We start from the raw sequence: 72,089 nt of genomic DNA, 5'->3' as shown, positions 1-72,089 counted from the left end.
TGAACATGCATCTTGACATAACTTAAATGATGCACGAATCGTACATATAAATATCAATACGTTAATACCCCGCTCTATCCTAACATAATGCATTGGAAACTCTCGTAATCCACTCTCCAGATTACCACACAATCACAAATAATCATAACCCATCATAACATTAACACAACTTATAATTCATTCTCAACACAACATCAAAACTCCCATCGATCAACATTCACTTGATTAAATAATTTTAAATTAATTAATCTTAATCACTTCAGACCAACAGAGGTCAAACAGTCGCTAAAAAGTAAAATAACAAAAACTCTGAATTTTATATAATAAAGCAGACTCACTGTGCAAATCGTAGGTCCGTGACTTCCCACTACAACACGCTGGGGCTTTAAAAGCGCTTATTTTGGGCTTTTAAAGCGCTTAAAAGCGCTGTAAAAGCTGGCGCTGGCGTAGGTAACAAAAGCGCTTCTGAAAGCGCTCTGGTAGACCCCCCTATAAGAGCGCTTTTATGGAAAAAGCGCTCTGGTAGGCCCCCCCTATAAGAGCGCTTTCCTGGAAAAAGCGCTCTGGTAGGCCCCCTATAAGAGCGCTTTTCTGGAAAAAGCGCTCTGGTAGCCCCCCTATAAGAGCGCTTTTTTGGAAAAAGCGCTCTGGTAGCCCCCCCTATAAGAGCGCTTTTCCAAAAGCGCTTTCGTATGTTGCGTTTTTTTTTATTTTTTATGCTTTTTTATTAATCTTTGGCAGCGCTTTTACTAAGAAGCGCTTTAGTAGGTGGACCTTTAAGAGCGCTTTTTAAAAGCGCTGTCGTTGCTAAATGAGGTATTTTAATGTGCAGCCTGTAATTTAATCCTCCCAGTCGACCTGTAATATTTTCGACCTGTAATATGTTTTCAACCTGTAATATTTTCGACCTGTAATTTATTTTCGACGATATTATTTCATCCATAAGTAAGACAATATATATACTAATATAATACCATTATAATATCCAAAATTATATATATACATCATTACAACATCAATAATATTATAGTTCAAATCGACACAAATCCTACATGAAAAATTGCTTAATATAAAATTGACACAAATCCTCTTTTATTTCTTCCAACTTAAGTCTCGGGTACCCAGCAGCACGGAATTCGTCAAGGTACTACAAAACAAAAACATAATATGAATGATATATTTAGTTAAATGTAATAAATTATATGAAATTATCTTAAGTTATAAATTCATACCGTGAGCGGAATCTCTAATTGATTCGCCTGAAGGATTTCTTTCATAAACCTCAAAACAAAGTATCCGCAATCGTAACTGTTTCGCTGTTGCGGACACTACATAGAAAAACAAATAAGATTCTATAGTTGTCTTGTTTTATCAAGTAGCATAAATATTATAAGCAAAATTGTGAAAAATAATGTACCTGCACTTGGATCCAAGTAATGTTGTTAGATTTAGTCCGGGATACCTGTGCGTCCCGTTGACTTCGGAACACTTGTATTGATCTAATTAACAAATATATAAAAGCATATGTTTAGATCAATCCCACAAATAAGTAAATATATAAATATACACGAATATATATTTAGAACGATCCCACTTACAAATCAACGATGTCCTTCATAGCCGGATAATTGGTCCATTCACCATTACCGAATTCAGATAATACACGACTTCCCTTATAGGGTTGATAGCAAGCAGCAACCAGTGTGCTCTATAAATTAAAACAATAGGTTATATGAAAATTTTGCTATACACAAAAGAAACAGAGATTAGATGAACAAAGAATGAGAAACTAACCCTACTGGTCGGGTATTATACGCCCAAAGATGCAGACTTTCTGTATTGCCGGTGGACATGAATCTATCGACTAAGCGCTGTCTAACTGATTCCGATTCCGAAGCAATTGCCATTCCGCTGCAATGGGCGGAAGACACGAAACGGAATCTGTTAGACAATGGATTCCCGCGCAACACTCTGTCATACAACAACCTTAAATAAAAACATAATAAACATTAGATTATTTTCATTGAAATGTGTAAATAAATTATATTGTGGGACTAATTAAATAATATATCAGATGAGTGAATATTACCGGATGTATGAGTGCATATTACTGACGCCTAGTTGATCATGCCTAAAAATCTCTTCCAAGTCATCAATTGTAATAAGTGACTTGAATTCAATACCGAAGACACTTTCATCCATATCGATTTCACGTAAAGCACCATCCTTCAAATCGGACATATCAACCATTGTTGCGAGCGTCGACCAGTATCGAGGCACAAAAGCACCGCCTTTTTTTGCCGCTGGCTTCGGAGGACCAGTGGGTGGTACGCTACGAACTTGCTGCGTCACTTGTTGTGACTCCTGAGCGGATGCCTAAAAATCATATAAGTTAGGTAAAATATAAAATCATGCAGATTTAGATTCAGATTATATATTAACACTTTAAATGTACCTCTTTTAGTGATGCAACAGACTCCTCCTCCTGTAAAATCCCTTTACCCTTAATTGCGGGTTTTATAGGAGCAGTCTAAAATTAAAATGTAAAAAATAATTAATAAACGGTTTAGAATTGACATTTGAAAACTAAATGATTCATAATCGTTTTCAATATACCTCATCACTAATGGTAATGAGCTCCGAGGGCCATGCAACAAATGATCCTATTGCATCTCGCAGCAATGTCGTCTCTGAGACCATGTCAGGTGCCGGTAGCATCGCATCATGATCTACTACAACATCCACCGATACTTTCAGGTTTCCATCCGGGAGCGGTCTATGGTGAAGTAAATCTCCCACAGTGTTGTGCACTTTTCCCTTGCCAACTAGGCGATAATACGGTGCGGATAAGTATAGTTGGCAAGAAGAAATGCCCTAAACCAATAGTAAATATAAAGTCATTATCGTTGATAAAATAGAACAATTTGTAAGGAAAAAAATTATAATTACCTCGGGAAATTTCCTTTGACAGTTGATACTAGCCTTATCACTAGTTTCTTTTGCACTTTTCTCTCATATACATCTCTTTATCTCTTTGCAATTCAGAGACTTGTGCTTGCAATTCCTGCAACTTTTGCAACACTTCTTCATTGGTAGGATTTCTTCTCCTAGGACTCTTGTAAAAAGAGGTTGGAGTCACACCATGACCCTTACCCCTCACCCGACCGGGATACTCAGGAGCATCTAGTGCTCTACTAAGTACGCTCCCCTCACCGGTGGATGCCGATTGCGACAAGGTCTCCTGTAATTCATTTACATTAAAAAATCATTTATATATTAAAAAACATTTGATTTAATTAAAGACACAGTATTATACATACACATTCAGTAAAAACTCTCTGAACTTCGGGATCGACAGCTTGATTCTTGCCCACACGAGCTTCCCTCCACAACACATGTACAGGAAGTGAGGTTTCCTCACTTTTAGTCTCCTCTAACTATGCATTAAACACACACACACGATGCAGTTAAATACAAATATCATAAAAGTGAAGGAAGTATATGCAAACTGTAGCACAAACTACAATGATTTTAGAAGTAGAAACCAGATTCCATAAAACACAGTTTCAGAATAGTGCATACACATACATTCATATCTCATTCAGAGAATATTGAATAAAAGAAAATCATAAGCTTCCATGATATTTATATACAAGTTATTTCCTTCTAGACAAAACAGAAGCATACCAGCAATTTTGTTAAATAAAAACTCAACCATTAAGTTGGTGAAACCAATAAATAAGTCATACTGCATATATAAAGGAAGATATGCACAATTCACATGAAAGTAAACTCAACCATGGACGTAACCATTAAAAGAAAGTAGTAAGAGAGGATATTGAAAATGAAATCACTAGTAAAAATTTGAAAGAGAATAATGTAAAATTTGAAAGAGAATAATGTGAATGTTTCCCATCTCATTTCATTTCAGAAATAAATATAGATATTTCCTTCTTATCTCTTAAAGTCAATTCAATATATGAGCATGTTTTAATATAGTTCAATCCATTTCAAAACTTGTAGAATTCCATAAACCAAGTTGCAATAAAGTAGAGACATCAATATGAACTCATACATTAAATCCAAGACCAAACTAAGACACCTTTTTCAATTTACAAAATAGCAAGAGGAAGAGTTGAAATGTTTGTATTACATTCAAACATGCTCATAGTGCACAACGATCATGGTTTAGAATAAAGATAGCATTTTCATTCTCAAAAAGATAAAGTAAAACCAATGGTGTTAACTGAATATGCATGTTAATAGGATTAACACTTACCGAAAACGAAGAAAAGAAGATGTTAGCACCACAACTGACACAGCAACACAGCAACACGACTTCGTGAGAGAAACAGCAACACAGCAACACAACAAATTAATTCTGTAAAAATAGATTATTAAACAAAATCAAGATTTTCTCTTAATCTAGGGTGATCAATTGATTCTGTAAAATGTATTGATTCTGTAAAATGTATTTTTCGTAATGACGAATCATATAAGCATAAGAATATAAACCCAGGTTACCTTCAGTTATATGAACAAAAACAAGTTACAGTAGAAGCGATTTCAGAATGCCGAAGAAGAAACATACCTCGAATGCCGAAGAAGAAGATATAAACCCAGATGCGATTTCAGAAGCTATTTTTCGTGCGATTCAAAAGCGATTTCGTGAGAGAAGAAACGATTTCGTGATTTCTGTAGGGTTTAGAAGCGATTTTGTGAGAAGATAGGGTTTATCATTTGAGAAGAATAAGCGATTTTCGTGAGAGAAGAAAGAAATTAACGATACTGATTGTTATTATTTTTTTTAATTTCAATTTTGAAAGGCTACTAAAGCGCTTCTGAAAAGCGCTCTCATAGCCTGGTCTATACCAGCGCTTTTGACTAAAAAGCGCTCTCATTAAACCCCCCTATAGCAGCGCTTTGAAAAGCGCTTTAATAGACAACCCTACCAGAGCGCTTTTGAAAAGCGCTCTCATACCCCCCCCCCCTTACTAGAGCGCTTTTTAAAAGCGCTCTCATACACCCCCCCTACCAGAGCGCTTTTTAAAAGCGCTCTCATACCCCCCCTACCAGAGCGCTTTTTTTCATCATTTTCCCTTTGTTTATTAATTTGTTTTTAGCGAACCCTACGAGAGCGCTTTTGTCTAAAAGCGCTTTAGTAGCTGCGCTGCTACAGCTTAATTTTGGCGTAGTGTCCTGGGCGTCATCCCAGTGACACCCATCACCTGTTCAAAGTGCTAACGGTCTACCCGTCACACTGGTGACGCCTGTCACCTTGAACTAGAAATAGAAAATCGTATTTTTTGACATGGGGCACCTTCAAGCTCCGATTTTTGGATCCAAATCCTCCAAATTTCAATTATAAACATGCCAAACAAATCAAACTAGATAACTACACACATCTATACATGTATAACATTAACCTAATCAAATTTACATGGATTAAATCATACAATTTCATATACATGACATATTTTCATGACAAAGGGTGCACGAATTTCATCATATAAATCAAATTATAACATTAATGAATCACCAATTTTTTAGATTCATATAAGAAATCTATTGGAGGTTAAGGACTCTTCTGTCGTACCCTTCATGCATATACCCTTTATTAAGGTTATACTCCCCCTTACCTTAATTCCTAGAAAAAATCTAAATTGAAATTAGTGTGGATGAATTCTCCCTTCAACCTTTAGCCTCCCTCTTGTCCCCCTTAGCCTCTAGCCTCTTTCTCTCTTCTTTCTACGCACTGTCAAAAATCTCCCAGCTCTAGGTTTATCTTCTAATTTTGTATTTAGGTTAGATCTTCCTAAAATTACCCACTTAGCCCAAACTTACCTACTTCTTACTTCTTCCCCTCTAACTTTCCCAATTCTCATATTTGGCTCAATTTCTCTATTTTTCATTTTAAATTAATAAATCACCATACTATTATTATTTTAATTATTAAATAAAATTTACCAACTTCTAATTACTCTCTACACTCTTCTCTCAAGGTCACTCACCCTACCACCCAAAATAATTTAATTATCACCACATAATAATTAAATGAACACAAAAATTCATAACTAATCTAAATAAATAAGATAATCTAAATTAGGTTGTTACATTGAAGACCGGAAAACCAATGCCCTACTACCCCTTAAAAAAGAAACAACTAGAGACCCATATTTAGATGTTAGAATATCAATCCAAAGGCCATAAGCATTTGAGATTAGTCCAAAGGCATATCTCTAACCCCCAAGTCATATTTCCTCTTTGATTTACAGACATTAGTCCACTTAACCCAAGAGATCTTATAACCTTCTTTCACTCCTCCCCACATAACCTCCTTTGAATCATAACTATTTTCTTCCTAACTTTCACATGCATCTTCAAAAAAGATAAGTAAAAGATAGAAATAGTATTAATTACAATAAAGAAGAACCATTCTACCCCCAAATTAACAAACTTGTGTTTTCAAGAATAGAACCTCTTGTAAAGGAAATTAACTAGAGGGTCCCACATCACCTCGAGGCGATAATTAGGCCCTAAACAAAACCCCATGTATTTGAAAGAAAAGGTCTCAAGATTAGAATTGGGAAATTCACTATCTAATCCAAAAAAATAGGATCCACATAAATCTCTATCAGATTATTCTTAAAAAATTAATCTAAAGATTGCTCAAAATCTTTAAGGATAATTTTAAAACTGATTAGTTATGAGCTGAGACTATGAAATCTGCACAACCATGACATTGTAAGGTTGAAAAAAGCTTACAAATTTGGAAAGGAAATAAAATAATCTAAAAACATGTAATAATCTCAAATAGAATATAAAAGTTAGTTAGTTGTTTTGTTAGTTGGAATTTTTGTATAAGTTATAGTTAGTTTGTTAATATCTTATAAACTTTATTTTATTATTTTAAAAAATATAATTCAATATAAATTTTATGGATTTTTTATTTATATCAAACTCCCACGCGAGTTGAATTTTCACCCTTTATATTATATTATGAGCTATGCTATATGTACACCCTTTTCTTACACCTTGTAGCTTACACGGTATACATATACCTTTCATTTAGTGCTGCACGTTCCAAAAGTGAGAAAAAAAATAATTAAAAAATAATGAGTATATAATTTTGGTATAAAGTATGGTGTAAGTGTAGAAATAGGTGTAAAGATAACATTTCTCTTATATTATTATCATATTCTTTCTTGCTTAGTATCTTCGTTAATTTGTGTTCTAATTGGTAGAGATTATATTATATGGTTACTGTTACTAATAATCACGCAAAGTATTTGGGTTGCATTATGTTGTGTTTCTAATAACACGGCAAAGTGTTATGCGTGCTAGCATCATCATCTAATTCATGTCTAATGCTAAATAACGCTCTAAAACCGTTGCCATAATCACACCAAAATCATGTGGATAATCTTTGCATGAAACATCCAAATAACCATGCATTAAACACACATGGTTTATTTATCAATATGAAAATTCTCAATAGAGGAAACTTTAGCTAAATTAAATGACACATTTTTATCATATATATTCTTAAGAAAGTATTATTTTGATTAAGCGGAGTAAGGAATTTTAGACAATTTAGATAAAAAATAATTAATTGAGTTGGGTCATTGATTATTCATCTGTTTTAATTTTCACATCCTGTTTTTATTAATTTTACTCTTGATTTTATCTAAAAATCAATTATTAAATAAGAAAAAATATAAAGAAAATAAGAGGTTGAACCCAGACGCGTGTCCAAACTCGCTGTGCTATAGAACCGCCACTATTTTGATTCTAAGTAACATATATATTATATAGATACTATACATTCAATAGACTAATATGAAGATCACATTTAGACATCACTTGCTTGAGAAAGCATTATCCAAATGAATATATGTTTTTTTTCATTTAATCTATCTGTTTTTCTTTTGCATATACTATTACCACTAGGGGTGTGCATGGATCAATAACCAAACCAAATTGAACCATATATATGGTTTGGTTTGGATCTTAAAACCATTTCTGTAAAACTGGTTTATTTTTTAAAAACCGGTTTACATGTGGATCGGTTTAGTTCTAAACCAGTTTTTTAAAAAAACCAATTTTTTAAAAAAACCAGTTTAAAACCGGTTTCTCTTAAAACTAGTTTTTTATTTTCTTTAAAAAACCAGTTTTATAAAAACCCATTTTTAAAAAAAGTTTAATATAAAAAACTTAATTTTAAAACCAGCTTTTTTTTTAAAACCAATTTTGTATCAAAAAATTGTTTTTATTTTCTTTAACCAGCCTATTTATTTTACCTAAATTATCTCAAAAAAATGGTGTTTAAATATTGGAGGATATAATAAAACAGTGTAATATTTTAACTAATTTTCTTCTCTCATCACACAGTGATTTATTTCAACTAACCGCCTCTCTATCTCTCAAAATTTGATGAGAGTATAATCAAACATATGATTAATTAACTTAACATTAACTTCATTCTATATATAAACATGAAATAACAGTATAGTAAATATTTGGCAGCTTTCTGTTCTATGTATAAAAATGATATAACAGTATAAAAATATTTGACAGCATTCTATACATAAAAATGATACAGCAGTATAAAAATATTTGACAATTAATATATGATCATCATGCTTAAACGTGTGATATGTAATGTAGAAATACAATTAATACCAAGAAAGAAAATAAGCATATAAATTTAATACATAATAAAATTTGGGTATCCAATAACTAAACCAAATTATTATTATGGGTACCGGTTTATATTTGGATAACAAAATGGGTATCCAATTTTATATTTTAGTATTTGGATTGGGTTTTAAAAAGTGGAATAATTTGGATACTAATTTGATTAAGGATAACCGGTTTTTTTGCACACCCCTAATTACCACTCAAATAATATAATGATGAGCAGTACATCCAACTAGAAGAAAAGAAGTGTATGACACGTAGTTATTATGAGTTTTTTCATTGAATTAATTAATGTGATACACTACATGTGATTGTTAAGCAAGTGTTGTTAAATAAAAATCTTATCATCCAAATTTTATTTTTCTTGATGAACTATTTGTTAGGAAACTAATATAATGCAGATAGAAAAAGGTGTAAACTAAAAAGTTAGACGAATCGTTGACTTAATGATTATTGATTTGATACTTTATCTACATTATTGATTGACTAGCTTTTCCATGAACATTATATCCATGGAATTGGAATAACTAGATCAATCAGACATAGAAAAAAACATAAATTTAGGAGGTTGCTACTGATCAGACATCGATATTGACATGCAATTAACACTATACCATATGTATTTCGTAGGTGAATATGGCTCTCATGTTTAATACTGCAGCATGGGGACACCTTACATTATGGATGAGATGAAATCCATTTTAGAAAAATAATTGAGTCAAGGTATGATGAGTTGATGCACTCCGGCTCCTCCACTAGAATAATTCTTACATGGTGAAACTATGCTCAGCACCATTAATAGTGACACACAGGCACCAATAACTATTACATAATTAATAAATTTAAATAAACTTATACATATTTTCCAAAAATAACTCATCTCGCTATGCTAAATATATAGCTACTAGCCACTAAAGAATAATATTCTAAGGGTTTTGATTCTAAGGGTTTTGAGATTGTATCGAGGCTAGTGATTAATTACCACAAGAGTAAGTTAATTGGCATTAATGTTATTGATAATTTCTTGGACATTGCTTCTAATTTTTTATCTTATAGAAAGGAAGAAAAACATTTCATTTTCTTTGGTATTCCTATAGGTTTTAATCCTAGAAGAATATTATCTTGGAATTTGATTTTGAATAAGATCAAGTCTCGGCTTACGGATTGGAAGGCTCGTTTGTTAAGTTTCGGTGGAAGATTAACTCTTCTCAAGTCGGTGCTTTGTAGTCTCTCGATATTCTTGCTTTCTTTTTACAAGGCACCCGTGAAAGTTTTAAATGAAATTACGAGGTTGCAAAGTAACTTTGTTTGGGGCGGATCGGTCGAAGGTAGGAAAATTCACTGGGTTAGTTGGAGGAATATGTATGTCTTCCCATTAAGAAGGGTGGGCTTGGGTTGAGAAGGATTCGTAATTTTAATTTTGCTCTTCTCCATAAATGAAGATGGAGAATTCTAGGAGGTTCGGAAGCTTTATGTTACAAAGTTTTGAAAGTTAGATATGGTGGTATTAATTTACTTGTTGTTTCTTATGATGAGAATAATTGCAAGAGGGTTTCTAAATCTTCTTGGTGGAAGGACATTATTTCTTTGGAGAATAGTTACAAGGAGAATTTTTTTGTCAACAATTGTAGATTTAATATCGGTAATGGTTACAACACTTCCTTTTAGCACGCGAATTGGTTGGATGATAAGTGATTAATGGATTTATTTCCGGATGCGTTAATCTATAGGAGTTTAAATTTGTGGCGGTGGCGGGTATGGGCCGTTAGGTCAACGGTGTTTGGGAGTCGAGGGAGTTCGGTATCCCGATTCGAAACAGTTCGGCGACTTCTACTGCAGTGCAGCGCCTAAGACTGTTTTTGCGCCATTTTCAGCCTGTTGTTTCGGGCAGCAATGGCGTTTCGTGGTCGACGAAAGAGGACAATGTGTATTTCGATTAGGAGTTGTTATGCGCTTTCAAACGTTTTCCATGTTCCTTTTGGCCTAGAGAAGGAGTTTGTCAAAGCTTTTAATCTTAATTGGAAATTGGATGTGTCTCACAAGATTAAGGCTTTTGGTTGGAGATGTTTTATTAATAGATTGTCAACAAGGGATCTTCTTCTTATTAGAGGTATTTCTTTACCTTCTTCTATTGTTTGTGTGCTATGTAGAACGGAAAGGGAAACATTGAATCATATTTTATTTTCTTGTGGAGTTTTCGCTATTAATTGGAAGGAGGTGGCTAGTTGGATCGGTTTTATTGATTCTGAGTCTGATTGCATCATGAGCATTTTTTTGAGATGGAATAGTTTTTGCAAGTCCAACAAGGTGAAATTCGGTAGAGAAGGGAGTATTTGGTTGGCTAGCTTTTGGGCTATTTGGAAGCTTAGGAATGAGATCATCTTTCGGAATAATACTTGGAATGTTTTCGATACTGTTTTGGAGCATTAAGGCGCTTCTTTGGCGTTGGTCATTCATAGAAAAAGTTACCCGTACCAATTACAACTTTTATGAATTTAGCAAATCTCCTTTGTTTTATCTTTCTTAGGTTGTATTTGGAGTGTAAATTTTCTTCGGTTCGAGTTTTTGTCTCGTCCTATTGTATTCTTGTTCTAGAACTTTTGGTTCTTTCATTAATATATCTTGATTACAAAAAAAAACTTAAGAATAATATGATAGATTGTTGAAAGGGAAATTCTTATTATAGGTCTCAAAAAGATGAGTAAAGTTATTCATAGAGTAAAACGAATTAAAAATCTTCAAAATTTGGATTATTAAATAAATAATTAAATATAATAAAATAAAATTTTATTAGTTAATTGATTGAAGGTATATTATCCAACTTTTTTATAGATAGAGAAGTTGTCCCTTTATTGAAATTAATATCATTGTATCCTTCAAGAAAACATAAAGACTTCTAATCATGTAATAGGAATTTTGTGGGTTCTCTTTAGGTATCTCACTACTCTCTCAATAGTATCATAATGGTTCATAATAGGTATATTAGTACACTTGCATAAAAGTCCTACATATGACTTCTGTGTATTATAATAAGACCTTGCCACTACACTACTTAACATCTAATAATATATTTTATATTTAAACATATATATATATATATATATATATATATATATATATATATATATATATATATATATATATATGTTTTTATATAAATATATTATTTGTTAAAACAATAAAAAAGATGAAACTTTTAATAAAATTAAAAATTGAAAAAGAATTCATATCTTAAAAAAGAAGAAGAAAATAGTAGCATATAAAGAGAATTAAAAATAGAAAAAGAAAATAAAAAGTATTAGTGACCGAAATTTCAGTCTCTAATTTTATATATAAATTAAATTGTATATAAAAATAATTTTTCCTGACCGAATAGGTGGTCACAAAATTTTGGTCTCTAAATCGGTGGCTGATTTATTTTAGAGACCGATTTAGTGACTGAAATAAATTGGCTCTAGAATATCAAATTTTGGTGGCTAATTCGGTCACTACAATGACCAAAATTTTACGGTCACTAAAACCGAATTTTCTAGTAGTGGTTGGCTCATATGTTGTGCAAGTCCATTTATCGTCAAAGTAGTTAAATATTTAAAAGATATTCACAATATATGTGAGGCAAATCCAAATAATTTCTCTTTTCTAGTTAGTAATCTTAATATTGATGATTAGACTTGCTTCTCTGAGATCTTTCATATTAAAGTTGATACACAAAAATGATTTCACAACATTTACATCATGAATATTTTAATAAAATATAATTAAGTGGTCTACATAGAAAAATATGATAGGGCAAACTCCATTTTCATATTTATAGTGAATGCATTTGTCACTTTAACTTTAAATCTATGTGAGATCATCAAATTGTCGTAATCATCCATAGATCATAAGAGCTTTATAAATATAATAACAATGTCTGACTTTTAAAATTATTTATTTTTTCTTTGTATTCAAAATCCCTAAGAATAGGAGAGCATTTATATTTGTGTACATTATAATAATCCCCTTCTTATACCACTTCACAACTTCTATCGATGTTTTTTTTTTCTTTCGATAAGTATGTCAAAATTTTCTTTTTTCCTTATTCTTTCTTTTGCATTTTCAATGCTTTATCAATGATTATTGTCATGTTTTCTTAAAATGAGTATTTTTCTTTTCATCTTCATCACTAATATGTGCCAACTTGGTTTTTCTTTTAATTTTGTTATTTCATACAACATATTCTTCCCAAATTAAACAAAAGCCTAATTAAAACAAATAATCTACTATTCTAATACAAAATAGGTATCACCCAAAACCCAAACAAGAACTTGATTTTTTTTTTTTTAACTTCATGCATACAAAGTGAAAGAAATATATAAGAAAAACAAACTAAATATATGAGTGATATGATTGTTGTTGCATAAAGAAAAAGTTAATTTTTGTTTCATGTTGTTCCTAAAAATGTAAACTAGTATAATTTCATCATATTTATGGTTTGGGTGTTTTTCAACATGGGATTGAATCAACCATATGTTTCACAGAAACTCCCAACTACTCCCCGTGAGAAACCAACAATGGGAGTCTTTGCATCATTAAATTTTCTTTCAGGTTAAAACTTAGAAATAAATTTGATCTCAAGTGTATTCCAATTTGTCATTACTACTCAGGCGGGTCCAAGTATTTAGGTTGGTCCAATTTGTTATACGAGTTTCTTATATCACCTCACAAATTTTCTCTTCTAGAATCATTGAAAATCTCAAGTCATTAGTTTTCCTTGGGAGTCATCTTTGTCACTTAACGAGCTTCTTTTCTCAAAACCCTTCAATATTTATGTTTAAATTTCTCTAGGTCGTTGACTGATTCTCATACCAATTGCCTTGATTAATCTTGTTCAATTTCCTTTAAAAAGTGTGGGAAAAGGTTCATACATAATATAAAATAAGTGGAAACCTAATAAATAAAAAATGTAAAAAAATTGGTGGTTTTAATATATTTTCTTGTAAAAAAAACATAGATTCCCTAATTACACTATGGAAAATACCTCAATTTTAAAACTTATCAATTTCCCCCAACTCACAAATTGGTTCGTCTTCGAATAAAAGTCCTACAAAATTTTATTAAAACAAGTTTTAATCATGAAAATATGTATTTTTTTAATATTTAAGGTTTGATCAATCAAGATTTCAAGTTTAAAAACGATTCAAGTTTGCATGATTCATAAGAATGCGAATTCAAAATCACACTTTTATGCTCACACTAGTATCCTATCATGAATATGAATCTATTTCGTATTTAAAGTATGATTTTGAGTTTTCAAAGTCAACCATTATTTAAAAAGAATCGCAATCATCTTAATTATTTAACATTCAAACATGTTTTGTTTTACTCAATCAACAATGACAATACTACAAATTTGTTTTGAAATATATATAAACGGTATAAAATAATATGTAATCAGTCATAAATCAATAAGAGCTTTATAAAATTTATAACAAGGCCTGACTTTAAAAATTATTTGTTTTTCTTGGTATTCAAAATCATTAAGAATGAGAGAGCATTTATTTTTGTATACATTATAATTACCCCTTCTTATACCAATTCGCAACTTCTATCGATGATTTTTTATTTATTTTGATTAGCTTGACAACTTTTTATTTCTTTTCTTGTTCTTTCTTTTGCATCTTTCATGCTTTATCAATGATTATTGTCATGTTTTCTTATAATAAGTATTTTTTTTATTCCCATCACTAATGTGTGTCAACTTGGTTTTTCTTTTAATTTTGTTCTTTCATTCAACTTATTCTCCCTAACTTGAATAAAAACCTGATGAAAACAAATGATCTATTATTCTAATACAAAAAATGTGAGAACTTTGTTACTCTTTTAAAGGTTAATGGGTATATCATTTCAAAACAAATAAAAAAAATTTAATTTTCGAGGCTCGAAGGGTAGCAACAGATCACTATCTCACAAGAAAAATTTTATTAGGCTAAGTAGGTATCACTCAAAACCTAATCAAGGATTTTAAAACTTCCTTAACCTCATGCATTCAAATTGAAAGAAATATATAAGAGAAACAAACAAAATATAGGAGTGATATGATTATTGTTGCATAAAGAAAAAATTAGTTTCTGTTTCATGTCGTCCCTAAAAATGTGAACTTGTATAATTTCATCATATTTGTGGTTTGAGCTTTCTTAACATGGGCTTGAATAAGACATATGCTTCACAAAAACTCTTAACTGCTCACTGTGAGAAAGGAACAATGTGAATCTTGGCATCATCGCATTTTCATTGAGGATAAAACTTGGAAATAAATTTGATCTTAAGTGTATTCCGATTTTTTCTTACTACTCAAGTTGGTTCAAGTACCTAGACGGGTCACTAAATCAACATGAAATGTTATGTGAGTTTCCTAGACCGCCTCACAAATTTTCTCTTATAGAATCATTGTAAGTATTAAGTCATTAGTTTTCCTTGGGAGCCATCTTTCTCACCTAACGAGTTTCTTTTATCAGAAATCTTCAATATTATATTTAAATCTCTCTAGATCATTAACTAATTCTCATATCAATTTTCCTGATGAAATCTTGATCAATTTCCTATTAAAATAGTGTGGGAAAAGGGTCATACATAATATAAAATCAATGGAAACCTATTAAATTAAAAATGTACAAAAAAATCGGTGTTTTTAACATAGTTTCTTGTAAAACAAGATCATAGCTTCACTGAATACACTTTGGAAAACCCTTCCATTTAGAAACTTATCAATTTTCCCCAACTCAAAATTTGTTTGTCTTCAAATAAAAGTCCTACAAAGTTTTCTTAAAACAAGTTTTAATCATGAAAACATGTATTTTTTAATATTTAAGGTTTGTTAACAATCAAAATTTCATGTTTAAAAATGATTCAAGTTTGCATGATTCATCAAAATGCGAATTCAAAATCAAACTTTTATGCTCACACTAGTACTAGTATCCTAGCATAAATGTGAATCTATTACTTATTTAAAGTATGATTTTAAGTTTTAAAACTAAAAAATTAATTGAATATAATCACAATCATCATAATTGCTTAACACTCAAGCATGTGTTGTTTTACTCAATCAACAATGACAATACTACAAATCTGTTTTGAAATATTTAAAAAAATTATATTGTCATGCTTTATCATTGATTATCGTCATATTTTCTTAAAATAAATATTTTCATATTCATCCTCATCACTAATGTGTGCCAACTTGGTTTTTCTTTTAATTTTTTCTTTCATACAACCTATTCTCCCTAACTTGAATAAAAATCTATAATTCAAACAAATGATCTTCTGTTCTAATACAAAAATGTAAGAACTTTTCTATTCTAATAAAGGATAATGGGTATATCATTTCAAAAAAAAAAAGTTAATCTTCAAGGCTCGAACGAGTAGCAAAAGATCACTATCTCACAAGGTAGATTTTATTAGGCTAAGTAGGTATCACTCCAAACCCAAACAAGGACTTGAATACTTCCTTAACTTCTTGCATACAAAGTGAAAGAAATATATAAAAAAAAATAAAGTAAATAATAAAAAAATATTGACACTAAATATTTGTATCACATGAAGTTGCACACACACTCAAAAGCTAGGTCTTGAAGTGATTCTCAAAATGGATTAACATATTATAAATTAATAAGTGAAATCTTATATTGTTAACATAAAGTAATTGAATTCATGTACGTGTTCTCCTTCAAGGAAAATAACAAAATTAAACCTTAAATGAAGCATTTGAAAAAGAATAACCTAAGCATGCAAATATATTTGATTATTCACAAATCTAGACTTGTTACTTTGAATGCCTCAATATTTCATCTTTTTTCACAAACAATTTAAATAGACCAATTAATGTAAAAACATAAAAAGATATGTAACAACAAGAAATAACAATAAGTTCAACTCGTAGGGGTTTTTAGTTTTTTTTCATCAAGTCTTCCTCTCATACAATAGTTTATTTTGTCCATAGTTCGAGACTTAATATAAAAAATGTCATGCTTAAAATGGATCTGAAGGATTCGCCCCGTGAGAAAGGTTGCTCACCCCGCAAAATATTGATAGATCTGGGTTGTCTGATTTTGATGTGCTCGCCTAGCGAGCAACCTTCCTCACCTGGAGAATTTAACATAAGAAAAGTTTTACATTAAAAGTTATAACTAACAATTAAAAAAATTGAACAACAAATGTCTAACTAAAATAAATGAAAAGAAAGAAAATTTGGGTTTCCTTCCAATAGATTTTGTTTAATGTAATTAGTTTAACTCATGTTTTATTAATCAATTTGGAATGAATGATTTTATTCTGCTTTACCTTTGAGTACTTAGGAAATTCACTTTCATGTAGACTTTAGAAAAAGACGTAGCATACCAGAATCTTGATGTCTATTTTTATTGTCACACTGTTATCATCAACATCCATTTTCACCCTCACATATTGGATAAAAGGTCTTACAAGTGCCAATGATGCCATTTAGTATTATTTTGTCTCCATCACTAGAAGATCTTGTGTAAATATAAATCTATCCAATTGGATGTGGGCTCCTTTTATCTTCCCAGATAGTTTCCTTCATGATTTGATAGCAAATTTCAACATCGACAATATTTGATGAATTAGCAATGTTGGGTGAGTTTTCACTTCAGCAAGTGACACAAAATTTTTCTTGATCCTGAAATAAGAAGAAAATTTTTAAATTTCACACCACCATAATTTCAGGCACTATTACTCATCCTGGATATTTGAATTTGTGTGATTTTGGAAAATGTAGTATGCATCACTATACTATCACCTACTGCTTCTTTGTGTTTCATATCTTCTTCATCCTTGTTATTATGATAACTACTTTTGAATTCACGATCACTCATGAGGTCAAAACTTTCCTATATATTACTTACCTCATTAATAACTTCATCAATCTTTTCACTCTTATTCCCCAAAATTGTGATGGTATTTTACATTACTACTTTGGATTAGTATGTGTATTTGCAAGAAACATTTTTGTTTCTTAGTGAAACACCTATTTTGCAAGATATCTCATTATCTCTTTCAAATATGATATCAGAAATACCTTTTAAAATTTGAGTTCTTTCCCCTTTAGATACTCACACGTTTATTCGCTTGAAAAAGTATAGCATGTCAAATATAAAAGTCACAAAATCCGTGAAATATAAGAAAACTCATTAGTGGTGTAGTTTTTCCCAACCGAAATGTCATTCTTAACAATGATGTACAGATTTGTCCCAATAATCTTAGTAAACCTTGTCATATACGTGAGAAAGTTGGAAACCAAATTCTTCCATATATCTTGAGTATGCATCACATCTTTTAAAATTAATTTATTTTTGTAAGATTTTAGATCAAACTCTAGTCTCGACATGGGTAGTTTCTTAGTTCGACAGAGATTAAGCATGATATCGAAGTTTGTTCACATGCTAATGTTGAAATCCTGCATGTTATAGTCGAAGTACGCTCAAGCATGTAGTAGTCGAAATGCTACGATTTATAGCATATCGAATTGGGTCTGTTTTGAGCATTATAAAATTGTATAAAACATGGTGGGAGACGCCAATATCAACCCCCCACTAATATAATCCTCCAATAAATTGTATGCCATGAATTATATATGTAAATGGCTCTTTAATAAGGTTATCATGTGGAGAAGAACTTGGCATGTTCCTGCACATGTGTTATATATAACCAACCCGGTTTATCACAATTGTAGCAAACAAATTTTGAACTATGACATTTCTAGGGGTGGTTTCTTGCTCACATTTAGGACCCTTTAGAGGTTCCAATTCTTGTGGTTGCTAGAGTAGTGGTTCTTATTCTTACAAAGATTCTAATTCTTGCAAGGTTTAACAACTAACTTCAGGACTACACCTATGAGTTTTTTTCTAGTATTTTTAGTTGAAACAATCAACACTATATCTTTTTTGTCTTTCTTGCAAAATTTTCCCTAATTATGGAGGCGGATTGTCAGGTTTTCTAGAGAAAATTCTTTGGTTTTTAGCCTTATAAGGTTTTATAAATCTTTCATGTAGGGGGTAGTTTGTCTATTATACAATCTACTTAAACTATTCATCTAAAGGCATACCTTTAATTATGATTTTATGTTAAATGTTCTAGATCATATTTTCATCACTCGCCTGGTATTTGAGGTAGCGACTCATATAATATATTTTATTATCAGTTTTATCAATATTATATTTCTTTTTAATAGCATCTCCAACTTCTTTGTCCGACTTATATGTTTTGTACTAATAATACAAATCATCGTAAAATCCATTAGGAATATAATTATAGCATAAAAAATTGTTCTCGCTTCATTGTGTTAATTTTGTAACCATATTATCTTTTCTTCTTGTTCAACGTTTTCCAGCACCACTTGCAAAACATCATTGATAACAAATACAACTTCTTTCATAGTTTGAAAATATATCGTCTTTTGAAATGACAAGTATCAAAAGAAATGGTAACATAAACTTCTACCATTTTTTGATGTCAAAATCAGCATAACCAAAATCAGTAATATCTTTGTTAACATGGCATAAATGAAATGTATTATAAGTGTTATAAATTTAATATAGGTTTGAAGATTATTTTTGACACCAAATATATCACTAGGTTGAGTCTGGTACTAGGTAAAAAAATTGGCATCATCTAAAACTGTGCATTTAAACTATCAACCATGATGTTCTCATGATAAAATAACCTAGTCAAATTGTATAAAAAATTTACCACTCGAAAATCGTTGGCACAGAAAAGAAAGGGGAGAAGTTGCTAGAAAATTCTTCAAGGTTCAACCACAACAAGGTATCATTGAAAACTAACATTAATATTGATTTTGTTCATAGTGAAGATGTGTGAGACAAATAACAATAATCTACAATCAATATAAACAAATCACAACAAGCAAGAGGAAGATAATAGACGAGAATACCTAGAATTTATTAACTCAGATCGATCAAATTGATCCACTATATAGAGTGAGTAGTTATTTGATTATGTATAGTTCCAATAATTTCTACAATAAATTACAAAAGAGTTACGAAAAAGTAGTTATCATAGTTCCCAAGAAAAAACCCGAATTCTAATCAAGTATTTTCCAATCTCTTTAACTATCTGTATATGATTACACAAATTCAAGATGTTATAAGTGTTTTCGAATCCCGTTAGATGACTTCAAAAGTTTTCCAAAATTCCAAGAGTTCCAAGGAATTTATACCTTGTCTCTCTAAGTTTTCCTACAAGGATTAACACATATTTCTTCTGTCTTTCTTCAAGTCTTACTAACAATAGTGATAAAGATACATATTTATAACTATTGAAACTCAACAGATCCATAAAAGTCCCAAAACACTACCCATTAACGAAATAATTCAAGATTCGAATTTGAATAAACGTAATAATTGTGAACTACTCAAACTAGAGTCATTGCTTGAGGATCGCCACTATCTGAACCCAGATGCCAATGTGATGTCGTCATTCGATGATCTACTGTTATTGTGTTAACTTTTAACTATGTTTTTTACCTATACTTTTTACACATTGAGTTAACCATGGGAGATTCTATATTTTTTCTTCAATTCACACATATTATTATAGTTTAAGTTCCAAAATATTATTGTGAGAACTCTAACAATAGTGGTAAATTTGTTTATAAGTTCAAACACATCAAATTCTTGTTGAATTTAATTTAACATTAAATTCCTCAAGAGTAATAGATGTGGAGGATAAAAAACAACGACAACCAAAATAGATAGCACCAAAGAAACAAAATAATCTACAATTAACCCGTGATAGCAAGTCCACATCAAGTAGGAGGAAGATAAAAAACAAGAACACAAAAAAAAATTATTTACGTAGTTTGGTCAAACCGATCTACTCTAGAGAACAAATAAACTCTCTTATTCTTAATAATTCCAAGAATTATTACAATAAATTCTAAAAGAATTACATGAAAATAGTCACTCATCTTTTCACAGATAAACTCTATTTTCTACCTCCAAGTGTTTCTCAATCTCTCCAACTCTTTATATATGAATCACATGAGTCCAAAATGTTTAGAAGTGTCTTTCAAATTTCAATCCTCTTATATACCTTTAAATATTTCCAGATTCTAAGAGAGCACAATCATATAAATTTCTACCGTTGTAAATTTCTCCTAGAATTCTCATCACTTTCCTCAGTGTTTAGTTCGGAAAGTTATGAATAAAAAATGTTAGAGATACATATTTTTATTTTTTGATAAACTTAGAGATAATATTTATATTTGTGGAAAACGGATTTATAACAAACTCAAAACACGACTCATTAATGAACGGATATGTCAATCAGTCGACCAAATATTAAATAAATATATTATATTATTGGTTAGAAAATGATACATAAAATCAAGTATGGTAATTTAATAAATAATTTTACATTTTTAAAATCTCAAAAAATTTAAATATAATAACTTTTCCAAAAATATTACTATTAATATTTTAAAAAAACACATTTAATTTTCCACAAATAATATGTTGTTAGTTTAAGAATATATACTATTTTTTTTATAAAAAAAAATTATAAACAAAATTTAAATAAAACAAGTATTCCTAAAACTCAAACCTAATATAAAAGATTCAAATTACAAATTTTTATAAATAAATGTATATATTAGTCTTCCGATAAGGGATAAGAGATAAGGGGTTATTCGGGGAATTTTTTTTTTCAATAATTATATTTTAAAAAAAAATAAAATAACTAATTTTTCAAAATAATTACATAAATGTCCAAAAATATTTATTTTAACACGTTGTCGCCAAGGGGTGGCGACAACAATACCTCCTTACTGAATTCGCCAGTGAGCCTGGCGACAACATGTAAAAGTTGGGCTAAGTCGCCACCCCCGGCGACAACACTCATTCCTTTTTTTTTTCAATTTTTTTAGTTAAATTATTTTACCTATTATATTTTATTATTTTCTTCATTTGTGGGTCCACTTGTTTTTGGACCATGTCGCCATTCTAGCTGGCGAATCATCATCATGTGTGGGTCCAAGTCGCCTCTTTAGGTAGCGACAATACTCATTTGAAAATTTTTTTTTTCCAATAAATATTTGTTATCATATTGTGGATTTAATTTAGAATTTAAATTGATCTTTAAAAGGATAACTGAATTAGAAACTAATAACAATTATGAATAAGTAATGTTATAATTTTATAAAGGTATATTATATTATAATAGCTTTGATCCATCTCTAACACAATCCATAATACAATATTATTTGGTTTGCTAGTATCCATCGTACTAATACACATTATAAGGTATTATAATATCTAAAACAATATAAAAAAATAAAAAACTTGTCAATATCGTAATCTATGTGTATGATGAGTACACGCCGCCGGTCATATCTAAATTGTCATCAATATATATAGGTTTTTTCTTCACCCACCTCCTAACCTTCTTGCCAACCCCTGGTGAATTTACAACATTACCCTTTGTTTCGGAAGTTCATTTCCGAAACGGTACTTTTTTTTTGAAAAAAAGGTGTTTTCGGAAATGAACTTCCGAAAACGTGTTTTTTTTAATATAAAATATTGGTTTCGGAGATGCATCTCCGAAATAAAGTTACATTTTCAGAAAATGTGGTGTTTCGGAAGTTCATCTCCAAACGCACCCCCCTTGGAGAATTCAGAAATGAACCTCCAAAAATATGTCTGGACAGAATAAAATGAAAAACAACAACAATTCGCTTTATTTAATCGGGTGAAGATTACAACGATAATAATACATAAAATTAAAGTTACATATTGTTGAACACGGGTAGGTGGGGATGAGAGAGTGGTGGGGAGAAAAAAAGGCTTCCAAATTTCAAAAGGTGTACTACTGTAAGTAACAAATGACGGAGGAGGTGTAACCGGGGCCGGAACATATGACGGAGGAGGTGGATGTCCGGAGGAAGAAGAACCGGAGGTCCGTCCACCGCGAGACAAAGGAGCCAATCAATGTAAGCTATAATTTATCATTATCATCAGGGGACGTCATTACAAAAAATTGGGAAAAAAATCTTATTATTTTTAATCTTGATTTTTTAGAAATGACGTCCCCAGATGATAATGATAAACTATAGCTTACAATGATTGGCTCCTTTGTCTCGCGGTGGACGTACCTCCGGTTCTTCTTCCTCCGGACATCCACCTCCTCCGTCATATGTTCCGGCCCCGGTTACACCTCCTCCGTCATTTGTTACTTACAGTAGTACGTATTTTTATTAACATGATAAATCCAATACAAAAACACTGTGCGATACAATCCGAAATCCGAACAAAACAAAACACGTCAAACAAAACAAAAACATGTTATTCTGCCCGACGAGTGTTACAAAATACACATCAAACAAAATAAAAACACTTTATTCTTATCGACGAGCGAACTCCTCCGAATGAAGATAATTATATCAATCTTCATCCCACTCATTATCAGAACCATCAGCGTTGATCACGCCTGAAGGCTGAGCCTGCGCGTCCGAGCCATGGACTCCCAGGGGACGAGAAGCAGAACCAGTCAAAAGCTTCTTCTTCTCCTTCACCACCTTCACCTCCTTCACCTCCTTCACCTCTTTCACCTCCTTCTTTGAAGAACCCTTTCTTCCCTTAGCGCCCTCTTTAGAAGACGCAGTCCTGCGTGCTTGTTGGTTGCCTGACATGTTCCTGTAAACAGTTGAAATCGATTAATATGCGAGACAAAATAAAAAACAAAAAAATTTGAACTTCTGATACAATTCGGAAGTTCATTTCCGAAAACTGGGAGGGAGGTGTTTTCGGAAATGAACTTCCGAAACACCCCTGCGATGGACTTTTCTGCAACTTCCATGGCAGACCCCTAAACCAAACTTCAAACCAAATCAAAATGCTTCTAAACAACCTAAATACTACTAACAACCTAACCATATATCATTTATGCAATTAAAACCCTAAATAACATGCATTTGAATAATAGATCTAAAAATTTCAAAACTTACAAAGTGTTAGGATTGAGGGCTTTTGAATGTTGTTTAGCAGTGTGATTGGAGCCTTGATGCAGCTTTGGAATTCTGTTTGCACAAAATTTTGCCTTTGCCACTTTTTGTTTTGATTTAGGGTAAATGATTGGGGGAGGGGGAGTGTTTTGATAAATCTGCAGAAATCGCAGTATTTCGGAAATTCACTTCCGAAACCCCTGCTTCGGAAATGAACTTCCGAAATAAGTCAATTTATTCAAAAAAAAAGCGCTTCGGAAATTCATTTCCGAAGCAGGGGTATGTTGGTATTTTCGCTGGGGGTGACCCATAGGGAGGTGGCCAAAGAAATTTTATATATATATATATATATATATATATATATATATATATATATATATATATAGTTTGTTTAATTTACCTGAAAAATGGAATGGTTATACATAATATAAATATAATATATATAATTATTTACGTCTTATGAATTCTGTTTCATTATTATAAGTCTAAAACTAGTATCATAGTAGTACAATCTAGACGTGAATCACTGCGTGCACAACTCAACTCAATAATTATATACTAAACTATACTAATTTATCATTATCAAGTTTCTTACCTCCATATTATTTGATGTCTTATTCTGGTTCTAAAAGAGATATTTTAAAGGGAAACAATTCTGGCACGTAAGGGTGTGCATAAAGACAAAAATTATGTCTACCCTTAGTATTTACTCGGCCCATATATGTAACCACTTCTACGTAGTCTATGAAAATTATACCCTGTACCCTTACGTTTATCCCAATACCCCTAAAAAAAAATTTTCAGACAAATTTACCCCTGTATAAATAGTAAAAATTACAAAAATTTTCACTTTTTCACTCATTTTCACGGTTACACAGCATTTGAGAAGAGGGAATTTTTTTGAGCCAAAACCGGATAACCCAGCCTCGTCAGTTCCGGTTCACATTCCATTTAAAAAGTAAGTTTTTCAAAAAAAATTATCAGCCGGATAACCCAGCTATGGGGTTTCCGGTTCTGTTCGTTTTCTTCCGTTACCAGCCGGATAACCCAATGATGGAGTTTCCGGTTCCTTTTTCTCAGCCGGATAACCCAACAATGGGGTTTCCGGTTCTTCTTGCCCTCAGCCGGATAACCCACCCTTGGGGTATCCGGTTCCTATTTTTTTTTTTAGTTTTTTTTTTTAGTTTTTAATATCATATATTATTTTTAATAACATTTTATTTAATTGTTAACTATTTTATTTTTTATTTTTTAGTGGTTCGAAGAAGAGGATGTGCGATCGACGGAATGCGTCAAAGAGGAAGACAACGTCGAGAGGCTGATGGCGAGGGACAGCAGGGAGCTGCTCTTGAGGTTGGTCCGCAGCATCCGGCATTTCCCGGAGGACCTACTGATACATCTTTATTGGTTAGATATCAGAGGCACGTTGCCTGTCATTTATGGTTGGGCGAGGTACGTAAATATTTTCTTAAATGTTTTTTTAAATTACATGTACTTATATATTAACATATATTACAAATTATTTTCAGGAGAGACGACCAAAGCCGACCTTAAAGGTTGCTGCACATGGCAGCAAATTAATAGGATGGATTCCGGCAATGCTCCCAAGGCAGATGGAAAATTGGTTAGTTGCATCTGGCCTGTCATCTTTGCAGCATACTAGTTTGGCCAGGGTAGATACTTGTGGAAGCTATTACTGGGGGGAAGCTGCACTGGTTACTCTGTACAGATACTTAGGGGATGCCTCATTTTATTCATGCAAGCAGCTTGGCGATTATGCCTCTCTTCTTCAGGTTTAAAATTTTACTTATTATTTAATTATACTTAATATCTAATATTTTTTTAATTTAGTTTATTATAATTTAGTTTAATTTATAATAGTAACTTTTACTTTCTTTTCAGTGTTGGATTCATGAGTACTTTCCAACTGTTGGAAAGAGAGGTACTTCTGGGTTATGTGGCATTGATAGTCCGATGGCTAGGGCGATGAAATGGGAATATAGGCAGGGGACGCAAAAAGTGGCTGACATCCGAGCTGTGTTAGATCAGTTGACTCCTCACGATATTGTCTGGCGCCCTTCTGAGGATCATCGGGTGCACCGTCCTTTTGATGATATCTGTTTGTATCGGGGTGGTTTGAAGTGGTTTGGTACTGTAGTTCTATATTTACCTGACAGATGCTTGCGTCAGTTTGGATACAGATAGTACATACCGACTTCTCCTCCTAATGTAGACACACTTGATGTGGATGTTTAGTGGGCTACATATATGCAGAGTGTGTTGTAGGTGACCCGATCCCACGATGATCCCCCAGCTGCTTTTGCCACCATGCCATACGAGACAGACGATGATTATTTGCCGTGGTATTATACGGTGTCACATCCTCGTTTGAGAGCACCACAGGATGATGAGCCGATGGAGGTACCAGTGCCTGTCTATGACGAAGGACCGTCAGACCCGAGATTATCATATATATCTCATGAGCTTCATCATTACTTACAGCGTCATCAGGCTGTTCCTGAAGACGAACAGTTTCTGGAGATATTTAGAGCACTCAGACTTGCACAAGGCGGACCATTACCTAGGGAAGGTCCAATTACTTATGACAATGAGTCTGATTGATGTCACATTTTATGTTTATATTTATGTTTTAGTTTGAGACTTATGTATTGTTATGAGACTTGTAGACGTCTGTATTATTATAAGACTTTTAGTTTGAGATTAACTATTTATAATCCATTTGTCAACATATTAAAATCCAATAGCATAAAATCATACTAAATAGTACCAATGTTTTAATATCATAAAATCAAACTAAATAATGCCAATGTTGTAATATCATAAAATCAATCTAAGCTGACATATTTTGGCAGTATAGGCATAAGCCGTTGCCAATGTTGTAACCGCCCGGCAAATCCTACCATCCAAGAAGTCGCATCTTTTGTGCGATATTTCTTCCATTCATTTGTGACAGGTGGAAACGGGAATCCTTCATTCATGTTTACCTCCACATAAAATAAATATCAGAAAAAGTCAAATAGTGATTGAATGTACCAAAATTGTGTTACTAATTACCTGAACCCAATGATTTCCATTGACAAATCCGATGCAGTAAATGGATGCATTAGGTGAATGTGCACTCGTCATAGGGAAGTAACTCAAACTAGGGTGACCTAAAGAGACGAGAACAACGTTATACCGATTAGCTATTACATAGCCTAACTCAGGTAACGTCATCCATTTATTTGGTGGTTGTTGTCCTAAAGTTTCTATCACCAACGATGATCTCACTGTTGGAAGGCGTTCACCAAATAAATCCTCATACAACTTGCTTCTAGGACCTATAATTTCTTTCTCCAAATCCCGACGAACCATTGACCATCCATCTGTGCCATAACCATGCAAAGATGCAATGGCTCTAAACCCACAATTTCCATCATCTCTTACATCAACAATGTCATCAATAAATGGTCTGATGTAATCTGGAAATTGTACAATGTATTTATCAAATTCTCTATTTTTTGAGGTTTGGTATAGTTGTGAATATAACCTCTTTGAAGATTTTTGAGAACTCAAATGTGCTTGATCAACATACTCATGTCCTGAAGGATCACGATAAACATCATATCCCACAGGTCTCTTCCCTTTTTTCTTAACCCCTCCTTTGGTTTTAATTTTTTCAGGCGGTGGACACATCTTTGTTGTAGTTGGATAAGCAATCTAACACACTCTGCTTTTTAATGCTCTTTTTCCGACAACATCTAATGACCTCCACATTTTCCAAATTTTATCGATTGCATTTGTCATGTCTATTTCTGATCCATCATCTGCATCTATATCTTGATTTCCTTCCATACTTAGTTTCCTCCAATGAATATGAATAGCCTCAATTGGTATCGCATCACCACTCAATGTATATCTCCCTAACTCACAAGCACATGGTAACCCATATACTTTTCTATGAGTACATCCGCACTTTTGCGTATCGGTACCCACCATGTCAATCCTCAACCACTCTTCAGCAATCTGCCTCAATGCAGCTCTTGATACTGAACCACGCAAATTTGAATAAAAAGGACTAGTATGTGCATGCTCAACTTCATAAAAACTCTTCTGAAATAAAGCTCTAATGTTGCCCACTTGTATCTTGATATTGTCATTCATAGCCTCCCAACATTTGCATAAATCACCTAAGCTATTATCTAACATTTGCTTAAGTTTCCAATGCGCAGACTCCACCCTTTAAATAAAACAAAACAACTAATTATCTGTAATATTAATATAAAGAAACAATGTCGATAAAATCACATAAACATACCTATTTGTTGTGGTGTTGCCCAAATGTAACACTTGATTGATCCATGCTTCGACAAATCGATGTCTGTGCGGTGTCAACCATGTGTCATTCACATAATCAATAAAACCTTTGGAGTCAACACATGCATCCTCAAGTTGTTTCAACCGTTGATGGTACTTCATCTCATCACTAGCCTTTATCAGTTTAAACCACATTTTCTCCATTGTTTCTCGCATATCATCCACAACATGTTCCTTACACTTTGATTTCACGTTTTTGTTGATGTGAAATCGGCAAAGCAAATTAGCTGTCTTTGGAAATATTAATTCAATGGCTTTCATTAAAGCAAGATCTCTATCAGTCAAGATTACTTGAGGATAATTATCCTGCTTGATAAACAACTGTTTCAACTTATCCAATACCCAACAAAAAGTCTCTGTCTGCTCAGATTCCATATAGGCAAATGCAACAGCAAATGTTAATTTAGTTGATGTCATACCAACTATTTCAAACAACGGTTGCCTGTACTTGTTTGTCTTGTATGTGCAGTCCATAATCAATACAATAGGAAACATATTCAACAACTTCACTGATTCTGGATGTGCCCAAAATATATCTCTCACAACTTCTGACTCATCCTTTTTCCTACTCCAGTAAACATAACCTGATTCTTCAACCAACTTGAGCAATTGTTGCATTTCTGTTCTAGGACCCCTTATGTCTTTTTGTATCTTACTCTTATGTTTGTATATTTGCGTGATCCGAGTGACATTCTCCGGGTCACGCTCTTGCAATGACAATAATATGTGTCTTGGTGGAACATGACGTTTTGTCAAATCAACAATATGTTGCTTATCATCTGTATTTAGTCGACTTACGAAAGCATGACCTTCAAATCTATCAGGTAAGCCGTGGTTGTGTACTCCACATTTTACATCGATCTTCCATCCAAAACCATCTTTCGACGGTGTTGACCTAATTTTGAAAGGACAACCACATCTCTTACTAGCACTTTGGGTTTCGCTATCTGTTTTTTTTGTATTTTCCACCTCTATCACAACCAAATACTAATTTATCACTTCTTCCTCTCTTGCCTGTTTTGATATCTGAACGAGCTATTATAACTGTCACTTTATTCCTTATTCCAACCTCCTTAATCCAACTTATCGCCTCTTCTCTTGTAGCAAATTTTTGACCAGTTACAAAAACATCAGTTATATCCACACATGTTTGAGTTACATCGCATTTCTTCAAAGGAGGATCCACACCTAAATATATAAAATTAATTAAGTTTAATATATAATTAAAAAAAATTAAAAAAATAAAAAAAAACGAAAAAAATAAAAAAAAAGGAACCGGAATACCCACAAAGGGGATATCCGGTTGAGACACACAACAAACTGGAACACCCACCCCTGGGATATCCGGTTGCGCAAAATTGAAAAAAACGAACCGGAACACCCACCCCTAGGTTGTCCGGTTTTGGATTTTACTAACCGGAAATCTGCATTTTGGGATATCCGGTTTAGGCAACGTCACAGTCTCCAACCCTCATTCGTCCGTACAAACAGTAAAAATGAAAAAATAAAAAAAAGTTAAAAGTAAAAAAAAGGATAAAATTGGAATTTTTTTAAAATTGTAGGGGTATTGGGATAAACGTTGGGGTACGGAGTATAATTTTCGTAGTCTATTCAATTAGCCCAATTTTATTTCAGTATGGTTTTTCTATAGTAAAAATTTAAGAATTTTAGCTGGCACCTCCATATATTTTTATAATATCAAAAATATTATTTTCATTTTTTAATTACATTTTATAAATAAAAAATTCAGTTGCAAAAAATCTGATAGACAATACAAAAAAAATTCAATATAGGTTTATACCAAATTAATTAAAATATTTAATGTGTTTCAAAAGATTTATTAAATGTTTTAAAAAATCCGATATACTAGATATTTCTCCACACCCCTTAAAGATTAGATAGTATTATTTTTGAACGACCACACCCCTGCATATCAAAAAAATAAAAGAAATTAACATTTTTTAAAAAGAGAATACTTAGATACAATTTTTTAGGTGTGATTTGTACCATTTTCTAATGAAAATTTGATAAGTGTATAATTTCTTCTTATACATATGTAATTTTCTTCTATTTTCACTCCTTAAATGATGTTTAAGTACCTTTGTCATATTTTCATTGACCAATAGCATAAACCACACATGAGAAATTGTAGGTAAATTTTCTTCTTTTCAAAATATACGATCAATCCCTGCATTTTTTGAAAATTCTGAACATTAGGTATGTTGTATGAGTTTTTCCTTGCAATTTAGAAAAAATTGCCGATAAAAGTTCATACAAGCATACCACGTATTTTTTAAATTGCATATGAAAATGCAAACAAAATTTTGGAATTTATCGGACATTTATAAATTACATGTATAAATCAATAATTTTAGTACTGGGAATTTCAAAAGTTCGGCAAAAATCATGATTTTTACTAAATAATCAATTTCCTATAAAAAGTGCCGATATAAATCTAAGTTTTCTGAAAAACTCTGAAAATGGTTTTGTCAATAATGAAGATTGTAGTTTTTTAACAATGAGAGTATTATGGTAAAATTGTTGGTAACGTGGGGGTGCCCGGTCTAATTGAGTGGGTGTAAGATAAAATTCTCTAAAAAGTAGCATGACTAATAAGTTATTTGGTAGTTTGTAGTTGATATTATATATATATATATATATATATATATATATATATATATATATATATATATATATATATATATATATATATATATATATATATATATATATATATATATATCATGATTGCTAGGTTATACATGATAATTAGTAGTTTAAAACAAATGATTAATAGTTGATAAATTAATTGAAATGTTTGGTAAATTAGTTGTTCCACTAGCCGATAATATAAAATGACATAAAAGAACATTCTTAATTAATAACTTATCGGATCTATTATCTTGTATATACTATTATTAAATTAATTTTCATTCGATAAAATTAAATGTAAAATGCACATGTAAAATTAAACATAAAACAAAAATGTATTCAACTCATATAGGAAATAGGAGTGAATAACGACAACAATAGAGAGTAAGGGTGAAATTAGCTCAGAAAAGCAAAACGGGAAGGTAGAGTGAAAACAACAAGGAAAAGAATGGAGGAATCGTTGCAGTAAGACGTTTATGATTTTTTTAAGATATAAAACTTTACTTTTTATATGCTTGCAATTAAAATATATATATATATATATATATATATATATATATATATATATATATATTAATAAATTATAAAAAATAAAAATTAATTTTAATTAAAATAATATGGATAATAGTGGAAACATATGTCAAACTAAAAACTATAAGCTTAAGCCAAGGTAGATTGACTAAGTTAGTAAGAAGTTGACTCACACACCGAGGGGATGTGGGTTCAACCCGGAGTGCTGATGGGAGGATATATTTGATGGGTGATCTATAAGTATCTCTATAAACGCTCTCTGAGCTTTGAGGTCAACCCTAACCCTAGTGAGCCTCCGGAGCCCAACTCGCCTATGTGGTGAAGTTTGTTGATATCAAAGCTACAAATCAAGTGATTAGCTTTTAGTTTTGATGATGGCAGCACTTGATATTAAACGATATCCACTTAAGTCCTTATCTATTAAAGATGGCTTAAGCGGTCTAAGATGTCAAGATGTTTTATCTAGATATCCTCTTGAAGACGTTCTTGAAAGATCAAGTCATCTCTTTGAAGTCAACATTATGGTCAAACGACATTCAAGTGAAGACACGCAAGGTTCACATGTGGTTTATCTTCTCAACTCTCAAATGATGGTAATCAACTTAAAGATATCTCATGTCTCATCAAGCCAGAAGACTCAAGGCTCTTGTGTGATGTTATACTCAAAGATAATGATGCCATGACTCAAGGCTCTAATTGATTGGAAGACTCTTTCCATCAAAACCATCGATTAAACCTAATAACCTAATCGATTATTTTCATTAGGTTGAGTTTAAAATCGATTAGGATGGTCTTTTAATGATTGGTAACGACTAAATATCAAAACCTTTCATTCGTGCCTTTAACAATTGATTATTAAGGTCCAATAACCAATTGGCCTAATCGATTATGGCATTCATTTCTCTTATGGATTATTTCGATATTTAAACCACAATGTGGCCTATAAGTAAAGAGATTCTTTATCATTTTATTTCATCCAGAAAAGGATCTTTGGTCTCACTTTCTTCTCACATCATTTTCATTAAATTTCTCATTTTTCTCACATATATTTAGCCTAGTACTGAGAGCGTATTCTTGTGTCTAAGTAAAGATCATTTTTCTGGGTGAGGGCTTAATTGTAATTTACCAAGAGTGTATTATCTCTTGAGTAAATATTTCTTCTATAATAAGTTGATCTATGGGTTTCAACGGTTATAAATATGTATCTCTCTCATTCTTATCTTCACAGCCTTCAGAACTTTATCAACTGAAGACAACGAAAAGTTAGGAATCCTCGGTAAACTTTCAGAGACAAAGGTTAAAACTTCATAGAGTTCTTGGAATTTGGAAAATCTTTGGGGGTATCTAAGAGTATTGAGAAACACTTCTAAACACATTGGGCTTGTGCGATTCATATATTGAGAGTTGGAGCGATTGGGAAACACTTGGTAAAAATAGGATTTTGTTTGTGACAACTCAAGCGGTTTTTTCTAGTAACAGATTTGTTATCTCTTGTAACAACTTTTGAAAGTATAATGAATTAGAGAGATGCGTTCTCCATTCGAGTAGATCATTGAATCAAACTGGGTAAACAAGTTATTATGTTCTTGTATTTTATCTTCTTCTGGCTTGTGACAGTTTTGCTTTCATTTTTGGTAGGTTATTTTGTTGTTTTAGGCCATTTATTTTGGTATTCATTGTTCTATGTCTCCACACATAAAATTTCTTGGTGTGTTTGAACTCTGTATAATTATTCATAATTTCTTTGAGTTATTCTACCAGTTTTTCACAACAAGTGGCTTCCGTCGTACGAAAAGGGTATTGTTTACAAGTGAGCACTATGAGTAAATGAGAGATCGAGAATTTTTCTAGAGACAATAATTTTGGGTTGTGGAAACTTAATCTGCAAGCAATATTAACTCAGTAAAGTGTATTGAAGCATTTAGGGGGAGGCATCATTGCCCTCCATAAGAGGGTGTGGTAGTATTTTCCCTTGGAATGAGTGAGTTTACATGCTTAGTATTAATTTGACTATCTTGAGATTTTGAAGGAAATTATCTTAGAATTACTTGATCACTATTGTGAGACAATCTAATTATTAGTATCTTCAATCTTCAAAGTGAGAAAATATAATTATTAGTATCTTTAACCATAAAGATCAACCACACAAGTTAGAGAGAGTGAGATCAGATATTCTCCAAAAACTGTAAGGCATTATATATATGAGTAATCTCATTTATAAAGTGTTCAACCTCCATTTTTTCAACTAATGTGGAACTTCTAATTAGCACTTGTATCACAATACAAACACATGTTCTTCAAATCATGTCACATATTGAGTTATTGAAACGTCGATTACTCCATATAAAGAAATATAGTTCAATTTATTCACTTAAATGACAAAACCAATCCTCTTAAAAAAGGAAAGTGACGCAAATTGTTGCTCGTTTGTCTACTATTTAAATATAATCACTACTACAAATAATATATTTCATGACAAATCTTTCACCTCGATCCAGCAATAATATATTACCTTGATTTTGTCTCAAAACCAAAGTGATAGTTATTTTAAATGAATTCCTAGAATATGATGCTATATGAGGCTTTTCTATTTTTAATTGATATATTCCTTTGGTTTTGCCTAGAAATTGACGTGTTTGCTCGTTGGCAAAAATACTTTAGAGAGCTAGACTCTAACTTTCCTTTTACCTATCAAAAACCACACTAACTTCATAGCCATTCTCTTCACAAAAACTCTTGGAGGTTTTCATCAAAACTCTCTCAACATCAACTCGAACATCCATCACTTTTCAACGTCTACTCTTCCAACATCAACTTAAACATCATCTCTTTTCAAAACATGTTGAAGTTTCTTCATCACGTTTGAGATACGTAACTCACCACTGAAATATTCGTCTCTCATAGAAATGGTAATACCACTTAAATATTGTTAGAAATGTTGTTACCACTGAAATGTTATTTGATAATGTGTTAGAAATGCAATACTACTGAAACATTTTAATGTCAACTCTTCCATATATGTTTCATGATAACTTATTCTGTATGTTTCTAGTTATGATTCTGATTGTGGTTTAGTTGTTGTGTTTCTTATATATGAGTATGACATTTAAACTTCTTTTTTTGTTTAAGCAAACTTGTGAATGGAAATGTCATTCATTCCATAAGTAAACACTATAGAATTTATGATATCCATGTATATTGAAATAAAAGTATACCCATGTATATTGAAATAAAAGTATACGTTATGGACTGGATAAGTAGTTTAACACCTCAATGTAAGATGGAAATGTAAGAAACGCAAGATATCTCCTGACATCACTTGACGTGTTCTTTTTTTTTTGGTTTATCTCTACTGCATATTTCTATTTAGTATGATTCTATAAATTCTCTCTACTACATATTTATTCTAGTTAGGATGAAGTTTTGTGTAATGTTGCTTTGATATTCATCCTGGTGTCTCTATTATATGTTTCTATTTTTCTTAATTTACACAGACATGGGTGATTCGACAACTATCTCTCATACAACATATGTTGCAACCTCTGTTAATACAAAAAGTAACAGAAAAATTGGAGGTGCCATAACCAAGTTTTAAAAAGCCCACGAAAATGGGTTCGCTCCCCGGTTAATTGTGATCTGAGAACCAGAAAGGCTTATGGTGAAAATGCTGATGATTTTAAGAGTTATGTGACATTACAAGGTAGAAGCAAAGTGAGTGTTTTGAATGATAATTGACACGAGATTGACAGTAAATTGAAAGATAGCATATGGATTGATATTACAATATTAATTATGATTATTTTTATTTATTTTACAAGTATATATGACCATTTATGTTTTTGGCTTAATACTAATATCAACTCTATTATGTAAATGTATGAAGTTTTTATTATTCTAGAGGATAGTATACTGAAAAAGAAATGACTTGCATATGCTGGTGAGCATTATAGGGGATTTAAGAGAGAACTCACAAATGAATATATTAAGCATTCAAAAGATAAAATAGCTCCTCCACACATGAAGTATTCATTTATTGGTAGAGGCGATTGGAACTGAGAATCATGTTGGGTGTGTCTGTGGTCATGGAAGAGGCGTCAGCTTGAATTTACATTTTGGAAAATCGCAATCAATTAATAAAATAAACTGTACGAGAGAAATTGAAGAGGTAGTTGCTGAAAAGATAGGAGAGGTATTAGGATAGGAGCGGGAGAAGTGGAATCAGGAGAAGCGAGAGGAACAAGAGAGGATGTTGCAAGACGAGCGAGATAGGATGTTATAGGAGGCGGGGGAGGAGAAAAAGAGGTTGCCAGAGGTTGACTGAGAGAAGGATCCTCACGATCAATATGCACATAAAAATAAGTTGTAATGCAGTAAACACTATTAATATGCACATACAAAATAAGTCGGTTAAAGAGAATAAAGAATGTTACATGGCACAGTTTGTCCATATGTAAGTATATGCTTTGATTTGTGTATTCATTTATAAATATATTTTATACAAGTTATTAGTTATTCTAAGTGTTTATGTAGGGACCATTGGAAGCTAGTTATTTTATGTCCAAAGTAAAATATTGTAGTTATATTATGTTCGTTACACTATAATCTTGATGAAGATATGCAATAGATTTTGAGCGGGTAAGTGGTATTATTTACAATACAAAAATTTTACCTTTAGTTTTGAATAGTTTTTGTTCATGTTTAATTTTTACCAACATGTAGAGCTATGGAGGGATACAATTTTGTGAAATGTAATTTAGTTGATAAAAATCCAAAGTTCATAGAACCACATGTAAGTATTGCTTGTGCATTTTGATATTCTTTTATTTTAAAGTTATTACTTGTGTTTTGTGTGTATTAATTAGTAACAATGAAAATTATTTGTAGTCGCAAAAACAACCAAACATCTTTGAATATGAATACTATGTTATGAGACATAAGTTTAATATTGTCTCCAACAATGACATTATAAATTCATGGAGTAAGGTACTAACTTTATCCATGTACATGTAATTTATGTATATTTGTTAAGTTAATGTTACTGTTGTTGTTAGCTTATCATAATTTAAATTTTGTTCAAATTATAGGGATTTAGCGACGAAACCCCATTACCACAAGAAGATATAGATGACATCCGATCACGTTGGACCGGTGCCTTCCTATCTTATCATGAATCTCATAAACACTAATTTTTCTTGATTGTTGTAAGCATTGTATATATATTTTATCATTATAGGTGCAAATATGTCCAATTATATATATATATATATATATATATATATATATATATATATATATATATATATATATATATATATATATATATATAATCTCTCCTATAGATGTTTTGTGTATCCCAAATTTTATTATAAGTATCGTATGCATTGTATATTTGGTTTTGTAAATAATGTAAATTTGATATTTTGTGTTATATTCTGTATAAAATACAAATAATATGATAGTGTCACATAATTTGTAGGTTCTATGTAAAAAGTGATATAGATCAGTCAAGATGAGTTTTAAAACAAATAACAAATGAAAAAAATGATATAGGTCAATCAAAATAAAATTTATAACAAACAATGAAAAGATAGGTTATACCCCTCGATTATTAACAAAAATCCAAAGATATATGGCACGCTACATAGTTTTGAAAATAAAAACGAACCAATGACATTTTCAGTTATCCTCTCAGTTATTCAGAAACTAAGGAGTAAGATAACAATTTTTTACTCCATTATCTTAAGGTTTTTGATAGATAAATAATGTCAAGGTCTATTGTAACACAGAACGTTTAACCAAATGACATTTCCAAACCTCACTTCTTAAATTTTCCCAACAATTTTTATGTCGCCATTTGTTTACTCATTTCACCTCAAAGTTGAAATATTTGAATTTTAAATCTTGTATATATATAATTATTATTGTAACCACCACTCTTTAAATGAGAATCAATCAGACAACCATAGATTATATATATAACAAAACCTCAAAGTTGAACTATTTGAATTTTAAATCTTGTATATAATTATTAATGTAACCACCACTCTTTAAATGAGAATCAATCCGACAACAATGTAGTAAGTAGGAATAACACAAAACTAAAATAAAAAAGAAGGAAAAAGATATGATATCACATATGAATATGATGTGGTGGGTGGGAGCACCTTAATTTTTTGTCTTTAATAAGTTTCAGTACAATCTCCTTTATCCTTCCCACGTACTACTAACCTTTTGCTCTTTACACCTTCTTATCTCATCATTTTTGAATTCCCATGTCGCTTTCGCTTCTACTCTAATTTTTCTTCTTTTTTGGCGCTCTCTCTTTTTCTAACATTCATCATCATTTTAAATTCTAATTATAATATAAATAAATCCAACTACTACTAGTATATTATTATATCATCATCACATGTCATATATCATACTATACATTATTATATTAATTACTGGTTCTTTTACTGCTGCTGCACTCTTCTCAAATTTCTCAGTATCTTTACCAATTTCAGGTTCTTTTCCTCTATACATCTTATGCATGATCTTGTTTTTTTTTCCTATGTGATTTTACATATTGTATATAATTGTTCATGCTACTGGTAATTCTCTTTTCATTTCAATTTTCAATTGTTTTTTTCATTTGTTTTATTTCTATATTTGGGGTTGCATGTGTGGGAAACTTAATAGTAAATTATTTATCCTTTGAACAGAAGGGATTGATGATTCAAACATCATAGATGTTTGTTGTGTAGAATTAAAGAAAATCAACAAACACCTAGCTGCAATTTGTTGTTCTTTATTGCAAATTTATAACTCTTGTATGGTTGGTGTTATTTATGCTTCTTATACAACTACTTGTTTAGTTTTTGATAATTTTGAAAACTTTGGGCTTGTTTGGAAATTATGAGTCTTGATGAGGGAGGTACATGTTTGTCAGAGAGTTTTAATTGTTTACCTGATAACAATCTTGCTCTATTTCTATGTCTAGGTATTGTTGTTTGGAAGTTGGAACTGGGTAGAGCTTTCATTTGCCAGTTTAGCATCCAAGTGTTGAATTCTATCCTCGTAAACCCGTGTTTTGTGGCCATATAAGCGTTTGCAACTGAAGCTGAGAATTGATTTTTCATTTTCTCTGTGATAGTTGTTTTCAGGTAATATTTTTATGTGGTGTTTGGTTTGTAAAGAGTGATGCTACAATATAGGTGTCTTAGGTTATCAAGAAAGTTTTGTGTATATTGTTTTTCTGGTTATTTTTAATAACTCGACATGTTTGTAGCGCTAATGAATTGTGTTATGTTGTGTGTTTGTCTGTGTGTGTATGTTGATATTGCTTTGTAATGATGAACTTTTAATGTTCCTATAATTTTCAGCAATGTTATTCTGTCAACGATAGTAGGAGGTGAAGTGGTTTAAATTCAAATGGAGCAGTATGAAGTTCTAGAACAGATCGGCAAAGGAGCATTTGGTTCTGCTCTGCTAGTGCGGCATAAACATGAAAAGAAAAAGTGAGCATAAATGTGATTTAAGATATTGTATATATCCTTCTGCACTTTGATTTTTGAAGTTTTTGAATGTCAATGTATGCATTTCACCATACACTGATTAACTGTTATATCATATGATGTTTTTTTATATGTTGATGTCATTTACATTTTAGGTATGTTCTCAAGAAGATCCGTCTTGCTCGCCAAACTGACAGAACCCGTAGATCGGCTCACCAGGAGGTAAATCCACTCCTTCTTACTTCCTATTTTGCAGTTATTTGAGGAAAATGGAATCAAGTTCTTGAGTGAAACATGATATTTGTGGTGTCTTCTATATTAGATTGTAAGATGCCATGATAGTTCCTTGTTTTGTAGATGGAGCTTATATCAAAAGTCCGCAATCCGTTTATTGTGGAGTATAAAGATTCTTGGGTAGAAAAGGTCAGCCTTGTTTGCTTTCGAAACCTTCTAATTCTGCTACAATCTTGATTGATTTATGATACTTAGCTAGTTGCAATCTTTATATACAGGGTTGTTTTGTATGTATTATCATCGGCTATTGTGAAGGAGGAGATATGTAAGTCATGTTTTACACTAAATTCGATTATTTGACAATGTCAGAGCGTTTGTGAAGACACTTTTGTCTTTTAAATTTTAATTGTCAATTATGCCGTATTTTAATAATTTGTTTATGGTCTCCAGGGCCGAAGCTATAAAAAAAGCCAACAGTGTTAACTTTTCTGAAGAGGTTGGTCACTATTGCCTCAATTTCCTTAACTTCTGAGCCCAATGTATAATTTTCATTCTTGTTTAATTGCTCTTTGAACTATATGAAATATTTGATATCCGTTAACTTCTGACAGAAACTCTGCAAGTGGCTCGTTCAGTTACTGATGGCACTAGATTACTTACATGTAAATCATATTCTTCATCGCGATGTTAAGGTAAAAGACTTCTGTAAGTTCAATAACAGTATATGTTATATAGCTACTATTGTATCGCAGAGAACTTTCAGAACCAGCTTTGTGCTGATGTTATTTCCTCATCTCTTTCAGTGTTCAAACATATTCTTAACAAAAGATCAAGATATACGCCTAGGTAAATGACTTACTCATTTTATTCTCTCACAGCTCTTAGACTTTATAAATGTTTAAGAGTTTGTTTGTCTCAATTTTGTGGTATACCATCGTTATGTTGTGCATGTTCGATGCAGGAGATTTCGGTCTCGCTAAAATGTTGACTTCTGATGATCTTGCTTCCTCAGTGAGTAATACTGTAAAAGTACCATGCTACTTATCATTTCAGTGTTTTTTTTTTGGATTAGTAACTTTTTGTTTTTGCTTTAAACTTAGATTGTTGGGACTCCAAGTTATATGTGCCCTGAGCTTCTTGCTGATATACCGTACGGCTCTAAGTCAGATATCTGGTCTTTAGGTATGATACTTCTTTTGCAATCCCTTTAGTCCCGCTTTTTATTTCGCGCATCTTACAATACGTTTTTAAATTGCATTTGTAATTTGTTATGACTTGTAATGTTGTCCAGGATGCTGTGTTTATGAAATGGCCGCTCACAGGCCAGCTTTTAAAGCTTTTGTAAGTCAATATCTTGAACTTTTTTATTCACCGTTTTAAAACAAATGAGATGTTATTTGCAAAACTTTTTAATTATTAATTTGTGTGTGTTGTCTTCGTCTGAACAGGATATAGAAGCATTGATTCACAAAATAAACAAGTCTGTAGTAGCTCCACTGCCAACTATGTACTCTAGTGCTTTGTGAGTTCTTTGTTCTATAATAATCTGAAGTTATTATCCCACTATCCTTTGTCATTTTTATTTTTTTTCCATTCAAGTTATCTACTTCAATGAGTGACATAGTCGGGTAACGTATTGTGATATATTTATTATTTCAGCCGAGGGCTTGTCAGAAGTATGCTGCGGAAAAATCCAGAGCTAAGGCCAACTGTAAGTTTTATCTTTGTGGCATCTAGTTGTATGTAAGTGATGAATATGAGCCAGATATCATCACATTCTGATTAATCTCGAATCGATGCAGATTTTGATTCTGCGCTCTAACTTTTTTCACTTTTAATTTTGAACAATAGTTCTAGCCTTTCATTTTTCACCTTATATGTTGTAAGAAAGAAATTCTACTCGATTATCTCTCTACAGATATTTTGGTGCTTTATTCAAAACAACTAAAGCGCAGTTTGTTTTAACAGGCCGGAGAGTTACTAAATCATCCACATCTTCAGCCTTATATTTTGAAAATTCACCAAAAACTAAATAACCCCAAAAGAAGTACTTTTCCATTCCAATGGTCCGAGTCAAACTATGCAAGGAGAACTCGCTTTGTGGAACCAGAATCTGTTTCTACACTCTCTGACCAAGACAGATACTTGTCCCTAAACAATCACAGGGCGTTGAATCCTAGTATTTCTGGTACCGAGCAAAGTTCTCAATATTCAACTCAAAGAGCTCAAGGATTATCCAATTGTTCAGAAGAGAAGCTCTATGACTTATCTGCTGGCGGTGTCCGTGATTACTGCAATACTAACAAATCAAAAGCTATAAAATCCTCAACTGGTGAGAGAACACCGAGAATTAGAGTAGCTAAGGATACTGCTGGTGCCAGAAGACAGACAATAGCACCGCCAAAGATATCGGTTGCCGGTTCAAAGCGTGAATCAGTAAGTTTATCCTCTGCAAGGATCAATATTTTAATGATTATACGTCAAGGCTATTTTATTGATTTCATTAATTGGTTATCGTTTCAGAATCCGGTACCTCGCGCACCATCTGGTAAATCTACTATGCCAACTCGAAGAACATCTCTTCCTCTGCCTACAAGAGGCAGGAACACAACAAACTTATACACCAATGCTAGTTATGTGAATTCTCCTGACGTTTCTGTTGATGCACCACAAATCGACAAGATCGCAGAATTCCCAATGGCTTCCTATGAGGATCCATTCTTCCATGTTATTCGCAGACCATCATCACCATCAGCCAAACGCATTTCTAGCTCAGCAGGGAGTGCTGATTGCACGATCACAAAAGACAAGTGTACAATCCTCGTGGACAAAGTTACTGTCCCCGCTAGCATCACTAATGAGTGTTCGAATAATGTTACAACTGGCGTTTCAAGCCACTCCTCATCTGAGTTGCGTGAACATCGGTTTGACACCTCGTCATACCAGCAACGCGCTGAGGCATTGGAGGGGCTACTGGAGTTCAGTGCTAGGCTGCTACAACAACATAGGTTTGATGAGCTTGGTGTATTGCTGAAGCCATTTGGGCTCGAGAAGGTTTCCCCAAGGGAAACAGCTATTTGGTTGGCCAAGAGCTTTAAACAAAACTCTTGATCTAAAGTTTTCAAATACACTTGCATGGTCATTGTCATTGGATAGTGTACATTAATATCTTTGTATATTTGTTATGAAATATGAAGAGTGTGGCTTTGATTATCTGCATTGAAATTTTGCATGAGATGTAACCATGTTCTGGTAATGACTATGCTATATATGGAATAATACTGCACATCAATTGTATGATCGATTCAAAGGAGACACCTATGGTCCAACATGATTACAACCGGTTCATCTTTTTTTTTTTTTTTGTTGCATATTTATATTTTGATTCTGTGTGGGGACTGGGTGATGCATCACAATTCCTTTCATAGTTGGGCATATTTTCATAGGGTAATAGCAAGAACACACAGAAAGGGACTGTAAGTTTTGTTCTAATTCTATCATCAATTTGCTTTTTCTATCAGATGTAGCTAATTTTAGTGAATGTTTGAGTATCATTCCAAATATTGAGGGGCACTTGTTGAATCCAACCTACACTACTCCTAATTCTAAATAGATAGATATATGTTTTAAATATTATCTTTATAGATATTTTATTTTAGGAGAGTTCTCAGTCCATCTCATGGATCCCATAAAAAATTAATTTTGTCCTATTTCATGTTCCAAGAACTCCAAGGCATCTCTAAAGTTTTAAAGATTGTAAAGACAATATGCATATTTAAAATTTCTAAAATCCAATGTATCCTTAATAAACACAAAATACAGCACATTAATAGTTAGAATAAAAAAGATCATAAATATTTATAATACTTTTTATATTAGTTTAGAGTATTTTAAAAATCTCTTTGTATTTTAGACCGTCTCTAATTATCGTAGAGTACTTTAAATTAATATAAAAGATATTTATAATATTCTAACATTAATAAATGAGTCCATGAATCAAAACGATCAAACTAAAACCTGTGCAACCTTCAAATCGGGTTCAAACTATCGTCGAACCTATACCGACTCTTGCGGACGAATAACCGTTGCCACAGGATGGTCAAACTCCATCAGACAGCCGCTCTTAGACCGCCCCAACGTCTTTTGTCGAATTTCTTGATGTTTTTCAATTTTCTAATTTCTGCAGTCTTGAAACATGTTTCATTTCCCTTCATTACTTATGATTTTAAAGCACGCTTCAAGAATCTCCACTTTGACTTATAATTTTGATGATGTAAATTTACCTATCAACCATCTAGCCACTCTCTACCATGTGGAATCACTATCAACAACCTTGATCAAATTCAAGCCACACTTAAACTTTGATCTTTCCACTTGCTTCCAATCACTTTTCCTGCTTAAGTAATCTAACAAGTCCACAAGCATATTTATTCAACCAAATTTGACACTCATTGATTTCAAATACCTCCCTGAAGGTTCTTGTTTAAGAGTTTTGCAACCTTTCAGTCACATTGAAAGCGTAACATTCAAGGCTAACATAATTATCCCTTTGAGATAGTACAATCTCCCTCCTCACCTTATCACAAGTCAATTGATAATCAGAGGCCTATGTAATTGTTATTTCACTACTAATAGTATCCATAGTAGGAAACTTTACCTCAAATTGAATCTTCTCTATCATAGTTTCTAAAAGCTTCATCTTCAAGTCTTTACTCTTCTTCCTCTGACGGGGCTCTGTGAAAGTAATACATATAAGATTAATGAACTTAGATCCTCCAGGCCCCACTCTCAACAACTCATAACCTTTCATGCCTCTTGGACAACCATTGAAGGTAGAATCTACAACTTTAATATCAAACTAGATTAGCTTGATTTGCGCAATAGGAAAATCTTTAGCAACCTTCGAGCAAGAGTAGCTTACATGTTTCCTATTACAAACTATCATATGAGTCTGGAAAGTTGTTTTAGACCCTTCGACCATAGTAGTTTTGGCAACCTTCGACCAGGTAAGTTGTTTTGGTATCAACTTTACTCTAGAAACTTGTCATACCCCAAAATTTACCCGTCATGATTCACATCTTTTAATTTATTAAGGGTGTTAAAAATTAAGAGCCGTGGGATTTAACATAGCTATTGTTAAATCTGTTCTCTTATAAAACCCTCTTTAGTAAATAGAAATATGTAATCAACAGATATTAGGGCCCAAATTGCTGGCCCAATATCTCTTTCTAAAAGGATTTCTTTTTTTTCTCCTCTTTTAATATTTTACTACAATTAAGTATTTTGTTTTATCATTTAGATTATTATTTGTAATAGTAGGTAGGTTTATTATTTTCTTTTGTAAAATTAAATGGGATTTAAATTAATTAATCATTTTTAGGTTTTTTTATGTTGATTTTAAATTAGATTTATTTTTACTATTATTAATAGGCTGATTACTAGGTTTATTTTTAACTAAGGGTTAATTCCCTATTATCAATTATTATTATTAATATCATTAGAATTTTTATTAATCTAAAGGGTATTATTATAATTATTATTCAAGATTTATTGTTTTGCTAAACTACTGATTTGTTAATATTAGATAATTAAGTTGGTTAGCTAATTAGGATTAAGAGAAACAATAACTGGGCTAGGCGTATAGGGCCAAAGGATGTCTAATAGGCCGCATGGAATGGGCTGGACCGGGTCAAACTCCAACCCGTTTCCTGTTCATTTTCGTCCTCAGCCAAGCAACCCTAGTGGCGGCCGTCGCTCCCTCTAACCACCTTCAACCGAGTCAGGCCCAGATCCAAAAAAAAAAAGAACAAATCTCATAACTAAATCAAATCTTGTGAATTAACAGAATCAGTAACAAAAACGCAAATCAAATCTAAACATAACAAAAATCAAATCTGAATCCAATTTTATTAAAATAATAAATCAATTACAATCTGAATGAATACGAATCAAACTAATTGATCTAATCTAATATTTCCTAACTTAATTAAACCCTAAGCTTATAAAAGAAAAAGAAGAAGATTGAAAGAAGGGTCGGAAAAATTTGTTGGAGAAGAACATTGAGGGCGCCGCCGCGAATACAAGCTTTCTGCATCTTCGAGACCTGCGAACAGAGAAAGAAGAAAGATTAGAGCGAGGGGGAGCTTACACGTTCCTGAAATTCAAGAACAAAAGGTAAACATCATCGAACTTAGCTTAGGCTTATTGAATCGATCGCATGCGTATTGTTGTTTGTTTGTTTTTCTGGGTAAATTAAAGGGTTAGGGTTCTTGGATTGATGAATCTAAGGTTAGGGTTCTAAGGGTTGTATGAAGAATTAGGGTAGGATTCTATAAGATAGGTTTAGGGTTCATGTTCTTGGGTTTGAATGGAATGTTTCTGGGTTTGGTTTGAAGGTTCTGGGATGGGGTTTGAACATTCCGATGAATGTTCATCAGAAACTGGGTTTGGGATGGTGGCTCAGGGCAGTCGATGAAGATTGGGGGTGGCCGGTTTTCTGGGTTGTAAGGAAGAGAGAGGTGAGAGCGAAAGGAAGGAAGGAGAGTGTAGAGAGAGAAACGAATTGGGGAAATGAGAGGAATGTTGAGTCTTCGCTGGGTTAGTCGCTTCCCCACCGTCGGATGAACGCCATGTGGCCCTCCCATGGCCACTTGGCTGCAGCATTGGACATGATCCAGTGCGCTGTCCATATTGTACATCTCTTATTGTCCATGCATATACGCCCTCGGATTTAGATCCAACGGTCTCAACTTTGAGCACACACCCCAGTTCCATGCGCTCCACCACACCTGATCCCAACGAACCTCTAGTTCTAGTGGGTCAGGCCCTTTTGTTGTTAACACACCCCAATTTACTACCCAATGACAAAATGCACCCCCTGCGCCTAAAAATTAATTAATAAATAAACTAATTAATTTTGTTTGGTAATTTTAATAATTGTTTAATTATTCTTTTCTTAGTAATTCCAACTAATTTTCTCCCCGAATCGACCATACCTATTGGTCGCATTAGGCGAGAAATAATTTGGATTAATTTAATATATTCGTTAATAATGATTTAATTAAATTGTTTATTGATAATCCAAAAAAATTCTAAATTAATTCTCTCCTTGACCCAACTAAAGCTATTAGTCGCATTAGACGAGAGATAAAAAACACTTAAAATTTAAAACACATTTAACTTGCTGCCCGCGACGATCAATCTATCGATCTGAGTAACCGGCAATGCCCATTAATCTGTTAGCTATACTGATAAAACCTATTGATCACCGCATCTAACAGTAACAAATTAAATCAGGGTTGTATGCCAAACCTCAAAACTTTTCCACATTCAAATCAATTTCAAAACTACGACAGGCCACTCAAAAAGCCTTTAAACAATTTCAAACCACAAAAAATTCTAATTCTAAGGCGTACAACCCGGTGCCCGAACTACGTTGACTCTGATCCTCCATAAGGAGGTAAGTAGGCACTTGGTAACAAGCCGAGTCTCCCCCCTATAATTTCAATTCATCTCTAAATTTCAATCTATGCCCTTTTCACCTCCTTAGCTATAAACCTCAATAATTGTGCCATAAACTTTTATTCTATAATGCAACCTTAGGAAAGGGTTGATGGTGCCTAATACCTTTCCTCAACCTGATTATAATAACTTACCCCGAATCTCGTATCTACGTAGGGTTTCCTGTTCGCCCTTCAAAATAGGTGGCGACTCTAAAAGCTTTATTTTTAGGGCAGGTTGCTACAAAACTCAATGAAAACACAACAATAGCATGCATTTTTATCCATTGTCATTTACAAAATTCATTAAAATTCTTTGAAAGAACATCTAGGAATCCACCATGCCTTGACCTCAAATCTCATAACTTGTTCTTTTAATAAGATTCTTCACTAGCTGATGATGAATGAACAACAACATTAAAACCTTAACAAATATAAGCCACCTATTTTAGACCCTTTTAGCTATGCTCACTTCACTATGTGAAATATTCAAAACCCCATATTAATATTTATTGTAATAACATATATCAAAATATATTATTGGATAACAAGTTTGGTTTGAGCTCTAGAACATACTCCCGTTATGAAGACGAAAATCACAATTATCAAACATTTTAAGTCTGACCATCCTAATATCGTAAACCTTACAAGTATTATTGTCACCAAAGAGAACTACACCATATTGCTCCAACTTAAAAGACTTAAAGTATTTTTACTTGGACACATGTGATAAAAGCAACTTGAGTCCATGAACCAAATATCTTCTGTATTTATAGTGATATATATATATATATATAAAGATCCACGGTAAGGTTGTATTGGGCCAAGCCTCATAAGGCAGTCACCTTGAGTACGACGCCAGATAACATCCACTATGTTGAACTTTGGGGGAGGGGGTACGTGCGAATAACCTATAACCACACATGTAAGAAGTCTTGGCCATGACTCCTTAAGAAATAGGTATTCAATAACTTCTTCAGTCAAAATGGAGTGGTTACTATGTCTAATGGGTCCCCTAAGTCCAAACCTAAGAGCCTCTATAAATATCTCAACTCTTGGGTTGAGGAAGAACAACTCAAAACATTTACAAAATACCCCAAATATATAGAGTTTTTCACCTCACATGAGTTCACTCTCTCTTTATCACAATCATCTCAAAATAGGGTTCCTGACCATCGTGAGCAAGCCCTAAACCACATAAAATCTCTAAGGATTCTGGTCACTCCTACTAGCATAAGGTTGCCACGCATCCTGTGCTTTTTGAACAATATCTTGGTGCCCATCGTGGGGTCTTGGTAAAACTAACTTGGGCCACATCTTCACTTATTACCTCCATTGTAAAACTTGCCAACACCTCAGTTCGTAAACCTATCGTCCTCACTCATGATGGCTTGGAGAGCACAATCCCCCACCATGAGGATACTGGAGGTAGAAGTGACCCCAATGCCATATTTGAGATGCACACCGCTTTGGTCGAAATGCAGCATCAGAATCAAAATCTGGAGGACAATGTCCTAAACATCCAGAAACACCGGTAAGGAACTATCCTATAAAAAAATGGAAGTGCTGGACCCCCAACCACTTTTAGACAAGATACAGGAAACACATGTCCTCAAAGGTTTCAAGCCCCCTCCTTAGCGAAGTTTGATTGGCGTAGTGTCCCTTACAACCATGGTACATAGAGTCAAGCCTCTGAAGTACTCACAAATCTTACCATCAAATGTATCAAGATTATCTAAAAGATTTCTTCACTCATGTATCCAATAGAATCTTCCCAAATCTAGTAAGAGAATTATTCTTAAACTTAAGAATTGTGGGAACCTCACTAAGATCTTTGGTAAGGGGAGTGGAAATAGATATCCACAAGGATCATTTTGGAAGAATATTCGAGTTAATTTTTTAGAGAAAAATCTACATCCATTAGACACCCGTAGGATTTAGGAACTTCAAACACTTAACATCCCTAAACTACCCTTTTATCAATACCAAGGAGAAAAGAAAAGTCCATTTCAAATCAACCCATTTGAAACCAAAGATTCACATCCTCCACTACCTTCAAATTATAATTCTCTTTCCAAGAAATGTGCACCATAACTATGTAATTATAGAATATGGTGCATTCACCTGGCTTTTAACTTAAGTAATTCCAACAAATTGGGTAGAAGGAATCTTTCATCACATGATTCGTTCAAAAGAGAACCAGTCAACAAGACTCCCTTATGGAGCAATGATCACCAAGCTCTTAGCAACCTTCAACGTTGATACCATGGTTGAAGCCGTAGATTCAACCAACCATAGGATCAACTATACTGCTCTCAGGGAAATACAAAATCTTTTCAAACATTGAAAAATACGGGATGACCCAATAATCAAGGAAGAAGAAGAAGAACCACAAGAAGTAGAAGAAATAAAGATCAACAAAGTGTTACAAATTTGTCAGAATTTAGCCAAGGATATGTAGAAGATCAAGAAAATCGTCACAAGGGATGATGATGCTTATGTAAATGAATTGACTCATTTATGTCTCTTAGAATGTTTTCCTTCTTTTCTATTTTTCGTTATGCAATTTTATACTTTCCATACTATTTCAATTTTGAATTTTTCCTTTTATACTTTGAATTCTTATAAATTTCTCAATTAATATAGAGTATTATTTTTTCCTTCCTAAATGATTATTTGTCAATATGTTTGCATATTAAATTATCGTAATACATCTTTACTCGCCTTTTTAATTTTGACAAAGGAGAAGTATAATCTCAAAGGGAGTAAAATATACTCTGTGATGTGATGTCATCATAAAAAATGAGAAGATTATGGAATCATGTTTTGTAGGTCAGTATTATGTGAACACACATTAGTTTTGCATGTATGAGAAATATTTATCATTGATGGGTTAATTTGCACTTCAAAGTTTAATCTTTTTACAGAGTTTTTAACTTTCTTATACTATTTTGTACCCATCATCTTTATGATTAGCATATCCTTAATGCATCTTTTTGTATACATTTGAGTTGTAGTGTGCTAAAGGAGATTGGGATTGGAGTGGTGAAGAGTAATAAAAATAAATTTATGACTACTACCAACTTTTAAGTTTTAAGAAATTTAAAAATCAATAGATTATATTTTTCAACTACTAGCAATATGCAAGTAGGAAATTGGTAATGATTTTTCTTTCCTGTGGATAACAAATAAAGAATGATGTACACTTATTGAAATTCTATTTTAGCATCACTGTACTTGTTTATTCGATCACGTTCTCTGCTCATATTTTCTTTTGTGTCAGAAGATGTTTGCCGAGGAAAGTTAACTTCTTTCTCATCTAAATTCAAACCTTTGGCTGCTTAAACTTTAAAGCCTTAAACCATCAAACCGTACACATCAATTATAGCAACATTTCATTACAATTACGAATATACATATATGTTACCTATTATCATATTTAGGTGTCCTTTTCCTTTTTGATGATGTATTAATTCTTACTATGTTTTGGATGATTTGGTAACTTTTGGTTATACGTAGCACATTGAAAGAGGAAATGAGGGGATTTGTAAATTTGCATAGAGAAGTCTTCTTTCTTTAGTAAATAGAAAAAACTAAAAGTAAGAAAGGGTAACCAAAAAAGTGTGGTTGAGTAGAATAAATAAAAGTGCTTATGTATACTTTTTTGTGCAAAGAGTTAGCCATTATACCCATAGGTGGTACTAGTTCTCTATTTGATTCTTTTTCATGGTCCAAAAGGGTAGCCAAATTTGACTTTGAAAAGTTATCCGTTTTATATAAAAATAAAATGACCTCTTTTCTTTTAATATAAACTAAATTTGGTGAGTAGATGATGTTGTTAGAAATTGGTATGATAATCCTGGATATCTTTAAGAATCATGTTCGTTCATTTTCCGAATAAAGTATTTCGACTTATTTTAGTCTGGGTTCACGAAATCTTTGCGGGGATAATTCTCGAAGAACAATCTGTTTATGACAATAGAGAACAGATCAGAATGTAGAGGAAGTATATTTTTTTCGTTTTCGAAACCGAGGCCAAATGACTCCTTATATAGGAGATCAACAATAGAAACCGAAATGACACACCTGTTCGGTAAAAACAGTTATGTCTGTTGGGAAACGACACACCTGTTCGGTAAAACGGTTATGTCGGTTGGGAAAGGGTGCAACTATTCAAACGAATTTTTCGAACGGGACGCTGCCCCGCACCCCGCCCGCTGACCTGGGGCGCTGCCCCACACCCCGCTAGGGGCTCCGCCCCTTGGAACCCCGTTTCTATTATTCGTATTCAATTGCACGTTTGGCTCTACGAGCGTGCACTCCGTACTACCCTAACTCGTTTCAAGCTTAACGCATAATTGCATCGGCCTACAGTAAATCACATTACTACCAAAATACATTGATGATACTAAAATCATCAACAGATGTTCGGTTTAATGTGAGAAAACATAACAGCTTAATACAAATGAATTATATTTTATCTCACTCTAAAGAGACAAGTGGGAGCTTCAATCCACAATATGTGTTAAACAAATGTTGGTGAATTTTAGGTGAATTTGAGCTCTATTATAATATGTAATATATTTAAATTTTATGATGGGAATTTTCTAATGAGGTCTTAAGGATTATTAGAACACATCGTGAAAAATATAATAATACACCTAGATTTTAAAAATATATTATGAGACGCACTTTAAATATACACAATTCATTTATTTTTTAATAACGCTTCTATTTTATGACTAAATTTATTTTAGAAATTCATTTTTGAAGTGTCTTAAAATGACTAATGGTACGTTCGAAGATGCATTTTCGGTATCTGAAGAGTATTTTAAAATTTTTATATGGTATTTTTCTATTTTATAGGGTTAATTAAGAAATTCTCTTTTATGATTCAGACAAGACTATTTGTGCATTTGTTGTGTTTCGTGTGAACTCTCTTTTAATATGTAGGACATCCGAATTTCAAAATTTGAATGCATTTAAATTTAAAATTCCGGATAGAACACGTGAATTTGAACTCTCTTATGTATAATATGCGGTGTAGTTAGAGTTCAAAATCCAAATGCTATGAGAGATACATTTCCAAAAATTTCATAAGATTTGAGAGAAATATTAAAAGTAGGAAGAATTTTGCGTCCAATATAAAATAAAACTAAATGATTTTTTTTTTAAGGGTTAATGAACTTTTTCGTCCCTTTAAATATTTCAAATTTCGTTTTTAGTCCCTCCAAAATTTTCCTTCAAGAAATCGTCCCTTCAAAATTTTTCTTTTGAACTATTGGTCCCTAACGTCAAATTTCGTAGCTAATCGATGGCTAAAGTCGTAGCTAATCTCTAGAAAATTTGACGTTAGGGACCAATAGTTTAGACGAAAAATTTTAAAGGGACGATTTCTTAAAGGAAAATTTTGGAGGGACTAAAAACGAAATCTCCAATATTTAGAGGGACCAAAAAGTTCATAAACCCTTTTTTTAAAAGTCACAAAACTTGTTTTTTAACACATTAAACATTTTTAATGTAAATTTTTTGTATTAAAGAAAATTCACAAAATTTGTGTTTTAAAAACACATTAAATATTAGTTCAAGTAAATTTAAAAATATTGTTTAAGTCTTATATAATATTTTTAAATTTACTTGAACTAATTGAGTGTATGAAAGTAAGTGTTTATAGATTGTTCTTACTCAAGATTCCCATGTAACATGAGACATTTTAGTGTAAGATACTAACAGATAAAAAGACACCTCTCTCTCTCTCTCTCTCTCTTTCACTAAAACATCACAAAGACATTAAAAAATCGCAATTATCATTAATAAAATGAATGAGGCAAGCAAAAGGAATAAAGCTCAAGCTTTTTGTCAGTAGAGTTATCAAGATTCAAGAACAGAACAAGATAAGTATACAAGTACTTCTAACTCCAAAAGCAAAAGCTGTGGTTTCTCATCTACTTTTACTTCTTTTTTCAGTGAATTATTAAGAGGGCATTGATCAGCTTATGTTAAAAGTTGAAAAAAGTGGTAGCTGATGACGTCTGTAGGCACGCCAAAGCCCCATTCTGTGAACTCTGCTTTTTGTATCCAACAATAACACTGTTGTGTAGAAAAGGATTCTGCTGAAAGTTTTGTTTGCATTCTTAACATGTCGGGCTTGGACATAGCCAACACCTATAACAAGAAGGAACATCATCACTTTGCTCATAAGTTCTCTGACAATTTTCTTTGATGTTTTTGTCAGAGACATTGCAGTGTCTATTATGGATTCAAATGGTCCTGGAATAGGATAATTTCAAACAGCATTGTTTTTCGTCAAGGAATGAATGAATGAACCATAGTATCATACAATCAAACCCTAACCACCTATATATATATAGTACAAATGGTTGACGCTCAGACCTTAAGAGCAGTACACTCTCAGCACTCAAGCCTGCCTTCACCACTAGGCCAACCTCCGGGGTTGCAACTTAACCTATAATTCATAAAAATGTCATTGTTTTCATGCATGTAGTTCCTTTGGGTTACTTCAAACTTCACATCACTTTTCCTTTGAAAATTTCAGTTAGTACTACGAGTTAAGATAGACATTAGCCTTTGTAATCTTTTCAAAAGTGAAATCAAACACATTGACAACTGGGTTATCATGATTCATGACTTTCTAGTCAGTTACTTATTCTTACTGATTCATTAGTACTTTTAGATGACAACATAACTCCTTGAACTCAACAAATAATTTACTATGAGATTGAATCTTAAAAAAACAAAGCTAGTTGTTAAGCTAATGAATTTTAAACTAACTTTGACTATATTTAACTGTAGCACTAGTACTGTACTACTCACATGAAAGCTTATCAAGGTGACATATTCCACCAGACATAGTACTGCTACTACAATAGTTATGACATTCTCTAATCCTGCCAAAAGTCATTTGTCTGTCCCACAATTCATTATCTTTTTGTCTTGTTCATAATTATGTCTTGTCTGTGTGTACATGGTTTGGGATGCGGGTTATTGCAGAATTCCATTAGATTCTTTTCTTCATGCATACATCATGTGAATCACTCATAACAATACATATAACAAAAATTAAATCTGTGTTTAAGAATATTACAGTGAATTTGTAAAAGGCACGGTAAAAACTACACTATCTATGTTTTTTATTCCTTTTGTTACAGTCACGTGTAAATGTGAAGTAGGAAAAACAAGTGTGAATATAGATTTTAAAGTGATCTTTTGACAAAATATTAACATCTTTAGCACATGGTTAATTTTGATTGACCATTCCTAAGCTCTTTTAGTTAGCTTTTACTTCAACATCATCTCATTCCTCCTGCCAAAACCAGTACTATATATTTACACATCCATCATCTCAACTAACATTCAAAACTACCATACACAAAGAGCTAGTACCTCACACTAACTGACATGGAACCAATCAATTGTATGCAGCCTGAGTTTGTTCCAAGCGGTGGCCACCGCACTCCTTTGCCGGAGAGTCCTCGAGTTCCTATGGAGTTTCTGTCAAGGTCGTGGAGTGCTTCAGCTCTTGAAGTCACAAAGGCTATTGCACCAGCTCATTCTCAACCACCTCTTTCATCATGCATACCATCAAATGGTTCTATTCCTGAAGAAAACAGTATCTACTCCATCTCTGAGGAACTCTCGAACGTGTCTAAGAATCAGTTTTCTTTTGCTTCCTCTGCTACTTCGCAGCTTGTCCTTGAACGCATTATGTCACACTCTGCTAGAGAGGTGTTTACTTGTTTACTATTTACTAATACTATCAACAAAAACTCGCATATCTCAACTATGGACACTATCTTGATTAATGTTGTTTGTTTGTCATGTATGTAACAGGAAGTGTCACCATTAACATCAGGTCGATTATCTCACAGCAGTGAGCCTTTGAATGGTAATGGTTCATTAACAGGAACAGACAGTCCACCAGTTTCTCATTCAGATGAATTCGACGACGTTGTTAAGGTATAAATATTAAAACACATTATTGCTAAACTATGAGAAAGTTAGTTAGTACTATATTATTAACATACTGTTTGCACTTATTCCTGTTAATGTTTGTGTGCAGTTTTTTCGGGCAAACAATTCCATTCATCCATTGTTTAATGGTGGAAGAGCGAATGGGGCCATAGGCAACGGCACAGCCACTTCAGGACCTAAAACTGTAGGAAGATGGTTGAAGGAGAGAAGAGAAAAGAAGAAAGAGGAAAGCAGAACACATAATGCTCAGATGCATGCTACTATTACTGTGGCTGCTGTTGCTGCTGCTATAGCAGCCATTGCAGCTGCAACAGCTGCCTCATCGACATCCAACAAGGACGAAAAGATGGCTAAGACTGACGTGGCTGTTGCTTCGGCTGCCACATTAGTTGCTGCACAATGTGTGGAGGCTGCTGAAGCAATGGGAGCCGAGCGCGACCACCTAGCTTCAGTGGTCAGCTCAGCTGTGAATGTCCGATCTCATGATGATATATCTACTCTTACTGCTGCAGCTGCTACAGGTAACACTTTTAACACTTATTCTTGAGAATCCATTCTATAATACAATGTAATCATTATTTTTGATATTAAAATATGCCTAATATGTATGTGTTTATGGTCCTTGATATGTAGCTCTCCGAGGAGCGGCAACGTTAAAAGCTAGAGCTCTGAAGGATGTATGGAACATTGCTGCAGTAACACCGCTGGAGAAAGGAATAGGGGGCATGACAGTAAGTGGAAAAGGGAATAACATAAACAACAGCAACAGCAGCACCAGTGACAGTGGAGAAATTATAAATGCTGATAATTATACAGGTTCCAGTATACAAGAGCTACTTGCTAAGGGCAGTGAATTACTCAAACGAACCCGTAACGGTATTATTATCATCAATTACAAAGATGCTATTAAAACTTACTCAATATCTGGTTTGAACAATTAATTAAATTCTATTAATTAAATTCTATTTTGGTTGTAACCACAGGTGATCTGCATTGGAAAATAGTTTCTGTTTACATACATCGATCAGGACAAGTAAAGCTAAAAATGAAGAGCAAACTTGTTGCAGGAAAAATTACAAAAAAGAACAAGAGTAAGTTTCAATAGCTTCACAACTTAATTTGTCTTCACAAACATTAAGGTACAAAAGCCAAATAACTTTGTACTCTTAAATATGCAGATATTGTGCTAGACGTGTGCACGGATTTACCAGCATGGCCAGGAAGAGATATTTTAGAAGATGGAGAAAAACGACACTACTTCGGATTGAAAACAGACACGAGGGGAATCGTCGAGTTCGAGTGTAGAACTCAAAAAGAATATGATATCTGGACACAAGGAGTTTCTAAGCTTCTGTCAATCGTCAGACAAAGACAAAACAAATACAACAATTGAACTTCTCATCTAGTTATTGCTATTGTTGATTGCAAAATTTAATTCAATGTACTAAACGCATGTGTTTATCAATTTCATCATCTTAATTTCTCAAATGAACATTCATTAACTTGCTTAGCTGTCAATACATATGAGTTATATATTGCCTACAATATGACATTGTATTAAATTATTTTCAATTAGTAGCTCTAAAAATAGTAAGTAAAGAGAGGAAGAGGTTGATAATGTCAAGATACAACGAAACCGAAGCCCAAATGTAGTCATCATAGGAGAACCTCTTGATAAGGTTGTCTGTGTCATATACTATGTAGCCACAAAATATGATAGATGCAAGACATCCATAGACCATATGTGAAACCTTTCCCAATGGAAACAGAATCTGCAAGAAAAGCATCACAATGTTAAACATTAACAAAAATCAGATATCAAAATCAATATTATTTGTTAATTAATTAAGCACTAAACAGAGAGAAGAAAAAAAACCTGAATGAAAGCAAAGATAATAAGAACCAACAAAGCACCAAACAAGAATGGACCCAAAAAACTGAAATCATGGCCTCTTCTTGCAGCCCAAAATGTGTAGAGAGTTAAACTGAACACAACCGCAGTGGTCATTATCACAGATTCTAGAATTACTTTCCCTGCATCCAATGAACAACTTATATTATTATTCATTATCAAATAAAAACATGAAAATTATGAATAATTTAGAACAGTTACCGCTAACAAAGGCACATGTTAATCCAATGGGAATAGCTAAAGTGACATTGAAAATTAGGAGGAGGAAGTAATTGAGAGGATGCTTCTGTCGATAATAGTAAAGCGGACATAATGCTGCAAAAATGAAACAAAAATTAACAAGTGTTATGTTACCAAATACAACAATAACATAAAAATAGTACTAAGTTCAAGGTTGTCAAAATCTCCATCTAGATTTTAAAATTTTACTATTTTGCAATCCCACTCACCCCAAACAATCTTAATCTTAAGTAGAATTGTGCGATGTCGCCAAATTGTAAAGAAAATAAAATAATTGATTATGTGCGATCTTGGCCAGTTCCGCTCATGATTGGTCTTTTTTGGCCACCATCATTACAAGCCCGGAAGAATGACAAGATGTTGTCATGCAACAATTATGGTTCCGCAGAAGCCATTTTCCAAATATATAGTATTATTTTTTGTTTTAACAGTATCTTATAATTTTTGTTACGATCTTATACTTTTAAAATGTTAGACAAGATCCCGATCTTGACAACTTTAATTATTAATATGAATATATAAAAGAAGAGGACATGAGACGTACTTATGAAGGGAACAAAGATAAGGACGATGTAAATAATCAGGCCGTGTGTGGAGCTGACGAAGAAATGCGCAACACCAGGAACGAAAACAACGACGGATGCTGCAGCAACGGTGAGAAGCAACTGAAATGTAATGATGGAATACACCTTACGTATGAAGGACCATCTTAATTGAGGATTCTCAATCATAGAAGGGTAAAGCGTTCTTTCTCCACTCTCCACGTCTCTCTTTCGAGACATTTTTGATACGCAATTTTTCCACATCGCATAACCGATTCAACTCAGATCAATTTCAATGCTTTGTTTCTCGAAATTGTTTCTTTTATCCTTTTCTTGGTATTTCTCAACGAGTCACGAACTCTCTTGCGGTTTCTATTGTGGAATATGTTCTCTCGTTTGATCTCAAAGCTTCCTTGAAAGAGTAGATTCTTGTACGTGTCATGAGGCAAAGTGAAGTGCAATTACGCATTTATAATTGTTTTGCCTTTTCCCATTATCCACTCCTTCTCACTCTTTTTCTACATATATCTATACTCATCCTTTTAACTAATTTTAACTTTTTTTCTTTCTCGAATGGCCATTTTGATTTAGAAAAATGGTAATATAAACAGAGAAATTAACCACATTATTTTTATAAGGTGCAATACTTTTATTAAAATTTGTTTTTACTTGCTTTCAATTTTTCGGTACAATAAAAATGGCTTTTGAAATGTTTTTTTAAATAAGAACAATGAGATTAAATAGAAAGCAAAAGGGTGCCCAACTTATTCAAGTCAGGCACAAATAAATAAGATAAGGAAAAAAAAATTAACAAATGTAAATTGCATAAATACAAGAAATACTACAATAATTTTTTTTTTTACTTCGATTAGAAATGGGTTTAACTTTAATTTTATATGCAAACAAACGAAGGTCGACATAAAATGTGTGTCATTTTTTATCTTGGTTGATCCATCGAAGAAAAATACTTAATGGTCATGAGCTCGATTTCAACAAATACATTTTTATTATTTTTAAAATTGAATGTTGTGCTCCACGTTCTCAATTAAAAGAAAAATTGACATAATAAAGCAGTGTTTTTACCTCTATTATTAATAATAATCCGAGTTAATAGAACAATATTAATTTTTTTTTCTAAAATTTTGTTTTAACCTGTACTACATAACTTTTTTTTGCCCATTTTTAAAATAGAAATATTGTACCTTTTGTTCACTTCACAAACAGAAATATTATACCAAAAAATATTCATTGTTTAGACCAATTACAAAGCATAAATGACACGCATCTTAAAATTTTACAAACACAAATGATTAAATAACAAAAGCAATAACCAAAATGCAAATTCTTGAAGGACATTCAAAAGTTCTCTTCTTGATTTGTAACGGGTCGTTGAGGACTTATAATTTAAATAATTTTTGAAACCAATTAGGATAATCAACAATTACAACATTAAATCTTTCAACCATTGATCTCAACAACAACAACAACAACCTTCAAAATTTAATCTTGAACAACAACTTCAAACTTCAATATCAACAACATGCATCATATAACACTTACTTTAAGGGTTTTTAATTTTTCTACTTTTACTTCTAAGACCATGTAGCATAGGGTATCCTTCGACATCTCTATATATTGGAAAAATGAATATTAGTAGAATGAATATATATATATATATATTACTAAGTGATATAAAACATTTTTTTAATAGTTTTCTCATATTTTCTCTTGATGATTAAGACGAGTAGCATGCACATCGTCTGAATCATTTTTTTTCAGAAGCGAGACGTACATGTGTTCCGAAAGAAGAGGTCTTAAAATTTAAATCTTGATTGTCATCATGTAATACGGTGAACTGACTTTTTATCAATCGAAAATGTCGCGGTAAGCAAGAGTCGCCACCGACTTTTATTTTATCCAAAAAAATTCGGAAAGGAAAAAAGAAACAGAAAAAAACCTTTTTAAAGAAATCTAAGTTCGGGGGGTAATTTATGCAAAGGGAAGGTGTAAGGCACCCTTTGCATCCATGGTTTTCCATGGGCTCTTAATTGCTTTGCTTGCTCGTTTGTCTTTAGAAAAAGTAGATGAAAGAAAAAAAAAGTGGACTTTAGCTCGTAAATGAGCGTAGCCAGTTTTTGAAGAATTGTGAGAAAGAATATGAAAATTGAGCATTGCAAGGCAATTAGGGGCAATTACCTTAAACTCAGATGATAGGTCTCTTTTTAGCCTTTCAGAATGAAAGGGTCTATCCTTGCCATAAGTGGGCAGGAAGCATTTCGTTTGGAGGTAGAAGGGTCGTCGAGATATCATTCGCCCAAAGACTGACCCATGCCATAGAGAGGCAGGTAGTCTAAAGGGAATGATCAGAATAGCCTTTTTCGTAGGCAACCAGAAAATACCTCAGCCTTATTCGTGGGCAACTTCCGAGGGTCGAGGTCATGTTAGTGTATCAAAGGCAGCATCATTCTAGGGTCTCATGACCTTTTATCGAGGCAACATGGCTGAGGTATCCTCGTATTCGAGGGACTGGCTATTCTGCAAAAAATACACAAGGCAGCAGGCAACAGGCAACAGGCAACAGGCAACAAAGAGGGTTACCCAAAAGTGTGCGTGTGTGCACCAATCATGTGATTCAATTCGAAATATATTATCTTGTAATTAAATGACTCTAATTCAGTTCAAGATTGCACTCCCTAAATTACTAACCACGCAATTTAAACAATATAATCAACAAATACGGGGGAGGGAAATTGTAACCAGCGGATCCCTTAATAGGGTTTGACATAAGTAATAATAAAGCATAAAATATTGAGGTTAAGGTTTAGGGTTACCAACACTCGTAGCCTTGGCGGTCAACAAACCCTGAAAACTGAAAAGGAAAGAATAAACAGAAGAGAGTGAGTGTATTATTTGTTCAGAGGCAACTAGGGTTAACCCTAAAAATAAACATAACAATACAGAAAAAGGGTAAAAGAAACTTAGCTTCGATTGATGAAGGTTGAGAATTGGAGGTAACTTGAAGCATTGACTCTGACCATCTGATAATTGAATAGAGAAATAAGAAGAAGTGAGTGTAGAGGGATTTCATTGACGAGAAAATTAAACCCTAATCACATAAAAAACTAATAACAATAATAATAAAGGAAGGGTTTAGAACTTAGCTTCGTTCTTTTGATGTGGCGCGTAGTCGAAAAGCGTCTGAAAATAAACCCTGAAAAGAAAATACATAAGATGTTTTTTTTTAGTGTATGACAGATTCTCGTAAATATTAAATCGAGTGCAAATTGGCTAAAAATCGGATGTAATTAGTTATTGATTTCTTACCTAGTTAATTAAATCGATGGAAAACAAATTTTGATTAAATATAAATTACTTATGATTTTATGAAATTATATGAATTTAAGAAACCAATTAAATAAATGAAAAAACATAATTAAATACACAAAATAAAAGTCATATTAAAAATAAAAGTTTTATTATATAAAAATAATTTATTACATATATATTAAAACAAATTTTATTAAAAGGAAATTATGGAAAAAAAGGAAAAAAAAACAATACATGTAAAAAACGGATGATATAATTTTAAAAAAAAAATAATAATAAAAAACTTAACTTGGGATCTGGTGTGGTTCGCTTGTGGTCCATACAATAGGCCTTCACCCAGGTGCGTTGGATTTGGAGAGGCTGAGGATCTGATGGTCACGCTTGGAGGAACACAGTAAATCTGCGTGGAGGTGTGCATGCTTGATCCAAGCGTGAATGCTGTTACAGAAAAAAAGAGAAAAATATTTGCCAGAGGTGTGGATCGATCCCACTCCCCCAAGCATCAAGGCTCTATAGCGTCTCCCCTTGCCATCAAGCTAGGCTCTATTCGCTGAAACTAAAACAATTTAACAACAAAATATATAAAACAATTGTTTTTCCAGAAATTCAAAAGGACCATGCGCGCGGGCCTGGTCTTCTTCTTCGATGGCTTCTGAAATTTTGCCTGCGTTTTACCTGCCATTTTGCTACGGAAACACACATAGCTAAATCCTGTAACTATCAAGATCGCTATATAAACCAAATTAATCAAAGATAAATATCCAGATCAACTAAAATATGCATCCTGAACATAAAGAAGTCATTAATTTAGGCTGATTTTATCTCTAACTATGAATCCCTAATTTGAAGCTTACAAACCCTATCAATGGAGAATCCTTATATACGAATCCAAACTTCAATTAAACTATATCAACAGCTTGCAAACATCATGATGAGATATATTATGCAATCGAATGTCGTTTATGGTGCATAAATACTCACGATCGAAATTGAAAAAAAAACAACAAACCGTGAATGATATGGACGTGATTCTTGAGGCTGCGCGTTTTGTTAATGGTTGGAGTCGCTTCAGGATGCTACCACGAACGTTATAAGACCTTCAAAACTCCTTGAACCACCCTCAAACTCCAAGAATGATTTTGACCTTTTTTGGATTTTTGAAGAATTCGGTTGAGGTTTTTTGGCTGCAGTTCTTAATGAAAATTCGTCCCCTAATACCCTGCTATTCTTCTGTTTATATAGAGGAACACATTAGGGTAACAAAACTAGCTTGAATCTTTGTGAATCAATCTTTGGAGATTTGATTTGAAGCTTGAATGGAATATTTCTAAATATGGCCAATTTCAATTTTTTTTCAACCATTTAGCCTATGCACGAATTTGGAATGAATATTGGAATATTTTGATGATTAATGATGATTGAAATTGAAGGAAAATCAAATCTTTCATTATTTTCATATTTTATATAATTAAATCATGATTTAAATGAATTAAAATCATAAATAATTAATAAAAATTATGAAAAATAAAAAGTCTTTGTTTTTATCACGTGGATGGGCCTATAATGAGGGTAGAACAAAAAGAATGCAAGCCCATTTAGAAATATTTTGAGTTTTAGGTTTTTTTCCTCTTGTACACCCTTAAAAATAGGTGAACTTGTACACCATGCCATTTCTTCATATCTCAATATTTTTTCAAACTTGTAGACTTTTTTGGAAACCTTAGAGAGTCCTCTAACCAGTGTCTTTGGTCTCATATCAAAATCATTTTCCATGATCCTTGTGTGTCCTCTTGAAAAAAATGACTTTTTGTTGACTTTTGAAAAGGACCTATAATATTTTGGTCCATATCTCTTAAATGAAGCATTTTTGGACTTGTCATGTGAGAGACAATTTTGTAGAGAATCAAATTTCCTTCAAAATGAGCTTTGGATGGAAAATTTCTGATGTTCCATTTAGGAGTTATGGCTGGTCAAAGTTCAGTTGACTTTCCCTATGCAAAACCCTAATTTAGAAACTTTTTGATTTGTTGATTTTTGATCTTTCCTTGATGAACCATGATCAATTCTTGATCAAATGGTGAATTATACTTCAATAAGAGGATCTTGACAAAAAATCAGAAGTTTTGACTTTACTTTGACTACAGTTGACTTTTTGGGTCAACCAGTCGACTGTTGACTTTCTGAACAATTGAGTGACCAATCCTTTGAAATGAGCCTTGATACTTGTCATAGAGATAATGTTAGATGTTTTGGAGCCATTGACTCACTGATTTTCCTTTGATTGAACCAAACCCTAGTTTTAGAGCTTTGTATAGGAGAGTGTGTCTAGGAGCCTTGTGTATTGATTTGAACTTGTACAAGAGAAATAGTATGGGCAAATTTTGGGGTATGACAGCTGCCCCTGTTCAATTATCTTAAACCTGAAGATGTAGAGTGGTTTGTGTGCCAGTCGGTATCTGAAGGTGGAAGATGATTGAACACTAGAATACCAAGAAATTTGCCCTAGCTGAAGTAGGGACTTTTGTCGGAGATGGGCTTAAAGATGCCATCCAGGCCTTGAGAGAAAATTTATTAGAGATCGATCATGTCAGCACCGTTCGTGGTAACTGAATTAGATCTACGTCTTTTGAAATATTCATGGAGGATGCTCGAAACTAAGCATCAGAACTAAATCGTCGTCTTGATTATCTCTGAACTATTTTCCAAATAATTGTCACAATTAAATCTCTATCTTGTTTATCTCTGAACTATCTTTGGAGGATACCCAAAATTAAGCGTCAGAATTAGATAATTATCTTGATTATCTCTGAACTGTTAAGTATCAGAATTAAATCTCTATCTTGATTATCTCTGAACCATCTTTGGAGGATACCCAAAATTAAGTGTCAGAATTAAATAACTATCTTGATTATCTCTGAACCATCTTTGGAGGATACCCAAAATTAAGTGTCAAAATTAAATCTTCGTCTTGATCATTTCTGAACTATCTCTGGAAGATATCCAAAATTAAGTGTCAGAACTAAATCTTTGTCTTGATCATTTCTGAACTATCTCTGGAGAATATCCGGAACTAAGTATCAGAATTTAGATATATGTGTTGATTATCTCTGAGCTATCTTTGGAAGATATCCAAAATTAAGTATCAGAACTAAATCTCCATCTTGAATGAGCGTCAGAATTAAATCTTTGATTTGATTATCTCTGCACTATATCTAGAAGACAATGTTTATTTGATTGTAGAAGTAGGCTGAAAAAGGAACATCAGTTTTATGCAATGTTGTTATGCACAGGCAATGATGCGTATGTATGTTATGTATGAATTTACTATGACACATGGTGTATGAAAGTGATTTATGCTATTTGGAGTATCTTGAGAAAATAAATCTCTGTATCATTGTGATTTTGTCGTTTGATTTTGTCTTGAAGAAGTACAGCTGGGGATTTATGATTCTTGCTTGGGGATGATCAGTAACTTGATGTACCCTGATTGGGAATAAAGACATTAATAAACCATGTTGGCGAAGAGCAAAGTGTTTGAGAAACAACAGTGTTGAAGATGTAAACTCTGTTGGGGATCCATATCTGTGTCGGGACGAGAACTTTTGAAGACATCTTCTTAATGATTACTTTGTGGGGATATGATCTTATGAACCTGGCTCTGTGGGGAGATGTGGGTGTCTTGAAAGTTGCCCCCAGTATCATAGTAACTTACTACTCGATTCAGGACACGCCACTGAGTATTGATCAAGATGTTGAACTGGACTTGCATAGATTTGCCCTAGTTAGTAGGAACTTTTGGAAAGATTCGCCTCGCGAGGACTTTATGAGATGTGCACTATGGGCGACATGCCCCTAGTAATCATAGGCCCATGACAATGTCCTATGTTGGTTGAGAAGTAGCTCCATATCTACTCAGATGCATGCCCCTGATTGTTTTGGCATCCTTGAGAGTTTCTCAAAATCTTGACTTGGTTGCCCCAGATTGATTGGGCAAACGTGCCATGCCCCTTGTATACATAGGAGACACTGCTTCTTGGAGTAATCTTGTCTGTCGGGATAACTTTCAGTCATTAGTTGCACCCTGTTACAAGTTCTTTCTGATGCTAACATTTGAAATTATGTAGCAGAATATGTTTAATAATGAATTTATGAGATGCAATGCATACGTTTGTCTTGAGTTTTTGAAAAACATTAAAGCAGGAGATGTAAAAACATGACATTTGTAAGAACATGATATTTATAACAACGTGTCAAAAAACATGACATCAACTCGGCCCTTATGGTAAACCTTAAGGAGTCAGGATACCTTTTTGGTAACAGTATGCTTTCGAACTAACCATGCTTCAGTTAGGACTTTCAAGGGTTGTAGCGTGGCTTGGTTCACGGTTTAAGAAACAAAGGACAAAGGCTCAAAATTTGATTGTACCCACCCCTCTTCGTGATGATCTTCAGTCCTAAACTCAGTTAGTTTCAACTTATGCATTCAGGTTCCAAGAGACTCTTGGATTTGCACCTTTGATAATGATGATGGTTCACAAACAAAGAGAACTTTTTGAGATGGCAGACACTTCTTCCTTTTGGTAGTCACAACATTGTGTTGTTCAGGAATTTATTGACTTCTCTTCTTTCATCTTTTTGATATCCCTAACTTTTGCCTGAACTGTCTATTTTGAGCATACAGTCAGCGGGACGCCTTGATTTTTGCCTAAGTCTTCTTTTTGATTTTTGACTTAGCAGGCTTTTCTTTGTATATATGTTTTTTCATTCATTTTTTTCTTTGAAAGACATTGACTGTCTTGCTTAATGATTGATGAAGCATTATTGGCTTTTGATTGGCATCTCCCATACTTCTTTGATGTGTGCGGATGAACGCTTGTGATTGAAACCTTTGTTGAAAGGTGTACTGAATGATTCTCTTAAAATAGAATGCACAGCCAAATTAACTGAGAACTACCCTGCCCCAGGTTATGATCAAGGGTTTTAATTAGTACAAGAAAGAAACTTCTACTTCTTAGGCTCAAAGGGGTTGACGAGGGATTAACATCCTTATATCTCCACTATTTAGGAATCAAAACAATGCCTGTACATCTTCAGCATAGTCCATTCAAAAGCATACTGTATGTGGTTGCGGTATCGTTTTCGTCATCCTCCCTCAAAGTATACAACTTTAGCAGGAGTTGAATATCACAAAACATATACAAAGTAAAGACATAATTTAAAATGAGTGATAGCGAAATAATTAATTCAAGACAAACATATGCAATGCACTGATGATAATTATTAAAACAGATAATGTCTATCATAAGTCGAATGTTTAAACAAACAGAATAGAAATTGCAAACAAAAGTAAATCTAATGATCTAAAAAGTTCATCCTTCTAGCCATCCATAGTATTAGCAATCTTATTGTGATTAGGCATGGGAGCAGTGATCACATTAGAGGTTGCAGGAGTGTCGAACTCAATTTCGCCAGCGTCGATCATATCTTGGATCTTGTTCTTCAACGGCCAACAATTCTCTGTGTCATGTCCAGGACTATTAGAATGATATGCGCATCTCGCATTGGGCTTGTAACTAGGAGCAGAGGTGTTAGGATTCTTAGGAGGATCCCTAAGGGTGATCAAATTTGCCTTTAGCAGATGTTGTAAAGCTTGAGCTAGCGACGTGTTGATCTTTGTGAATTGACGTCTGGGTGTATCTTGTTTGTTTTGACGACCTTGTTGAGGCGTCGGTGTGGAGCTCAGAACTGCCCCAATAGATTGATCAGGTTTTACACTTTTCTGCCCATACACAGCATATCAATCTGACCTCCCATTGAAATGCTTCCTTGTAGTACTTGAGGATGTAGCCACTTGGATCTTACCACTTCGGATGCCATTCTCGACACGTTCCCCAGTCAGTATAAGCTCAGTGAACCCAGATGACGAACTCCCCAGCAAATGACTATAGAAAGGGCCAGTCAATGTATTCATAAACATATCTACCAGCTCTCTATCAGTCAAGGAAGGTTTGACTCTTCCAGCTAGATCTCTCCATTTTTGAGCATATTCTTTGAAACTTTCATTAGAGCCCATGGACATGCTTTGTAGTTGCATGCGAGTTGGTGCGAGGTCGGAATTGTATCGATATTGTTGGTAGAAGGCACCCATCAAATCCTCCCAGGTACTGATGTTAGCACTTTCCAATTGATAGTACCATTCGAGTTGAGTTCCAGATAAGCTTTCTTGAAAGAAATGGATCCAGAGCCTCTTATCAGCAGTGTGAGGCTGAATCTTCCTTACATAAGACCTCAAGTGTAGTTTAGGACAAGAGACTCCATCATACTTAGCAAAGGCGGGAGTTTTGAATTTTGGAGGAATAACGACCCCAGGAACAAGTCCAAGCTCTTCAAAATCCAGCCCATGTATCTTCTGAATTTCCACGCTTCTCAGGCGCTCTTCTAACATCTTGTATTTGTCATCGGGATGTTCGTCCTCATGGTAATAGTCCTCTTCTTCTTCAGAGAGTTTGGCAGAATCGTGGTTACTTTTTGCATCAGTTTTGATACTAGCATCATCATCTTGCTCATCCTCATCACTTTCTTCGGAGGCTTCAGCATCCCTGAGTTGCAAGATCGGTCTAAGCTTTTTCACCTGAGTCTTCTTACCCTTCTTTTTCTTCTTTTTAGTCAGCATGGCTTTCAGCTCTTCTTGCCCCTTGGACAAATTCAGAATCAAGGCTTGGAACTCAGTGTTTTGAGCTTGGAGATCCTTAACTGATTGTTCGAGATTCATGATGCTGAAATAAACAGCGAGGAAGGATGAGAAATCCATCATAGGAAACCTGTTATGCGATGTTATGAATGCAAATGAAATGTTTTCAAGGATCTTTAGGAATCTAGTTAGCAACATTAGAAAATGAGTTGGTCACGTCTTTGTTTGAAGGATTCTAAATTTTGCCTTTGAACGTCCTTCTTTGAGAATCAAGCTCACCATATCGAGTGGGTCATCGCCTCTGATTCGGGATACTTTTGAATTTGAAAATGCATGGCTAGAGGAAAATAAATCCTCTTGCCCCTTGATTGGTACTGTGTCTTTGAATTGGAAGGTATGTGGCCAGAGGAAAATAAATCCTCTTGCCCCTTGATTGGGGAATCAACCTTTGATAGAGGTACCTGAAATTGTGCGCCCTAAACCCCTAAGATCCTTGAAAGGGTCAAATCATGTTATGTTTATGATGTCATGATGTCATGAATGTTATGCGAATGTAATTTGTTAGACTTAATGCGAGATGGTAAGGACAAACAAGTCCTTTCAACAAAACCTGCGAGGAAATGAGGGTTAGTAGTAAACACAAACAAGTCACACAAGTCACGCAAGTCACACAAGTCACACAGTTTTTGGCTTAAGGCTTGCATGGAGTCTGATCAGGTGTCCTTCCCAAGGGTATTTCTATGGATAAGGAGATTTCAGCAACGGGTTCTACCAAGTGACCCAGAATTGTCAGCCCTCCTAAAGCACCCTCGAACATGATACATACATACCATGCAATGATACTTTGAGAAAGAGCCTATCTGAGTTAAAGGTAACTAAAGGCCCTTAAGCTCCGACTCACCTACAGACATCCGCACGAACCTCCCTCATACAAGAGAAGCATGCAAACACCCATAGAGGCCTAACTTAAGCGTGAACTCTCATATTGACCAATCCTCCACATACATGAAGGAGGTCGCCATGACTATGCCACTTCCTATCTTAGGTGTTCTTGAATCCGGGTGTAGGATTCGTCCTTTAGTTAATTCCCAAAACACCCCTGAAAAATAAAACAAACAAAGCAAACAATAGAAAACATTTAAAGTGTTCCTAAACTTTTAAGGTAACCCCTCTTTTATTCGAAAGCATCCCCAGCAGAGTCGCCAGTTCTGTAATACGGTGAACTTACTTTTTATCAATCGAAAATGTCGCGGTAAGCAAGAGTCGCCACCGACTTTTATTTTATCCAAACAAATTCGGAAAGGCAAAAAGAAACAGAAAAAAACCTTTTTAAAGAAATCTAAGTTCGGGGGGTAATTTATGCAAAGGGAAGGTGTAAGGCACCCTTTGCATCCATGGTTTTCCATGGGCTCTTAATTGCTTTGCTTGCTCGTTTGTCTTTAGAAAAAGTAGATGAAAGAAGAAAAAAAGTGGACTTTAGCTCGTAAATGAGCGTAGCCAGTTTTTGAAGAATTGTGAGAAAGAATATGAAAATTGAGCATTGCAAGGCAATTAGGGGCAATTACCTTAAACTCAGATGATAGGTCTCTTTTTAGCCTTTCAGAATGAAAGGGTCTATCCTTGCCATAAGTGGGCAGGAAGCATTTCGTTTGGAGGTAGAAGGGTCGTCGAGATATCATTCGCCCAAAGACTGACCCATGCCATAGAGAGGCAGGTAGTCTAAAGGGAATGATCAGAATAGCCTTTTTCGTAGGCAACCAGAAAATACCTCAGCCTTATTCGTGGGCAACTTCCGAGGGTCGAGGTCATGTTAGTGTATCAAAGGCAGCATCATTCTAGGGTCTCATGACCTTTTATCGAGGCAACATGGCTGAGGTATCCTCGTATTCGAGGGACTGGCTATTCTGCAAAAAATACACAAGGCAGCAGGCAACAGGCAACAGGCAACAAAGAGGGTTACCCAAAAGTGTGCGTGTGTGCACCAATCATGTGATTCAATTCGAAATATATTATCTTGTAATTAAATGACTCTAATTCAGTTCAAGATTGCACTCCCTAAATTACTAACCACGCAATTTAAACAATATAATCAACAAATACGGGGGAGGGAAATTGTAACCATCGGATCCCTTAATAGGGTTTGACATAAGTAATAATAAAGCATAAAATATTGAGGTTAAGGTTTAGGGTTACCAACACTCGTAGCCTTGGCGGTCAACAAACCCTGAAAACTGAAAAGGAAAGAATAAACAGAAGAGAGTGAGTGTATTATTTGTTCAGAGGCAACTAGGGTTAACCCTAAAAATAAACATAACAATACAGAAAAAGGGTAAAAGAAACTTAGCTTCGATTGATGAAGGTTGAGAATTGGAGGTAACTTGAAGCATTGACTCTGACCATCTGATAATTGAATAGAGAAATAAGAAGAAGTGAGTGTAGAGGGATTTCATTGACGAGAAAATTAAACCCTAATCACATAAAAAACTAATAACAATAATAATAAAGGAAGGGTTTAGAACTTAGCTTCGTTCTTTTGATGTGGCGCGTAGTCGAAAAGCGTCTGAAAATAAACCCTGAAAAGAAAATACATAAGATGTTTTTTTTTAGTGTATGACAGATTCTCGTAAATATTAAATCGAGTGCAAATTGGCTAAAAATCGGATGTAATTAGTTATTGATTTCTTACCTAGTTAATTAAATCGATGGAAAACAAATTTTGATTAAATATAAATTACTTATGATTTTATGAAATTATATGAATTTAAGAAACCAATTAAATAAATGAAAAAACATAATTAAATACACAAAATAAAAGTCATATTAAAAATAAAAGTTTTATTATATAAAAATAATTTATTACTGTCATACCCCAAAATTTGCCCACATTATTTCTCTTATTCAAGTTTCAAATCCATATGCAAAGCTCCTAGACAATTTCTCCTATACAAAGATCTGAACTAGGGTTTGGTTCTTTAGAAGGAGAATCACTGAATCAATGGCTCAAGGTGGTTCCATAGGGTCACAAACATCCCAAAGAATCTCTATCAAGCCAATCAAAGCAAGTTGAGTCCCTCAAACCTTGACTAGGTCAGTAGTTGATTCTCAAGGGCAAAATGGTCATTTCAAGTCAATATACAGTCAAAGTTCAAGATACTTTGTCAACAACATCCTCATAACCCTAAAATCATCATTTGATCAAGGGTTGATCATGATGATGCAAGGAAAGATCAGAGAAGTCAAAAGTCAAGAGTTACTATTTTGGGCATGAACTAAAAAAGTCAACCAAACTTTAAAAATTCACCAAATATTCATACTTCATCAGAAAAATTCCCGCCAAAGCTCATTTTAAAGGGAATTCATTCCTCTATCCAATGGTCCAAGAATCAGAGCTCATAGGTCAATGGTTTAAGAGATTTGGCTTCATACATTACAGGTCCTTTTCAAAAGTCAACAAAAAGATATGTTTTTCAAAAGGTCATAAAATGAGAATGGAAAATGATTTTGACATAGGACCAAAGGCACTGGTTAGGGGACTCTCTAAGGTTTCTAAAAAGTCCAAGAACACCTCCATACCTCAAAAATTGAGGGAGATACACCTTGTCAAAGATAGGTAATTTTGGAGGGAAAAATGTGAAGGAACTTGAAAGTTTTTGCTAATGGGCCTATACTTTTAGGATCCAAACTTGTTCCTTATGCTATCAAGGGCCCATAAATCATTTTCCACGAATTTATGTGATTTTAATTAATTTTATAAGAATTTTATTCACTTAAAATTCAATGAAATTAAGGAAAATTTGAAAGATTTGGAAGGAAATTTGTTTTAAATCAAATCCAATCTACATTTACTCCAAAATTCAATCAAATTTCGTGCATTATATGATTGGAACAAGAGTGACTCAATTAAGGCAAAAAATAGAAAGATTTCATGGCATATTTCCAATCAAATTTTCCAATATACAAATCAATGATTCAAGGAAGATTTGATTAATTTCTCTTGCCCTAAACCTTCACATATATATATACAAGCTATTCAGACCCTAAGAAAAAGAATTTTCGGCAGCAAGAAACCCCATACCCGAGTACAAAAGTGGAGGAAAAGTCAAATTCGATTCCGGCATTACAAGAGGTTGCAGAGGGATCCAAAGAGTCCAACACGTTCAGTGGAGATTTTAGAATCTATTCAGATCATCTCCTTCAGTTTACACGGCCAGAATCCACAACAATAAGCCACGGTTTGCATCTTTAAATTTTCTTTCGATTGCTCCATACCATGATGCATAAACATTGTTTGAGTACATATTCTTGCTTATGGTGATGTTTATAATAATTCTGGGTAGTCAATTGAGTGATTCCGTGCCTATATAATGTGTTGCCATTATCGAGTTCTAGGGCTTTCGAATTAGGGCTTCTTTATGCAGGTCGAATCGTATCAAATCGGAGATATCAGGGAGGTCGCGAGGTCCCTACGAATCTAAACGTGGCTTCAGTTTTTATTTATGTGCTGGTATGAGGTTTTTTGTGATTGCAGGTCGAATAGCTACGAAGCTCTCGTAGATAATTCGTAGCAAAATCTGGTAATGATATGCAGGTTTTTGTGAAGAAGATGATTAGGTGTCATACCATCATTCGCCCATTCAAAAATGGGCGCGCTTTTCGTACAGGCTCCATTATTTTATTATTTGTTGTTTTCGTTTCCATAGTATGACATGCTTGCATGGGTGGATTGTTGGCAAAACGCTTCGCTGGTGATCGAGAAGGTGCGGGTTCGGGTCCCCGTCCCTTCAATTCTTTTTCCAAAACAATATTTTGTAGGATCATGCGCATGCTATCTATAGTGATCCACCACGCACCCTCATTCCATGACCGCTGGATCTCCTGCGAACTTC

The 72,089-nt window shown here is 33.3% G+C and overlaps 5 protein-coding genes across 6 annotated transcripts; 3 read left to right on the top strand and 2 right to left on the bottom strand.

Annotated features, from left to right (window-relative positions):
* Positions 1-10,593: 10,593 nt before the first annotated feature.
* LOC131621649 (uncharacterized) lies at positions 10,594-11,130 on the top strand. Its single transcript, XM_058892680.1, has one exon. The coding sequence runs from the start codon at positions 10,594-10,596 to the stop codon at positions 11,128-11,130; it is 537 nt and encodes a 178-aa protein (XP_058748663.1).
* A 16,300-nt stretch (positions 11,131-27,430) lies between these two features.
* LOC131621648 (PKS-NRPS hybrid synthetase cheA-like) lies at positions 27,431-29,517 on the bottom strand. The gene is made up of 5 exons (XM_058892679.1): positions 29,505-29,517; positions 29,102-29,275; positions 28,631-29,034; positions 28,029-28,543; positions 27,431-27,950 (listed from the first exon to the last, which is right to left on the bottom strand). Exons 1-5 carry the CDS (start codon positions 29,515-29,517, stop codon positions 27,431-27,433), a joined length of 1,626 nt encoding a protein of 541 aa, XP_058748662.1.
* An 8,107-nt stretch (positions 29,518-37,624) lies between these two features.
* Positions 37,625-42,587, top strand: LOC131621593 (serine/threonine-protein kinase Nek4-like). 2 transcript variants are annotated; one of them, XM_058892633.1, is made up of 16 exons: positions 37,625-37,776; positions 38,253-38,415; positions 38,635-38,769; positions 38,922-38,988; positions 39,124-39,189; positions 39,279-39,325; positions 39,451-39,496; positions 39,612-39,692; positions 39,804-39,846; positions 39,962-40,011; positions 40,101-40,182; positions 40,292-40,341; positions 40,449-40,522; positions 40,660-40,711; positions 40,969-41,436; positions 41,524-42,587. In XM_058892633.1, the coding sequence occupies exons 3-16, from the start codon at positions 38,684-38,686 to the stop codon at positions 42,109-42,111; spliced, it is 1,800 nt and encodes a 599-aa protein (XP_058748616.1). In that variant the 5' UTR covers positions 37,625-37,776; positions 38,253-38,415; positions 38,635-38,683; the 3' UTR covers positions 42,112-42,587. The 2 variants fall into 2 exon arrangements, with proteins under 2 accessions (XP_058748616.1, XP_058748617.1); XM_058892634.1 differs by having other exon boundaries at positions 37,776-37,863.
* Positions 42,588-53,769: 11,182 nt separating this feature from the next.
* LOC131621703 (VAN3-binding protein-like) lies at positions 53,770-55,884 on the top strand. The gene is made up of 6 exons (XM_058892739.1): positions 53,770-54,245; positions 54,351-54,476; positions 54,580-55,012; positions 55,125-55,367; positions 55,475-55,582; positions 55,670-55,884. The coding sequence occupies exons 1-6, from the start codon at positions 53,919-53,921 to the stop codon at positions 55,882-55,884; spliced, it is 1,452 nt and encodes a 483-aa protein (XP_058748722.1). The 5' UTR covers positions 53,770-53,918.
* An 82-nt stretch (positions 55,885-55,966) lies between these two features.
* Positions 55,967-57,654, bottom strand: LOC131621704 (protein LIFEGUARD 2-like). The gene is made up of 4 exons (XM_058892741.1): positions 57,188-57,654; positions 56,605-56,718; positions 56,368-56,525; positions 55,967-56,263 (listed from the first exon to the last, which is right to left on the bottom strand). The coding sequence occupies exons 1-4, from the start codon at positions 57,447-57,449 to the stop codon at positions 56,060-56,062; spliced, it is 738 nt and encodes a 245-aa protein (XP_058748724.1). The 5' UTR covers positions 57,450-57,654; the 3' UTR covers positions 55,967-56,059.
* Positions 57,655-72,089: the final 14,435 nt, after the last annotated feature.

The sequence above is a fragment of the Vicia villosa genome, unplaced genomic scaffold, assembly GCF_029867415.1.
Source record: "Vicia villosa cultivar HV-30 ecotype Madison, WI unplaced genomic scaffold, Vvil1.0 ctg.000010F_1_1, whole genome shotgun sequence".
Classification (NCBI taxonomy): domain Eukaryota; kingdom Viridiplantae; phylum Streptophyta; class Magnoliopsida; order Fabales; family Fabaceae; genus Vicia; species Vicia villosa.
This window is presented reverse-complemented; position numbering and strand designations above follow the sequence as displayed.

Excerpts from the sequence above, each read along its gene's own strand:
- LOC131621649 (XM_058892680.1), top strand. The coding sequence starts at position 10,594 with ATGGCGTTTCGTGGTCGACGAAAGAGGACAATGTGTATTTCGATTAGG.
- LOC131621648 (XM_058892679.1), bottom strand. Across the intron at positions 28,544-28,630 it reads AAAAGGATGAGTCAGAAGTT|ACAAACAAGTACAGGCAACC; the intron begins GTGAGAGATATA and ends TGCACATACAAG. Across the intron at positions 27,951-28,028 it reads GGCAACACCACAACAAATAG|GGTGGAGTCTGCGCATTGGA; the intron begins GTATGTTTATGT and ends TTTTATTTAAAG.
- LOC131621593 (XM_058892633.1), top strand. The coding sequence starts at position 38,684 with ATGGAGCAGTATGAAGTTCTAGAACAGATCGGCAAAGGAGCATTTGGT. Across the intron at positions 38,770-38,921 it reads CATAAACATGAAAAGAAAAA|GTATGTTCTCAAGAAGATCC; the intron begins GTGAGCATAAAT and ends TTTACATTTTAG. Across the intron at positions 39,497-39,611 it reads GTGTTAACTTTTCTGAAGAG|AAACTCTGCAAGTGGCTCGT; the intron begins GTTGGTCACTAT and ends AACTTCTGACAG.
- LOC131621703 (XM_058892739.1), top strand. The coding sequence starts at position 53,919 with ATGGAACCAATCAATTGTATGCAGCCTGAGTTTGTTCCAAGCGGTGGC. Across the intron at positions 54,246-54,350 it reads TGTCACACTCTGCTAGAGAG|GAAGTGTCACCATTAACATC; the intron begins GTGTTTACTTGT and ends TGTATGTAACAG. Across the intron at positions 55,583-55,669 it reads AATTACAAAAAAGAACAAGA|ATATTGTGCTAGACGTGTGC; the intron begins GTAAGTTTCAAT and ends TTAAATATGCAG.
- LOC131621704 (XM_058892741.1), bottom strand. The coding sequence starts at position 57,449 with ATGTGGAAAAATTGCGTATCAAAAATGTCTCGAAAGAGAGACGTGGAG. Across the intron at positions 56,719-57,187 it reads TATCTTTGTTCCCTTCATAA|CATTATGTCCGCTTTACTAT; the intron begins GTACGTCTCATG and ends TCATTTTTGCAG. Across the intron at positions 56,264-56,367 it reads TTATCTTTGCTTTCATTCAG|ATTCTGTTTCCATTGGGAAA; the intron begins GTTTTTTTTCTT and ends CTTTTCTTGCAG.